The 55,303-nt window shown below is 36.0% G+C and overlaps 6 protein-coding genes and 1 non-coding gene across 8 annotated transcripts; 4 read left to right on the top strand and 3 right to left on the bottom strand.

Annotated features, from left to right (window-relative positions):
- Positions 1 to 20,824: 20,824 nt before the first annotated feature.
- On the top strand, positions 20,825 to 22,836 carry LOC143547173 (uncharacterized). Its single transcript, XM_077038661.1, has 4 exons — positions 20,825 to 21,004; positions 21,107 to 21,288; positions 21,823 to 22,320; positions 22,666 to 22,836. Exons 1-4 carry the CDS (start codon positions 20,887 to 20,889, stop codon positions 22,834 to 22,836), a joined length of 969 nt encoding a protein of 322 aa, XP_076894776.1. The 5' UTR covers positions 20,825 to 20,886.
- Positions 22,837 to 23,735: 899 nt separating this feature from the next.
- LOC143547184 (uncharacterized) lies at positions 23,736 to 26,816 on the top strand. 2 transcript variants are annotated; one of them, XM_077038669.1, is made up of 6 exons: positions 23,736 to 24,263; positions 25,062 to 25,261; positions 25,346 to 25,422; positions 25,504 to 25,605; positions 25,678 to 25,864; positions 26,456 to 26,816. In XM_077038669.1, exons 1-6 carry the CDS (start codon positions 23,768 to 23,770, stop codon positions 26,543 to 26,545), a joined length of 1,152 nt encoding a protein of 383 aa, XP_076894784.1. In that variant the 5' UTR covers positions 23,736 to 23,767; the 3' UTR covers positions 26,546 to 26,816. The 2 variants fall into 2 exon arrangements, with proteins under 2 accessions (XP_076894784.1, XP_076894783.1); XM_077038668.1 differs by having other exon boundaries at positions 25,062 to 25,422.
- Positions 26,817 to 28,710: 1,894 nt separating this feature from the next.
- LOC143547172 (uncharacterized) lies at positions 28,711 to 29,738 on the top strand. The gene is made up of 2 exons (XM_077038660.1): positions 28,711 to 29,209; positions 29,314 to 29,738. The coding sequence occupies exons 1-2, from the start codon at positions 28,711 to 28,713 to the stop codon at positions 29,736 to 29,738; spliced, it is 924 nt and encodes a 307-aa protein (XP_076894775.1).
- A 2,091-nt stretch (positions 29,739 to 31,829) lies between these two features.
- On the bottom strand, positions 31,830 to 32,621 carry LOC143547171 (F-box/kelch-repeat protein At3g23880-like). Its single transcript, XM_077038659.1, has one exon. The coding sequence runs from the start codon at positions 32,619 to 32,621 to the stop codon at positions 31,830 to 31,832; it is 792 nt and encodes a 263-aa protein (XP_076894774.1).
- An 11,724-nt stretch (positions 32,622 to 44,345) lies between these two features.
- On the top strand, positions 44,346 to 46,034 carry LOC143547170 (protopine O-dealkylase-like). Its single transcript, XM_077038658.1, has 2 exons — positions 44,346 to 44,884; positions 45,455 to 46,034. Exons 1-2 carry the CDS (start codon positions 44,346 to 44,348, stop codon positions 46,032 to 46,034), a joined length of 1,119 nt encoding a protein of 372 aa, XP_076894773.1.
- A 1,197-nt stretch (positions 46,035 to 47,231) lies between these two features.
- Positions 47,232 to 47,304, bottom strand: TRNAE-CUC (transfer RNA glutamic acid (anticodon CUC)). Its single transcript has one exon. It is a non-coding gene; the product is annotated as a tRNA-Glu (tRNA).
- A 747-nt stretch (positions 47,305 to 48,051) lies between these two features.
- On the bottom strand, positions 48,052 to 51,706 carry LOC143547183 (INCREASED PETAL GROWTH ANISOTROPY 1-like protein 1). The gene is made up of 5 exons (XM_077038667.1): positions 50,850 to 51,706; positions 50,285 to 50,601; positions 50,095 to 50,206; positions 48,338 to 48,469; positions 48,052 to 48,236 (listed from the first exon to the last, which is right to left on the bottom strand). The coding sequence occupies exons 1-5, from the start codon at positions 51,375 to 51,377 to the stop codon at positions 48,159 to 48,161; spliced, it is 1,167 nt and encodes a 388-aa protein (XP_076894782.1). The 5' UTR covers positions 51,378 to 51,706; the 3' UTR covers positions 48,052 to 48,158.
- Between the last annotated feature and the right edge of the window lie 3,597 nt (positions 51,707 to 55,303).

Genomic DNA, 55,303 nt, shown 5'->3' with positions numbered 1-55,303 from the left:
TCCCCGAATCGATGATTTGTTCGACCAACTACAAGGTGCGAGCTATTTCTCAAAGATTGATCTTAGATCGGGATACCACCAAGTTAAAATTCAGGAGGAGGATATCCCAAAAACCGCGTTTCGGACTCGCTACGGCCACTATGAATTTCTAGTTATGCCTTTTGGGCTAACAAATGCGCCAGCGGTGTTCATGGATCTCATGAACCGAGTCTGTAAACCCTATCTCGACAAGTTCGTCATTGTATTTATTGACGATATTTTGATATACTCGAAGAGTAAAGAGGAGCACGAGCAACACTTAAAGTTAGTTTTAGAGCTCCTGGATCAGGAGAAGTTATATGCAAAATTCTCCAAGTGTAACTTCTGGTTACAAGAGGTGCAATTCCTCGGTCATGTTATAAACCACCAAGGAATACACGTTGATCCGAGTAAGGTTGAAGCTATTAAGAATTGGCAAGCGCCTAAATCTCCGAAAGAAATCCGCCAATTCTTAGGCTTAGCTGGATACTATCGTCGATTTATAGAGAACTTTTCCAGCATCGCCCAACCTTTAACCCTCCTGACTCAAAAGGATCGGAAATATGAATGGGGTGAAGAGCAGGAAACGGCGTTTCAAACGCTAAAACAAAGATTGTGCCAAGCGCCAATCTTAAGTCTCCCCGACGGAGACGATGGATTTGTTGTATATTGTGACGCATCCCGTAAAGGGTTAGGATGCGTATTAATGCAAAATAAAAAGGTCATAGCCTATGCGTCTCGACAGTTGAAAGTTCATGAGAAAAACTACACTACTCATGACTTGGAACTGGGAGCAGTCATCTTTGCACTTAAAATCTGGAGACACTATCTCTACGGTACAAAGTGCACCATATTCACTGATCATAAAAGTTTGCAACACATATTCGATCAGAAAGAACTGAATATGAGGCAACGAAGATGGGTCGAGTTGCTGAGTGACTATGACTGTGACATACGATATCACCCCGGCAAGGCTAACGTCGTAGCCGATGCCTTGAGCAGAAAGGATCGAGTCAAGCCACTACGTGTGCGAGCGTTGGGGATGATAGTCCAGTCGAACCTTTCAGATTTGATTCGAGTCGCTCAACGCGAGGCGTTGAAAGAGGGCCAATTGGATAAAGAAGGACTTTACGGGAATGAGAAGAATTTCGAACAGCGTGTGGACGAAATTCTTTATTTCAAAAATCGGATTTGGATCCCGACCCTCCATGACCTTCGTGATTTGATCATGGATGAAGCACATAAATCGAAATATTCCATACATCCGGGATCAGATAAAATGTACAAAGATGTGAAAGAATTTTACTGGTGGCCAGGTATAAAAAAGGATATAGCCACATACGTCGGCAAGTGTACGACGTGTGCGAGAGTTAAGGCGGAACACCAGAAACCCTCGGGAATGCTACAACAGCCGGAAATTCCCGAATGGAAGTGGGAGCAGATCACAATGGATTTTGTGACACACCTCCCCAAGACACCCCGAGGTCATGATGCGATTTGGGTAATCGTGGATCGATTAACCAAATCGGCACATTTTATTCCAATTAGGAATACTTTTAACACTGAGAGACTTGCGCAAATTTATATAAATGAAATAGTGTCTCGTCATGGCATCCCCATCTCGATCATCTCCGATAGGGATAGCCATTTCACCTCCAAACTTTGGCAAGCTGTCCAAGAAGCATTGGGAACACGTATTGACCTAAGCACAGCTTACCACCCTCAGACCGATGGTCAGTCTGAGAGGACCATTCAAACTTTGGAGGATTTGCTTCGTGCCTGCGTACTGGACTTTAAGGGAAATTGGGATCAACATCTCCCACTCGTTGAATTTTCCTATAATAACAGTTACCATAGCAGTATAAAGGCAGCACCCTATGAAGCATTGTATGGGCGGAAGTGCCGATCACCACTTTGCTGGTCTGAAGTGGGTGACCCGCAGGTCATTAGATCGGATCTGGTCCAGGAGACGACCAGCAAGATTCTTGAAATTAAGAACAACCTAAAAGCCGCGCGGGACCGGCAGAAGAGTTATGCCGATACCCGTCGAAAACCGTTGTCATTTGAGAAGGGTGAAAAAGTATATTTGAAAGTATCACCCTGGAAAGGAGTGGTCAGGTTTGGAAAGGCGGGGAAGTTGGCCCCTAGATATATTGGACCATTCATTATTACTGCAAGGATCGGTCCGGTAGCTTACCGACTAGAACTGCCTGAGGAACTAAGTGCAGCTCATAACGTGTTTCATGTGTCGAATTTGAAAAGATGTCTGTCGGATGAGACATCGGTGTTACCCTTAGAGGGTGTGCAAATAAGTGATAGGCTCAACTTTGTAGAGGAGCCTATAGAAATAGTAGACGGGAAAATCAAGCAACTTAGACACAATAAGATCTCGTTGGTCAAAGTTAGATGGAATTCGCAACGAGGCCCAGAATTTACTTGGGAACGAAAGGACGAATTTCGGAAGAAATACCCCCACCTGTTTCCTCAAAAGGAAGTAGTTGTCGCGTAAAATTTCGAGGACGAAATTTTTATAACGGGGGGAGAATGTAACGATTCCGGCAACTTCAGGTATACCCTAGCCGGAATATACTATTTACGTGTCGTTTAATATTGATTATATGAGTTATAGTACGTTTATACGAGTATATATGATTCACAGTATGAATCATACTCAATTATATAGTGAATCATATTGGAATTTCGATCAACCAATGATCGGTTATTGAAACCCGAACGAATCGGGAATTACATTATAGACGAAGTATATAATGTTTAGTGATGTTTACGAAGTATTAATGCTTCGGGATAGGTGAATTATAGCACAGAAAAAGGATTTCGATTTAATGGTACGTCGGTACGCTAAACGAAACCTTTAACACCAAACCAAGCAAGAGACGATCAATCAAGCCGAAAAAGATGCGTAATTATTAATAATATGATGTTTTAATGTCATGGGTTAAGTTTTTAAAGTTTTTAAATCAGTTTTATATAAATTTTGTGTTAACCCGAAAAACAACCATTTTAAGCTCGTTTTAAGCCGAATTACGAGTTTAAACGAGAAACGAACTGAACCAGATTATCCACAACATTATCCAGATTGCGTAATCTAGATATGTGGACAATATTGGAGATGTGGGGCCCCCACACACACCCACAAAGGGCCGGCCACCCCCCATGGGTTAACATTATCTTTCATTTTCTTTTTTTTACACAAAAACACACACAAACTCTCTCAAAACTCTCTCCATCTCTCAAGCAATTCATCACCCATCACAAACCCTTGATCCTCCATCCATTTCCATCATTTCTAATCAAGAACAAAGGTATAAACATGTTATAATACATGATCTTTGGTGTTAATTACTTAGTTTGAGTTGTTTTTGCAAGAACAAAAAGGTTCCAAATGAAATATGGGTGAAAACCCGAGATGGAACCGGTTCTTGTGTGATCAAAGGATGTATACAAGTTATACAAAGGATCTTGATCCAAGTAATTAGTTAAAAGTGTTTAGAACGAATTTTTACGGTTGAAATCGTTGTTTTGATGTTTTAACCGACTCTAGGAAAGAAATGGCTTGATTGTTGGTATAGTTTGCTTGGTGTGGTGTTGTTGTGCTTGAAAGTGTTGTATCTAGCGGCTAGCAAAGGCTAGAAACCGAGATCCTTGCGATCTAAAGCTAGAAAACACAAGATAGTTCGGTTTTCGGGTGTTTATGAAAAATGGACAGATTTCCGTGTGCTTAGAGTTGGGTCACGAAATTTCACAGAGATGATCTACACATGAAAATATGAGATCTGTGAATTTTTGGTAATTTTTGGATAAAAGATGAATATTTGGTGAATTTAATGCTCGGTTTTGGCCAAAAATAGTGAAAAATAGCAAAACATGATGAAAAATTCCGGAAAATTTAAGATAAGCTTTTTATAACATATAAAAGTCACCCACAAAATTTGAGCTCAGTTGGAAAAGTCTAAGTAGGCTTTTCGGTGATACGAGTTCTAGGGCTTTCTAGCTCGGTTTTGGGTGAAAATGGCTTGAAAAATAAGTTTTAAATTCTGGAAAAATTCCAGAAAGTTATGAGGATGATAAAGATCATCCCAGAAAAATTTGGGATTTTTCTAAAGTGTTTTGGTATTTTTGATATATTTAGTGTTTTAACAAGATTTAAAAATAGATAAATAAATGTAAATGTAGGAAAAATAAATCTGGGAAAATTCCAGAAAGTTATGAGGATGATAAAGATCATCCCAGAAAAACTTGGGATTTTTCTAAAGTGTTTTGTTATTTTTGATATATTTAGTGTTTTAACAAGATTTAAAAATAGATAAATAAATGTAAATGTAGGAAAATAAATCTGGGAAAATTCCAGAAAGTTATGAGGATGATAAAGATCATCCCAGAAAAACTTGGGATTTTTCTAAAGTGTTTTGGTATTTTTGATATATTTAGTATTTTAATAAGATTTGAAAATAGATAAATATATGTAAATTTACGAAAATAAATCTGGAAAAATTCCAGAGAGTTATGAGAATGACAAGGAACATCCCAGAAAAATTTGGTATTTTTCTAAAGTGTTTTGGTATTTTTGATATATTTAGTATTTTAATAAGATTTGAAAATAGATAAATATATGTAAATTTACGAAAATAAATCTGGAAAAATTCCAGAGAGTTATGAGAATGACAAGGATCATTCCAGAAAAACTTGGGATTTTCCTAAAGTATTTTGGTATTTTTTTATATTTTTAGTGTTTTAATGAGATTTAAAAATAAGTAAATAAATGCAAATATAGGAAAATAAATCTGGAAAATTTTATAAAATGTTCTTTCTGTCAAAATAAGTTTTGAGCAAAATTTCAAGACCCGAGACTAAACGGGTAATTATTTGTGCTAAAATGAACATAAAAACAATTAGTTAAAGCTTAAAACGTGTAAACCGGCAAAGTTCGCATAAGCGAGCTGACTGGTACACGAAAAACTCTAAAAATAGACTATTTCATAAATCTAAGTAAATTAAGTAAAAATAAATCATCCGAAAATAATCCGGATGATTTGGGTAATTTTACCCGATTGTACCGTTTCCGGCACCGAAATACCGGAAACGGGCCCCACGGCCAAACGGGGTGTCAAACCGAGCTATAATTTCATCACCTTAACTAAATTGACTGTCAAGCTCTAAGCAATGTCAATCTGAGTCCTTAGAAGTGTCACGGGGTTAACATTGTCCCCGAATCGAGTACAGTACTGGGTTAACAATGTTCCCAGATGTACCGATTGATATGTATTTAAGTTATGGGAATTATATAGTAACGACTAGATATTATATTACAGATCCAGGCACGTAGCTGTTCCTTATATTACTCACCAACTCACGACAAGGTGAGTTTTCACGAGCCCCTTTTAATGAATTGTTTTAATTATATTTTCCCGGGGCGGAAAACATGTCTTATTTAAAGTATTTAAGTACATACCGATCGTATGGAAATACTTGTACATTTATATATATATGGGCTGATGCATAGAATATATAAAATGTTTATAATGTATTGTTGTTCTGGGGTAACATAGTTCCCAGGGGTTATTATTATTCTGGGGTAACATAGTTCCCAGGGGTTATTATTGTTCTGGGGTAACATAGTTCCCAGGGGTATTTATTGTTCTGGGGTAACATAGTTCCCAGGGGTTATTATTATTCTGGGGTAACATAGTTCCCAGGGGTTATTATTGTTCTGGGGTAACACAGTTCCCAGAGGTTATTATTATTCTGGGGTAACATAGTTCCCAGAGGTTGTGATTGTTCTGGGGTAACATAGTTCCCAGGGGTATTTATTGTTCTGGGGTAACATAGTTCCCAGGGGTTATTATTGTTCTGGGGTAACATAGTTCCCAGGAAGTTAATGGAAATGTTCTGGGGTAACATAGCTCCCAGCATGATTATATTGTTAATAAATGATTATTAAAATGATTTGTCAGTGTTTATTTAAATTAGTGAAACTCACCAACTATTCGTAGTTGACCCGTTTTCTTTACATGTTTTCTAGGTATGCCCAAGTTGGATTGATTGATGTGTGCTTAACTATCTGTGCTACCTGTTGGAAGCTTGCTGCTCTTTGTTTTGTAATGAATTTATTAATGTCTTATCGGTAAAATATGTGTGTAACATCTAGACAGTAATGAAACTCGCAACAATGTAATATGTTATAAATTAATGTAGTGGTATTTTCTTTATAAGCAATGCTGTTGATATCAGATGTGTCTGTTGCATCCCGTGTACGTTTCCGCTGCGGTTACGGGGTGTTACAGTTTTGGCTGGCCAAGATACTGTTGTCATCCTCAAACAGAAATCAAAGGACTTTGATTCTTTGAAATTTTCTTTGACAGAGCAGATATCCGAGCTTACTGATAAGGAAGATAGCATCCAGCAGCTAAAGACTCTTCTTGAACTTGATGAAGAAAACGAAGAAGAAGAAGACGACGAACATGCTGATGATGCGGGAGGCGAGGGTGCTGAGCATAATGATGCTGCGCCATGAATTTTTCTGTTCTTGTAACTTGATCTTTCTTTTGTTTGTTTGTAATCCCATTTGTGTAAATAAAGAAGGTTTTATTTTGTATCCGGTACACTTTGTTTATTTGTCATAATATAAGTGTTTTGTAGGATCTTCTTTGTATATCAATATAGGATTACATAATAATACAAGTCTCATATGATTGAAAAGAAAATTTTCATAACTGAGGCGTAAGCCGAATTACAAGAAACGAAATTACAATGGTTCTTAACATCTAGCTAGGCACGCAGGCCAAAAGAAAGACCAACTAAATGTAACATTTTCTCAGTTGGGCCCCATTCCAGGTTCGAGGGATCTCTGCCCCGTCCAACCTTTCAAGTTTGTAGGCACCCTTGGATAGAACTTTCTGGATTCTATAAGGTCCTTCCCAGGTAGGAGCCAAATTTCCCGAAAGCTCTTGCCCGGAGGCTTCATTATTGCGGAAGACAAAGTCTCCCGCATCGAACTCACATCTTTGAACCCGCGAGTTATAATATTTTTGCAACTGTCATTTGTAATTATGCTCGCGGATTGATGCTAGTTCTCTCCTTTCCTCAAGGAGGTTAAGGTTCATCCGGAGTTCATGTTCGTTATCTTCGATCATGAGAACTCTGGCGGATGGGATTCCGATTTCGGTTGGAATCATGGCCTCTGTGCCATAAGTCAAACTAAAGGGGGTTTCGACATTACTGGAATTTTTCTGAGTGCGGAAAGCCCATAACACATGAGGCAAGTCGCCGACCCAACCCGTCCTTTTAGTTCCTATTCTGGCCTTGATTCCTTCCTTGATGGTCCGATTAGCTCGTTCAACTTGACCATTCGCTTGCAGGTGAGCTACAGAGGTGAAGGTTTGAGAAATGTGTAATTCTTTTAGCCATTCTTGTAACCCACTGTCCGCGAATTGTGTTCCGTTGTCACTAACTAGCTCTAGGGGGAGGCCGAAACGACATATGATAAATTCCCACAAGAATTTTTTAACACTCGCTGCTGTTATAGAAGCAACTGGTTTGGCCTCCACCCATTTTGTAAAGTAGTCGATGGCTACTATTAAGAATTTGACCCGTCCAGGGGCTTCAGGGAAAGGTCCCATGATATCAATAGCCCATCTTTGGAACGGTCAGGATGAAGTGACTGGAACTAACTCGTTCTTTGGTCGTAGCGTGTTAGGGGAATGCCTTTGGCAAGAATCACACTTTCTGATTTCATTTACAGCATCCAAGTGCATCTCCGGCCAATAGTATCTGACATTCATTGACTTTGCCACGACCATTCGCGGGCCAGCGTGAAGACCACAAATGCCTTCATGAACCTCTCTGATTAGGTAGTTCGCGTCCTCAGCATCCACACATCGTAGTAGTGATCCGAGGAAAGAACGTCGATACAAGACACCGTCAAGTATTTGATAATTCAAGGCTTTGTGTTTTATCTTCCGGACCGCTGTTTTTCCCTCCGGAAGTACTCCGGACGACAGGTATGCTGTAATCGGTGTCATCCATGATTCCACTCTCGTTTGGATCACTAAAACCTGATGTTGCGGGACAGATGGGCGGTCTAATATTTCGATGCGGATGTCTTTAGCAAAGTGTTCGAAGTTTGTTGAAGCCAATTTACTGAGGGCATCCGCTGATCTGTTCTCACTTCTCTTTATATGAATGACTTTCCAAGAAGAAAATTGGAGCATCAGATCTTTCGCCTGTGACACATATGAAGCCATGATATCATTTTTTGCTTCGTATGTGCCGTTGATCTGTCCCGCAATCAACATGGAATCTAGCTTCCAAATGCTTAACCCCAAGCTTTTTAGCTATCCTCAAGCCTGCCAAAAAAGCTTCATATTATGCCTTGTTGGTACTTTTAAAGTCCAACTTTATGGCATATGTAAACTCATGGCCTTCAGGATTGACTAGCCTGAGGCCTGCGCCACATCCCTCACTACTTGAAGCTCCATCCGTAAATAAGGACCAAATATGTCCTGATTCCGGGGGTGCTTGGGGTTGTTGCTTAATCAAACATTCTTTTTCCTTGTGACGCGGGACCTATGTTACGAAGTCCGCCAACACTTGCCCTTTGATTGCTGGCCTAGGTTTGTATTCTATTGCGTGTTCACCTAGTGGCCCATTTGGCCAATCACCCAGACAATTCTGACTTGCTGAGAACGTTTTTGAGCTTGTATCCAGTTAAGACATTGATGGGGTGCCCTTGAAAGTACCTGCGGAGGCGTCGTGCAGCGTAGACTAGTGCCAAAACAAGTTTTTCTAGCATGGAATATCTTGTTTCTGGGTCTGATAGTGTTCTGCTGACGTAGTAGATTGGTGTTTGAACATTCTTGCGATCTGTCAGAAGGACAGCCCCGATAGCAATGTCTGAAGCTGATAGGTATAACGTTAAAGGTTCTCCCGCTTGGGGTGCTGTTAACGTGGGAAGTTCCATCAAACATTTTTTAACCTCCAAAAAAGCTTTTTCGGCCTCCACGGTCCACTTAAATTGTGCTTTCTTGAGACAATTTCTTAAAATTGAAATGAAAGGATGGGACTTAGCTGCATGATTCGCCAAAAAACGATTCAAGGCAACCAGTCGACCATTTAATGTCTGAACTTCTTTGAGGGAAGATGGGGAAGGCATGCGGGCTATAGCTTGAATTTTATCTGGATTAACTTTGAAGCCCGCATCCATGACAATCACTCCCAAAAACTTTCCTTCTTCCATTCCAAATGAACACTTAGCCGGATTCAGCTTCATGTTGATACCTTTCAAAGTTTCGAACGTCTCTTCAATATCTCTCAACATCTGGTCTTCCTCAACACTTTTTATTACGAGATCATCCATATACACTTCTAAATTTCGGCCAATTTGATCTTTGAACGCTATGTCCATTAATTGTTGATATGTGGCTCTCGCATTTTTCAGTCCGAAAGGCATCATTTTGTAACAAAAATATAATATTTTCTTGTGATCTACGCAGGGTGCCGGTCACACAGCTCCAGAGTTCAAACCAGCAGAATGCTTCGAGATAGTTAAGAGGTGGTTTGCTCATAGACCAATCTAGATTCTAGCCTAATACGTCACCCTTTTATTTTTAATAATTGTGTTATTTCATCATTCATGCCTTAGTAGGCACATTTAGTTCGTTTTTATGTTTTAGATTGGTTATATATTGTAAATTATATATCCAGTCTTATTTAATACATTTATTGAGTGGGTTCGATGTATTTTTATATGGTTAGTTATAAAACATTGTATAATGAACACACATTTATATACTTATATGGTTAGTTATAAACATTGTATATTTAACATTTTAATCTACCTTTCTAAAATCTTAAATATGCAATAACTAGAATTAGATAATAGTATAGATAGTGCCAATGAAAAAGAAGGCCAAGAGAGCCATACATTGTATATTTAACTTTTTAATCCTGGTTTTAAAAAAATAAAAAAAAAGGTTTAGCAAAATTATATATATATGTATGGTATTTATTTTTTAATTTTATACATTTTATTCTTTATACATATATGTACAATTAAGATAAATGATAACGTACATATATGCATATAAACTTTCAAAAAAAAAACATGTGTATATTATGAAAATCGAGATTAAATAAAAATACACATATGTGTATAATTAGTTTTTTTTATGAATCTCGGATGAAAAATAAATTTTTTTGGTTTTTTACTTTTTTAAAATTTTCGTTTTTTTTGTTTTATATATATATATATATATATATATATATATATATATATATTAAGTGGTTTTTTTTTTTACCAAAATGGTTTTCAAAGTTCTCAATTTAAAAAAGCTCGTAGGATCCTCACCCTATATATGTACGGACAAGTTCAAAAGAAAACTCAAAAAAAGTTGTGAACTCTTCATTTTACATGTAAAAAAGTACTAAATTTTTTTCATTATTTCGTGTATAAAACACATTTTTACATCATCCTTTTAAAGTTTTTTTTACATATAAACACATGTAAAAGCCGTTTTCAAATACTTTTTTTTATTTTCAGTTAAAAAACCTATTTTTTTTTATAAAATTACTTTTTATATTGGAATGTCTTCTACATCTATTTATAAGCAATAAGTCCAAAAAAGTTTATGCTAAAACTAATTTTTTACAAGTGAAATCGAGCTAATTTGTATTATCTTTTTACATGTAAAATGAAAAGTTGTCCACTTTTTTGAGTTTTCTTTTAAACCTATCCTATATATATTGAGGTTTAATTTTATTTTCTTTTATTTGAAAGGTCATAACAGTATAACACAATAACACATTGATCACTTAACATGGAATTAGCTAAAAATTCAAACGCCAGTACATGTAAAATGTTGCAAATTTTTAGCTAACATGGAATTAGCTAAAAGTTGAACGCCTGGTAATTATATTGAATAAAAGAATATGTCGGCTTGTGTAAGGATGAATTTAACCAGACCCATCTCAAAATTGTATATGGGATATGCATGGGAGCCAGCTCTTGGGAAATGGAGTGCATGTATTTTCTAGAAAACAATTTCGTCAAATACTGAAACGTATATCTGGCAATAACACATGCAATAATACGTATATATAATGTTGGTCCAGTTTCGCCTATTAGAATAGTTAGCGTGGCTGAAGTGAAAGTTGTGTTGGTACACATGATTCATTAGGCAACATCGTATGGTTGTAGGCCTTGTGGCCCTGAATTCTCCCGAGCTTTATCAATCTTTAATTTTGGGTTGGTCAGATCAGACAAGAAAATAATAGCCATTAACTTACCATTCAGTGCTGGTGTGATGTATGTAGGAACTAAACGCACACAACGTTACAGTATTAGTCAGGGCGGTTTTTGAGAATCGTTTAGAATTTTTGAGCTGAATACGAGAAAAAATATGAGACTTAAGTAAAATAGCTTTTATTGGATTTTTAAATAGGTTTACTGGGTCTACCGGGTGATCGGGCCGGTAGCCGTCACCCTCCCCTCCGCCCAAAGCTGCCTTGGACGATTAGTTAATAATTAATTAAGGGTGTCAATTTTTATTTTTTTTTTGAGTTGGATAGAAAAATTAACATACGAGCTCATTCGAATTATATAGTAGGTTAATTTGAACATTGTTTTCATAACTGGACCGTTCATCAAACTGATAGTTCTAACGATCCACCGCTAAAAACTTTTTAAAATACAAAATTGTATTCTTAATAGATTAAATTCAATTGAGAAAACAAAATGTACATAATATTAAGAATACATAAATATAATAAATAAATAAATCTTTTAGTTAGTTTATATTTCCCTAGTTGTTACCATTTTTCATTGTACTGTCATTTATCCACTTGCATCAATCAAAACGAGGAAAAAAATTGCTAGTTATCCTTTTCAAAGTATTGACCTTGAGATTTTTTATTTAAAAGGTTTTATTATAAAATAATATAATCAAAGAAAAGTAAACTGCATAAGTTCATTAACTCCATCAGTCTTCATCTTCAGAAATTACACTGAAAAGGACAAAAATAACAAATGAGGCAAGTGTACATAACTCCATCAATCTTCATCTTCAGAAGTTACTTTACTGTAACATTTTTTGTTTAAAAAAAACCTAATTACTGGCTTAAGAGTATAAATTTTTAAAAACTTATTTCATACCATAGTAAAACAACTCTTAGCGTAAATTTTTTTAAATCACCCCGTTTATAAATGAGACGAGCCGAACTGGTTTGGTTTCGTCACGAACTAAGCTTCAAGCGGGTGTTAGCTTGTTCGAACAATTTAGGGTGTGTTTGAGATTGCTTGTTTAAGTGAAAAGACACTTTTAGTTAAATGGTAAAGTTAAAATACAAAGGACAATAAAAATGAGAAGGGTGAGAAGAAATCCAGTCCATTGATCTTAGATTTGAATGGTTGAGATTAAGTTAATAAATAAAAATTGATGAAAAGGGCATTAAGGTAATAACTCACATTTGTTGACTTTCTCTCTTCACATGCAAGGCGCATGCCAATTCCCCCATCATTTTAAAATGTCCATAACTTTTTCATACGGCATTATTTTTTTAAAAAAAATTCACCATAATAATAAGCGTTTTTTTATCTTTAGTATGAGTATCATATTGTTATAAAAAAATAAAAAAATTAATGGGTTTTTTAATTGTGTTTTTTTGTTGTTCATTGTGTTATTGTGTAATATGTTGTTTCCGTTGTGGTTTACGTTTCGTTTCAAGTCATTGTGTTATACGTATTCACCATTGTGTCTTACGTTTTAGGTCAATGTGTTATACGTATTCACCATTGTGTCTTACGTTTTAGGTCATTGTGTTATACGTATTCACCATTGTGTCTTACGTTTTAGGTCATTGTGTTATACGTATTCACCATTGTGTCTTACGTTTCAAGTTATTGTGTAACATGTATTAATCATTGTATTTTATGTATTAGATAATTTGTTGTTATTTAACATTATTTTTACATATTATTATTACACAACGGTGTTATTAGTATTTAAAAAAACATAATGATGAGTTGAAAGACACAATGACGAAAAAACACAATGAAGAAAAAAGACACAATGATAAGCGAAAATACACAATGGTGTGCGAAAAGACACAATGGTGTGCGAAAAGACACAATGATAGGCGAAAAGACACAATAACGAAAAAAGACACAATGATAAGCGAAAAGACACAATGGTGTGCGAAAAGACACAATGGTGTGCGAAAAGACACAATGATAGGCGAAAAGACACAATAACGAAAAAAGACACAATGATAAGCGAAAAGACAAGATGGTGTGCGAAAAGACACAATGGTGTGCGAAAAGACACAATAACGAAAAAAGACACAATGATAACCGAAAAGACACAATGACGAAAAAGACACAATGATGGGCGAGACACAATGATGTGCGAAAAGACACAATAACGAAAAAAGACACAATGATAGACGAAAAGACACAATGGTGTGCGAATAGACATACTGACGAAAAAAAGATACAATAATAGGCGAAAAGACACAATGGTGTGCGAAAAGACACAATGACAAAAAAAGGCACAATGATATGCGAAAAGAAACAATGGTGTGCGAAAAGACACAATAATGAAAAAAAGACACAATGATAAGCGAAAAGACACAATGACGTGATTTTTGTTTTAAATTTTTTATAACAAAAATCATACTCATATTAAAGATTAAAAAACGCTTGTTATTATGATGAATTTTTTTTTAAATATCATACGAAAAAGTTATAAACATTCTAGAATGATTGGGGTATTAACATGTGTCTTGCATGTGGAGAGAGGAAATGTGTACAATTACCTTTATACCCTTTTTCTTTTGGCCCCCACTTGACACATGTCAATTATTTAAGGCTTCTCACACTTCTCATTTTTGTTATCCTTTGTAGAATAATTTGACCCTTTAGTTAAAAGGACTTAGACCATGTGTAGTCATAAAGCTCCACTACCAGGGGTTATGCGCCACGTGACGCCCAGTCAGAGTTATGGTTTTGTACAAAAACAGGCTGTAGTCATAACTCTCCACTACCAGGGGTTATGCGCCACGTGGCGCCCAGTTATTATTAATTTTATTTGTTTTTTAAATACTAAATCATTTAAATAAATTAACATAAAATTAAAAATAAAAAATACATTAAACTAAATAAAAAAAAAATACATCAAATTAAAATAAAAAAACATAAATAATACTAATAAAACTAAAACTCATTTATATTTTTCTAAAATTTTCGCTCGTCGATTGGCTTTTAGAGATTGGACTATCGGGTCGTCTTCGGATAGCTCGTTTGATAAAATCTCGATGTCTTTATCCATCTCATTCCTTCGAAGTAGGTCGACGGCGTCCAAATTTACTTGAAGTCGTTGGGTTCCAAGTTGGTGTAAATCTTGGAGTCGAGAGTTCATTAATTGGAATTGGCTTTCCAATTCGGGATTCGAACCCGTTGCCGACGACGAACCGGCCCCTTTCCCCTTTCCTTTGCCTTTGGTTCTTCTACCCCCGGCCGAGGCATGTCGGTAGTATTCACGGGGTCATTATCGCTTAAGTTGAAGTTTCGAGTGTCGGAACGGGGCGTGTCTGGATCAACCGAAGATGATGTTTTAGACTTTTTTTTACGCGGACCACCTTCGCCTTCGGCTTCGGCGTCCAACACCATGCTCCATTTTGGGTGATGCCGCAAAAATGTTTGTCATTGGGTTTTGGAAACCGGGCACCGCATTTGGCATAGAGCTTTGTAGAAGTGCAATGTACGCGGCCATTTGCGGGTCATACATTTGCGGGACGGGTACGGTTGACGTCGGGGCGGTAGATTGATTCGGTTGTGGATTTTGGTTGCCTTGACGGGCATATTGGCCGAAACCGAGAATATTTTGGTTGTTGTCTGGAAACATTTTGGTAGAAATATTTGTGTAAAAGATATAAATTGGTATAGAAGTAGAATGAGTGTGTTAAAAAAATGAGTTTGGTTTGTTTATATAGTATAAATATAATTAATATATATATATATATATATATTTTTAAATCTCAACGGCTCCAAGACCCACCCACCCCAACGGCTAGTTTTTTTGATTTTTGTGCCACCATGCGCGTTTTGTATACAACACACCAAAAATAAAATTATCATAACGCGGGGGGGAGGGGGCGGTGTACCCCCCGCGTTTTCACCCAAAACGCTAGCCACAACGCTAGCAGTACGCATGGTCTTATAAACTTATGAAATTTTGAAAAGAAGTTTCTAAAAAAATGTTTGGATTAACTTATGTGCTAGAGAAAACCAAAATGACAAAAAGTGACACTCTTTTTTAAAAGGAGTGTAATGAAGTTTAAGGGTTAGAGGGGTATAATAGATAAATGAAACTCATTAAGTTAATAAGTTACATATTCCTAACTTTTCAAAACCCTTTATTTTGCCCTCACCATAAGTTAAAATTCATAAGGCCTTATGGTTTGCCAAACACCTTATATACCTTATTAACTTTTTAAAAAGTTTATAAGTTATAAGTTGATGAAAATAAGGAATCCCAAACACCCCCTTAGTTTCATTTTTCTTAAAATATTAGGAGTCCAAACTCCAAAGTATCTATCTATAGAAAACGTATCCCATATTCCCGTTTATTATTAGCCCAAAATATCCATAAACCAAGCCCACCAAAGCAGTAAAAACCCACTTTTGAAATCCAGTAAGGCAAATCTTAATTAATAATGTTAGGTGTTGAAATTGAATGACCTGACAGGTTCCAAGGATGAGAGAGATCAATTTATTACTCTTTACACTTTGCCAATGTCATGTCGTGTCAAACCAAATGTACAACTTCAATTTCAATTGCATGATACACCAACTAGTAGGGTTTTAAACGAACCGATCGAACATGAACAAGGCCTTGTTCATGTTCGTTCGTTAAGAAAATATTGTGTTCACGAACAGTTCACGAATACTTACCGAACGAGATTTTATGTTCGTGTTCGTTCATTAAGAAAATTAATGTTCTCACGAACGGTTTACGAACACAAACGAACAAAAATAAAATCGATAGAGGCTAGAGAATAAGACCGATGTATTCATCTATGTGGATATTGAAAGCCCGTAAATGAATCGAATGAACACGAATAATGGCATATTCGTGTTCGTTCATTTAACTTTATAATTAATCGAACAAATATATATGTTCATGTGCGTTTATTTAAAAATGGACATTTGTGTTAGTTTATGTTCGTTTGTTTAAAATATAAACAAACATAACTAAACAAAGATAAAAGAACATAAATAAACATATATGAACCAATGTGAATGAACACAAACAAACTTAAATCTGAAAACACATAAATGAACACAAATTAACAAATATAAAACCTTTAAACAGATGACATATCTAGATAATATGTAATTATTTTCTATTAATACATAAACGAACATAAACGAACGTTCATGAACATAAATGAACGAACGGAACATTTGTTCATGTTCGTTCATTTAGTTAAACGAACACAAATTTTGTGTTCATGTTCGTTCGTTTATTAAATAAACGAACATAAACGAACTTCCCGCCGAACGATTCATGAACAGTTCACCGAACATTCAGTTCGTTTACAGGCCTACCAACTAGGGTCTTGCATAAAGATACCAAAGTGTTAGATAGCGCATTGCATGTTTAAATATTGAGGGTTAAAGTCATATGGTTGTAAATAAATATTTAATTTAGGAGTAGAGTTAGATATTACGTCTTGTCGTTTTTTTTAAAAAAATGCATAAGATGTAAATAATCATGTATGACTTTTCCTGAACAAAATATTCATCCTAGACTTTAGTGTCTCTCTATCTCTATGCCGATATTGTTTTTCGAAAACCATGAAATCTAACCTTTTTATTTTACCTTTGTAACCGTTATATAGAACAGTTGACTCTAGCTTGAGTAATCCTCGCTTGCGTTGCACACCCTCTTAGTGATCCACCTGACCCTTTACCTTTGGATACCCGTGAGAAGATACTTCTCGAATCCCAATCATGACATCTCGCATCCCGGAATCAATTCCATTATCTAAACATTCATTTTGATCAGTCAAAGCTTTAAAAAGTGTAAAAAAAAACTGTCGTCGGGTGGGGGTGATAGAAACTACTTAGAGAGAACGGGAATCACTATATACAACAAGCGATCTTATTTTATTAACCAACCAAACTAATAGATACTAGATATACTTCACAATTATAGGATAAAACATAATCAACATATAATTATATAATTCTTATTACAATTAGTATCATTCACAAACACTTTGTATTTTCATTACCTTGTATGAGTTATTCCATTTCATCCCTCGTTACCCAATACTAAGCACTATCTTATTGGAGCATTCACAATAAGAAATCTACAAAACACCAAAAACATGTTAGGCTAGCTGTCACGTAATAAAAATACCATTCTCTAAAAACACTGAAAATCACCTAATAAGGAAACCTAAAAACACCAAAAAACATTGCCACTTTTTCACCTAATTTTACAATATATATATATATATATATATATATATATAAACAAAATTCATTCAAGACCCCTCTCTCCCACTTGGTCCACCATATGCAAAAAGTTATGTTTTTGTAGGAAAACATCTAAGAAAAATGGGTGACAAAAATCACACCAATAGTAGATAAAAAATGGGTGAGGAGGACAAACACCAAAAACAAACCTTAAAAAATTATTATTGTGGTTACATTGTTTGTTTTTTTTTTCTTTTCGTCAGAGAAAAACTACCAAAAATGTTTTTGATCATTGTTTTAACTAGTAAATAGTCAGATGCTTAGCGACGGTTTTTGCATTGTGTAGTTTCAAAGCATTTTGCTGATACAATAAGTCACTGATATACTCTTCAAGCCCCATCATAATCTCAACCTGCAAAAAAATATTCACAAAAAAATATTCAAAATAAAAAGAAACAACTATGTCATGTAAGTTTATAGCTTCTAGTAGAACTAGTTTATTTGGAGTTACCTTGTCGAATGACTCAACTCCTAGCGCGACAAACCCTGGTTCGCATGTAAATGAAATTTCATCTTTTAGAGCCAACTATATATTCTCACATTGTTGCACACCTTTTCTACTGTCTCTGGCTTCGCTTGCAACCATACCTGATCATACCTAAAACCCGGTGTTGAGAATATCCGATTTGTGCACCTCTACGTTTATGGTCCAAACTCCAAAGGTGCTAGGTAAAATGGGCCCAACTGAAGCACCGTTACTTTCAAACAATCTGGCGGCCCAGTATTAAACTATTAATGGCATTTTTCACAAGGTTGAGTTATTCTACAACGGCTAATAAAAATAAAAAGTGTGAGAATCCATAACTAATTGAGATGTGTCAAGTATGGACCAAAACAAAAAATGTATAAAAGTAATAGTACACATTTTATATTTCTACATTCAAATCACATACTAATTCCCCCATCATTTTTAAACGTCTATAACTTTTCATATGATATTTTTTTTTAAAAATAAAATTCACCATAATAACAAATGTTTTTTTATCTTTAATACGATTATGATTTTGTTATAAAAAATATAAAAAATTAAGTCAGTGTGTCTTTGTGTTTTTTTGTCATTGTGTCTTTCAACTGATCATTGTGTTTTTTTTTAAATACTAATAACACCGTTGTGTAATAATATGTAAATATAATAAAAAATACCAACAAATTATCAAATACATAAAACATAATGATGAATACATATAACACAATAACCTGAAACGTAAAACAAAAATAATAAATATATATAATACAAAGGCCTCAAACGTAAGACACAATGGTATATACATATAATACAATGACCTGCAACGTAAAACACAATGAAATCTACATATTACACAATACTTAAACATAATACTATTTTTCCCAACTTAAGTGAATGTTGAGCATAATAACTAAAACACAACGATAAGTAGAAAGACAAATGTTGAGCACTAAGACACAACGAATTAATCTTTGTTTTAATTTTTATTTTAATGTGAGTATCAATTGAAAAAACACAATGATCAAAATCTATAACACAATGCATAGAAAAAATCTTGAGTGAATGTTGAGCATAATAACTAAAACACAACGATAAGTAGAAAGACAAATGTTGAGCACTAAGACACAACGAATTAATCTTTGTTTTAATTTTTATTTTAATGTGAGTATCAATTGAAAAAACACAATGATCAAAATCTATAACACAATGCATAGAAAAAATCAATTAAAAACACAATAGACAACCAAATAACACAATATAAAAAAACTCACTATTTTTTTTATTTTTATATAACAATATAATATTCATATTAAAAATAAAAAAAAACTTGTTATTATGGTAAAAAAATTCGTATGAAAAAGTTATAAACGTTTTAAAATGATGGAGGAATGAACATGTACATTGCATGTGAAGAGAGGAAGTTATCATAAGTTAGTTATTACTTTCATGTCCTTCTCATCCATTTTTTTTCTTAAATTAATCTCCTCATTTTTGTTGTATTTGTATTTTAACTTTTACACTTTTTCACAAACCCACTCTTTTTCCCTAGCTGAGATGTCATTTTCACTTTAAATAACATGCTTCTTTGTTTCAGTGGGAAATCTGTGTAACGCCAGTTTCACTTTCATGAACAACAGACTTATAAAAACACATTTACTTTTTTAATATTTACATATATCAGTCATTCAAACCCGTTTCCACCTTTTGGGTTTTTGTATTTTTATATTGAACGAGCATAAAGCCCGATTACATGGGGCGCGTAAAAGGCACCTAACCCAAGTTCACCATCTCAACTTTCGGGGAAAACCAACCGCCCATAGTCCCAATGCAATCAAACTTGGTTGGAAACGAAACTAGAGACCTTGCATAGGGCTGTAAACGAACCAAATATTCAGTGAACCGTTCGTGACCCGTTTGACGAGAAGTTCGTTTAATAAATAAACGAACATGAATAAGAAATTTTGTTTGATTAGTTAAACGAACAAACATAAACATATATTCCGCTCATTCATGTTTGTTTATATATGTTGTTTATGAAAGTTTTTTTACATTTATTTATTTAATCCAAACATGTTATGTTTTTTTAATTTATTACCCCTAACATAAAATAACAAAATCATATTCTCACATTGTTTTTGCAATTTTCACATTTCCTTCTCTATTATTCAAATTAATGAATACATCGACTTCAATGATCTCTAGGCTCCGCCAACTTTATTTGTGTTCGTGAACACATTCATTTCCTTAATAAACAAACACAGACATAAAATCTCGATCGGTAAGTATTCATGAATCGTTGGTGAACACATTATTTCCTTAATAAATGAAACAACACATTTCTCGTGTTCGTTCAGTTTGTTTACGGTACTAACCGTATATATCTAATAAAAACAAAATATAAAAGTATCTTTATGAGTTGTAAATTTACAATAAAACCAATATTTATGGTACGGTATACTTGGAAGTTGGCTGCATGTGACACGTGTAAAGAACCAGCTATTACAAGCCTAGATTATTTTGTAAAAACTCTACATATTGTAGAATATTTTGGAATTGTTTATAGAAAACCAAAAATGTCGTACGACAATCTGCACGCCGTTGCTGCAACCTCTGCGTCGTGTACAACCTTCAAAGCATCTAATTCCTTCTATATATACTTCATCTTTTGGCACAAGTTTCTCACGGTTTGTACATCAGGTATTTTTGTTTCTTAGCTGTTCTCTTTGTGGGGTTAATGTTTGATATCTTTATGTTGTTGGGTTTCATTTCATGTGTATTTGATCGTTTTAAGGTTTTTGACTGATCATATTAAGTGTCTGTTATATTTATCAGTGTGTGGATTAAGATGGGTAGCTATCCTGGCCCATCAAGTGCTAGAGGTTTATCCAAAAGTCAACTTGGTGGTGTAATTTTTGGTTGCAAACAAACAACTATCAATGAATGCCTTTGCAAGAAACTCTTTGGTTAGTATTTTATTTCAAATTATAATCACTTCTTTTCCCATGTAAATCTAAGTTTTATTATTATTATTATTATTATTATTATTATTATTATTATTGTGGCAGGTTTACCAAGCTCACACTATATGTATGTGAAGAATATCGAACCCGGTCTACCTGTATTTCTTTTTAACTATACGGATAGAACACTACTCGGGATATTTGAAGCTGTTAGCTCGGGTCGAAAGAACATTGACCCGTGTGCTTGGAGTTGTGATGGTTCACATCTAACAGCATTCCCTGCTCAGGTACACCACAAGTCTCTTGTGAGTTGTGACATGTTTGGACTTTTTACTGTGTTTGACAAATGCAAGTTTAACCACTTATTGACTTTTAGGCTGTTTGGATTTTGTATTTAGAACTCACTAACTATCTGATAGTTAGTTTAGGTTTGTAAACGAGCCGAGCCCAAGCCCAACATGTTTTGGTGTTTGGATAAATAGATTTAGAGGTTGAGGCTGTGTTTGGATTCCTTATTTTTAGCTCCTTACTTTTTGGAAAAGTCATAAGTCACAAGTTTGTGACTTGTCATCTTTTTCCCTCACACAATAAACAATTCCCAAACACCTTTTTAACTTTTTAAAAACTTATGAGTTATAAGTAACGCGCCCAAAATAACCCCCCCCCCCCTCTCTAATTTTATGACCCAATTTATTAGAGTTGATAATCTTGTTTTCTTATTATGTTTATTAATAACATTTGATAACTTTCCAAACACACTGTTACATCTATGGTACTAAAGTGACAACTAACATATTTGAAAACCTTGATTTCTTAAACAGGTTCAAATACGAGTGAAGTTACAGTGCAAAGTTTTAACTGAGAATCAATATAAGCCAATAATTATTGCCAATTATTATGCTCCACAACATTTCTGGTTTGAGTTAGACCATGCCCAAACAAACCGTCTGTTGTCCTTAATGGCATCGCAAGCGTTATCATGTCCATGGACACCAATTCCTCCACATAAATCAACAAAGCAAACAACTTTCTTTCAACCGGGTGAAGTAAATAATACTCACTTGAAAAACACCAAAAGTTTAACTTTTAGTACAAGACAAGTTAACACTTTCCATACACTTACCGAGAAGGATGTTATTTGCATGAGGCTTAAAGAATTGGCACTAAAGCGTAAACCAACGGCCCAAAAAACATTGTCAAATGAAAGCTATGTGGGGCCTAAAGTTGTTGTCCCGGCCCCACTTTCTGCTGAATGTGAAGACAAGTTTGTTTTGAACAATAACGAGGTGAAAAAGAAGGGTGCTACAAATGATCCCATGGTAGCTAAGATTATATAAACTTATAAATATGCTACAAATGGGTTTATTAGTGTTGTGTTTTTCTCTCAAACGAGTCAAATAGACAAGTAGCTAAAGGAATGGGTTAAATGGGTTGAAAGTTAGCCAAAGCCACATTTCTTATTATTTTAAAATATATTTATAAAAATGGCAAAACGTGATTGCTGGTCAACCCAACCCTCACCTGTTTTAACACGTACTAAATAACAAGCCGTTTTCACTCCTTACTCATCCTTACCGAGCCTTATTGCCACCTTTCATATTTATTATAATCTTTGTTCTAGGTATTAATATACAATTTCTTTTTGATTTTTGTGTATGTATTAGTGGATCGAAACATTCAAAGGGTTGATGGCATTTAACACGGTGCAAAAGGACACAATTGAATTGTTAAAGGCATCTAATGCGGCACAAAAGCACACGATTGATGGTTTGAAGCAGAAAAATGCTTTTTTGGAGAAGAATTTGGTATGTTTTTCCATTGTTAATGAATCTTGAAGTTAATTTTGAAGTTTTTAAATGATTGTCACATATAAGGTAGGGAACAAATAAAGACCACCTCGTAAAAACCACTTTTAAACACTTTTTTTCGTTGTTTTATATATTATTAATCTTTGTCAAACCAAAATGAAATAAAAAGGTATACATATAGCTCGTAATCTACATACATTTATCTCGTATGAGACACGTATGTTTAAGCTCACAAGCTACATATATGTACTTTCGTGAGTTACATATATATTTATTATTTCTTTTTTATTTTGTATAAAATATATCATATAAAAAGAATGAAAAAAATTATTGGTTAAAAGTGGTTTTCAAGTTAACGGTGGTTTTCATTGGAACCCAAAACACGACACGTACATGAATATGTTTTGGGTCGATTCACACGACCAGTTTTTTAATCATATCAACCTAAATATGACTTGTTTAAAAAGTGGGCCAACCTGGATACGACCCGCTAAAAGTGGGTTGACCCGTTAACCCGTTCCGGGGTTTTAAAGAAGTTAATTTCCCTTGAAACCATTTTAGTTCTTCACCACAACAATTCTATTTTATTAGTATTAACTTTCAATTCATAGGATGCCCATTCGCTTATTCTAATCTCAAACTGAATATTTAAACCCAAGTTTGCTAATTAAAAATCATAGATGAATACGCTAAACAATTTGAATAACACAAATTACAAAAAGGTTTCATATGAATCGGAGTAATTACTTGTTTAAATTGTTACCAAGTCATTTCGTGTCACATAACTTGCAACACGAATATGACATGATTATGAACTTGTGAAAATCCAACCAAACTGGATTTTTATGGCATACAGTGTTTCTTTTTTAAAATATTGGACTGTAATAACATAACTTTTGTGATGAAATCTGATGCATTAGTAATTTTTCATATATAGTTTAAATATCCAACAAAAATAATGGTTGGGACAATGGTCAACCCAACCCGAATTGACCCAATGAAGAAGCTACCCATTTTGACCAGTTATTCAACCCGCAAACCGACCTATATTGCCAGATATAGTTTGGTTATCTTAGCCATCTTTATATTGTTGAAAGAAAACAAAACTACATTATTGAAGTGGTTTCTAACTTTGACTTTTCAGGCTGAAGCACAAGCTGAAATCAAGAATCTAAAAGGCACGCGTGTCACGTTAGAGTTAGAAGCTGATGTGGAAGTCAATGAGATAGAATTAAATAAAGTTAGCTTACCTGATGACCCGATACTTTTAATAGGAGGGTATGAATATGATGGTGAATCATGGCTGTCATCATTGGATTGTTACTCCCCGTCACAAAACCTGACCAAAGCTCTTAGTCCAATGAATACTGAAAGATGTTACGCTGCCGTTTCAAAGTTAGATGGCGAGCTTTTCGTGTTTGGTGGCGAGTCCCATGGCCATTGGTTCGATACAGGTAGTCATTTGCTTCAAAACTGGTTAAGAGTTAAATTTTTTTTACCGATGAATGGTTGACGAACACATGACCAAATGGAACTTCTTATTAATGAAATAACTTTGTTCGTGTCCGTTCGTTAATTTCATAAACGAATAAACGCACATATGCTACCCAAATCAAAATTCTTAAACTCAAGTGTTAGGTATGATCACCAGAAATAATATAAGTTTAAGTACTTGACATAATTATATAAAGATAGGTTGACATAGTAATAAACAAAGTATAGAAATTAAGGTGTTAAAGCTAATAAAAAATTAAAAATACAGAAACTTTAAGTGTATGGATAATAAACTAAAAAATATAAAATGTAATTTACAAAAAACCATTAATAAGCAAACATAAACAAAACAAACATTAGTGAATGCATACAAACAAATCCTCTTGAACATAAACAGATACATTACCGAATGTTTACGAACACAGTTGAACAAACTCAACATATGTTCATGTTCGTTCATTTATTAAACGAACGAACATATAGAACTTCCAGCCAATTGATTCACGAATTAATTGTTTTCTGAACATTCAGTGCTTTTACTTACAGCCCTACATATGTCTCTTTTCATATAATTTTATATTTTGTGATTTTGTCATTTTACATATTAATTCTACAAATAGACAGGATATGTCAAAATCTCAAAACATCTTATTACATCAACATGAAACAGCAGTTATTTTGCAGCTGGTTATCATTTCATTTTTAAGTAACATTTGTTTTTGTTATTATTATTTTTTTTATTATTTTTTTTTGTGAAGTTGAATCATACGATCCAGTAGATGATCGATGGACAACATGTCCTCCTCTAAACAAGAAAAACGGGAATCTTGCGGGGGCCACCGTGAAAGATAAAGTTTATGCGGTCGGTGGTGGGTATGGTGAAGATTTCTATTCATCAGTAGAGGTGCTGGATTTTGATGCTGGAGCCTGGATTCCCGCCCGCTCCATGCTTGAAAAGGTTAAATGTCTAGATAACCCTTCATTGGAGCTTAATATTATCTATATATCTTTTTCTGGTTTGTTTAAAATTATGTTTTTGCAGCGGTTTGCTCTCGCTGCAGCTGAGCTCAATGGAGCACTTTATGCTGTTGGAGGATATGATGGGACAAACTACTTGCGGTATTTAATCATACTTTAACACTTATTATTCGTAAAAAACGTAAAAAAATAAAATAAAATAAAAAACTGTTATTGTCACAGGACGGCTGAAAGATTTGATCCGAGAGAACATTCTTGGAAGAAAATCGAGAGCATGGGTACAACAAGGGGATGTTCTTCAATGGTCGTTTTGAATAAAAAGCTGTAAGTATAATAAGATTTGACCAAGAAATAAAAAAACTGGTTCTTTAAGGCTGAAAAGTTGTTGATTTGCAGATATGTTTTGGGAGGATATGATGGTAAGGAAATGGTGTCAACAGTTGAAATCTATGACCCGAGACGTGGGTCGTGGGTATTTGGAGAGCCCATGAACGAGGCTCGGGGTTTTTTGGGTGCAGCGGTGATTAAAGAATCTATCTACGTCATTGGTGGAATCAAAAGTGGTAATGAAGTTAATGACACTGTAAGTTGGCCTCAAGCTTACTCTTTAATACCAATTAAAAGTTTAGGTCATTAGGCTTTTCACAAGCTGAACCGAACCGGACTGAGGTAGCTCAGCTTGCAAACAAGCCGATTTCGAGCTGGTTTTTTCAAGCTTTTTCCAAACAAGTTTCAAGTCACGAGCTATTTAAACACGTCCAAACTTATTATTTGCAAGTGGGCAGCAATTAAAATTGTGTATTGGATTAAAATTAGGACATAAATAATAAACTATATATAGCTATTGCTTTTACAAAGTGACAAGCAGACTGGCTAAGAGCTCCACAACTCTCAAAGCATTTACATACATATATATATATATATATAAATAAATAAATTAAAATATCAAATAAGTCAGGACGAGTCGAGCTGACTCGTTTTGAAAACTAGCTGATTTTGAGTGAGCTTTTATAGAGCGAGATTAGTTCGAGCTTAGAGCTATTTAGACAGCCCCAATTCCAATTCTATAGTTTCTTTAAACATGTTTAAATCATGACCGGTTTATATAAAGTTAACAAAAAAATGCATGGTATTTTAGACATTTTACTTAACTCTTTTCAACGGCTGGTGATAGGTTGAATGCTATAAGGAAGGACAAGGCTGGGAAATGACAAACACCAATGTTGGCTCTCGAAGGTGCTTTTTTCCGGCTATTGCTCTATGAGCAGGTGAAGGCTAATCATCAATAAAAGGAGTTTAATCATTTTATGAAATATTGTTTTCAAGTTGTTGTATGAAAATTATTAATGAATCTTTACTAGAGTAGCATCTTAAAGACACTTTACTATATTATGTTTTATTTTCGTGTTATCGTATGAGAATTATCTAATTATCTAATAAATCTTTACTATGATAACATCATGTAGACACTTTACAATGAAATTTATCTTTTTTTTTTTTTTTTCAAATGGATGTATGCAAACATCAAATTCTCTTAATATATTCATATCAAAATCCATTATTTTCCACTAACAAAATCTGAGTCAGGACCTGAACTTATATTGTCCGCTTCTGGGGCTGACTTGGCTAACAGCGATTGTTTCTCGAAAAATAAGAACAACCGTGTGATCATCAAGTTTTCTAACTCAGGTGCTTGTGTCCCCAAGCTTGCACCGCATAATCAACAAGACATCTTGCAGCCATTGATATTTTTTTTTACCAAATCAGCAATCTTTACCACTTCATCATTGTTAAGCACATCCCACACCTAAATTAAGCCAAAACAAACTTAAAACATTTTTTAATATATATATATATGATATCTAATACAGAAATTGACAACAAATCTTACTTTTATCAGTTGCTAAGACCACAAATTAGTCTTGGTCTGTAAGTTTATGATGATGTACATTCAGGACGGATATAAGTCTATAATCTTTCAAAGAGATACCCCGGAAAGCACATGACATTGCAAGTCTGGGGCAATCTTGATCCGGCAACCATACCCGATGTATGCTCGGTTCGTGTCCCATTGCCCATACTCTCCCACCACATCTCTTTATTCTTTCATATTCACCTACCAATGATGATGATGAGACTAATAATCTTATTGAGTTCGTGCTGACCTTTGAGAGTTGAGACTTGAGAGATAGGAGTTGTTTAAAAAGGAGAATAGAAGTTGACAATGACAAAGGGCCTTTGCGCTAGTTATATCAACGTATAAAATGATGTCTCTCTCCATAAGGTTGAAGTTTCAAGTTTCGTGTAGACATTGGTGTATGCTAGCTATTAAAATGAAAGTATGACTATGGAAGAGTAAAATAGTTGTTTTGCACAAATGATTATACTTTAAACGGAATTTAGCATGAGATCCTAAATATATTGTAAACTAAAATTCACATAACCTAAAGCATAAAATCTTTTAAACTTGAATCTTTTAGGAAAAAAAGAAAGAAAAGAAAAGTGTATTAGCCTTAATTGTATATTTGAGTGAATCATCTTCAGGGTGGAAGTCAATCACAACAAGAGAGACGTTGAGCTTAGATATCTCCAGACATCCAGAGTGTGCTAACCTATCTGGAAGAGCTAGTTGTCTGAATTCTTCACTTGACAAATCAAAGGAAACGATCGTTTGAAATTCATCGTCATCTGGATCATAAATACTTGCACACCAATGAATAATCCCATCAATGACCACTTGTTTAGGACTAAATCCAATTGAAGTATGAAACATATTCATTGGAACACTTCTCCAAGTCCTAGTACATATTGTAAAAAACCTCCGCCTCCTGGTTGCGTGTAAGCGCGATGATCTTAGGGTCATCAGTTTTACTTTAAACTCTAGAATCATCCATTTTTCGTGTAAGCTATGAATGAACAAGTTCAAGATCTACTAAACACTGGAATCATCCGTGAAATACAGTATCAAACTTGGGTTGCTAATCCAGTCATCGTTCTCAAGAGTAACGGAACATGGCGCATGTGTATAGACTTTAAAGATTTAAACAAGGCATGCCCAAATGATTGTTATCCATTGAGATTGATCTCAAAGTTGATGTGGTAGCCCCGTTCAAGTTTAAATGTTTCCTTGATGCCTAGTAAGTGTTCATTTGGGATGGAGGAAGGAAAATATTTAGGCGTAATTGTCACGGGTGCGGGTTTTAAAGCAAATCCGGATAAGATCCAGGCAGTCGCCTGCATGCCCTCACCTTCTTCCCTCAAAGAGGTACAAACACTAAATGTAAGGCTCGTTGTTCTAAACAGATTTTTGGCCAATCACGCGGCTAAGTCTTACCCATTTGTGCCAACTCTGAGGAATTGTCTAAAGAAAACACATTTCAAATGGACTGCGGAAACAGAAAAAACATTTTTAGAAGTTAAAAATGTTTGATGGAACTGCCTACCCTAACAGCACCGCATGTGGGAGAGCCTTTGACATTATACATATCAGCATCTGATAATGCCATTGGGGCCGTGCTACTGATGGATAGAAAAACTCTCCAAACACCGATTTATTATGTCAGTAGAACGTTGACAGGTCCAGAAACCAGATATTCAATGCTTGAGAAGCTGTTTCTGGCACTGGTCTATGCCGCCAAGCGCCTCCGCGGATATTTTCAAGGCCATCCAATCAATGTGGTAACAGGGTACAAGTTGAAAAATGTACTGAGTAAACCAGAACTATCCAGACGATTGGCAAAATGGTCCATAGAATTGGGAGAACACGCGATCGAGTACAAACCCAGACCCGCGATCAAGGGCCAAGTGCTAGCGGACATCGTTACAGTAGTCCCGCAGAACAAAGAAGAAGAGTGCCTGATCGAACAACAAACTCCGATACCTCCTGAGCGAGACCAGGTTAGGTCATTGTTCACGGATGGAGCTTCAAGTAACGAAGGGTCAGGCGCATTGCGCCTCAGATTGGTTAATCCTGAAGGCCACGAATTTACTTATTCCATAAAGTTGGATTTAAAAGTATTAACAATGAGGCAGAGTATGAAGCTTTTTTAGCAGGCATGCGGATAGCCAAAAAGCTTGGGGTAAAACACTTGGAAGCACGAGTTGACTCAATGTTGATCGCAGAACAGATCAATGGGACATACGAGGCGAAAAACGATGTGATGGCTTCATACCTCTCGCAAGCAAAAGATTTTACTTTTGTAGCCCACCCGCATGCCAATGGTCAGGTCGAAAGAGCTAATAGATCTATTAAAGATGGAATCAAAGCACGGTTGGGAACTAAACGAACTGGAAGGGTGGACGAATTGCCCCATGTACTTTGGGCTTTTCGCACTCAAAAGAAGTCAAGCAACTCCGAGACGCCGTTTAGCCTGACTTATGGTACCGAGGCCATGATCCCAGCTGAAATTGGAGTTCCATCCGCAAGAATGTTGGCAAATAAAGATAATGAAAAATAACTACGGATGAACTTAGACCTCCTTGAAGAAATGAGAGAGTTGGCCCTGATCCGCGAGCATAATTATAAACGCCAGTTACAAAAATATTATGACTCAAGGGTTAAAAAATGTAACTTCGATGCGGGATACTTTGTCTTTCGCAACAATGAAGCATCTGGTCAAGAACCTCCGGGTAAATTGGCACCAACTTGGGAAGGTCCTTACAAAGTGAGAGAAGAATTATCAAATAGTGCTTACAAGTTGGAGACTCTAGACTGGACAGAAATCCCTAGAACCTGGAGCATTGCATAACTAAAGAAATGTTATATATAAGCAAGACTTTAAGTACGCATATTTTCTTTTTGGTCTGCGTGCCCTGATAGCTAGTAAAAGCGACATTTTATGTCACCACTTGTAATATAGTTAGGCATGCGTGCCACTTTTATCAAAGAAATCGATTTAAGCTATACTTGTTCTTAAAATAATATTCCTGGTCTGCGTGCCAGAAGGACCCACGTGTCCTTAAAGTAAAATTCCAGGCCTGCGTGCTAGAAGGGACCCGCGTGTCCTTAAAGTAAAATTCATGGCATGCATGCCGCAAGGGATCCGCGTGTCCTTAAAGTAAAATTCCCAGCCTGCGTGCCGGAAGGGACCCGCGTGTCCTTAAAGTAAAATTCCTGGCCTGCGTGCTGGAAGGGCCCGCGTGTCCTTAAAGTAAAATTCCTGGTCTGCGTTCCAGAAGGGACCCACGTGTCCTTAAAGTAATATTCCTGGTCTGCGTACCAGAAGGACCTGCGTGTCCTTAAAACAAATTTCATGTAATCCTTTATTAACAACTAAGAAGACCCTACAATCTAACACTTATATTATACATTAAGCAAAGTGTAAAGGATAAACAACTTCTTATATTAATAAGTCAAAAGGGTTTACAAGTCAAAACACGGTTACATATGACCGAATACATGCATGTACAAGACTACAACCAAACTACAAAGGGGGATCCTCATCATCGCCGTCCACATTTGGGTCCACTTGATCTTCAGTGTCTTCTTCGCGACCGATCATCAAGTTTTCTAACTCGGGTGCTTGTGTCCCCAAGCTTGCACTGCATAATCAACAAGAAATCTTGCAGCCATTGATATCATTTTTTACCGCATCAACAATCTTTACCACTTCATCATTGTTAAGCACATCCCACACCTAAATTAAGCCAAAACAAACTTAAAACATTTTTTAATATATATATATATATATATATATATATATATATATATATATATATATATATATATATATATGATATCTAAAACAGAAATTGACAACAAATCTTACTTTTATCAGTTGCTAAGACCACAAATTCGCATAACCTAAAGCATAAAATCTTTTAAACTTGAATCTTTTAGAAAAAAAAAAAGAGAAGAAAAGTGTATTGGCCTTAATTGTATGATCAAGTTCGATACAAAGTTACGAGCCGTTTATGCAATTAGTGAATAGTATAGTTTTAGACTTAGTGTTTCGATACAAAGTTACGAGCCGTTTGATACAAAGTCACGGGGCCTAGTATGTATTTGTTAAAGTTTGTTGGTTAAATAACCACCAGTCCACCACATAGTTATATAACCACTATTATTTTGTGTATATATACAATGTCAATGTAAAAAGTTGTTGGAGCATGCCTTGTTTGGTAAATACAAAATCGTTTACTGTTACATTTCTTCTTGTTCTTTGTTATGTTCTTGATTGATTGGTTGTTTTAATGATCATTTGGGTCCTATAAAGTGTGACAATGGTCAAACCAAGTCCCATATGAGCCTTTTTATCATATGTTTATTTGATTATTCCTTTTCCTTTGTGGCAAAACTAGAAAATACTTTTATCAGGGGGTCAATATCAGAGGGTTAATCATAAGGTCTTTTTATAAACAGGCTAAACTAGAGGGTCCTTATCCTTTTTTTTTTTGAACATGCGAGGGAAATATAAATAGGACTTAAGATTCTTTGTATGCATTGCATTATTGTCATTTACTCTACTAAAAAAGAAACAAAACGGGAAAAGATAAACGAGAAACTAAAGAAGTAAAGATAGATGCGTGATGGATATGGCTATCATCATTTATGGCAGAATAATAGAATCAGAGTGATCAAGCAGAAGTAGAGACTCTCTGTAGTTGACCATGTAGAAGTCAGAACCATAAATCCCAAGACTATTCATGTCTTCTGAGTTAGGTTCATAAACTTCAAGTTCTTTTTTCCTAGAACCGACGATTAGTTCTATTACCGGTTGGCCATTCATACTAAATCCAGTTATACAACCAATTGATGGCTTATCCTTAACAGTGAATAGTTTTGTAAAAGAGTATTTCGAAACACCATTTTTCAACGTCACGCGCACGTCATAAACTAGAATCCCCGCATCATGTTCATCAGGGTAGTGAATCAAAGCAAGAGACTCCTTAAGCTTACATACCTCCACACCTACTCCGAAGGGTCCTAAAGGATCCGGAAGAGCTATTTCTCCGAATTCTTCACTTGACAAATCAAACGAGACGATCGTTCGATATTCAACATCATCTGGATCATAAATAGTTGCAGACCAATGAATAACCCCATCAATGACCACTTGTTTAGGCCTAAATCCAATTAATGTATGAAACATATTCATTGGAACACTTCTCCAAGTCTTAGTACTTAATGTAAAAACCTCCGCCTCTTGGTCACTTGTAAGCGCAATGATCTTAGGGTCATTAGTTTTGGGACAAAGTCCAAAACCAGCAATATTTGTACCGGACGGAGACATCACACCTACAGATTTTCTAATTGATGGATTCCAAACAACAATGAGGTTGTTTGGTAGATCTGTACCAACACCGGACAAACACACCAGACCGTGAGATGAACCAATCATTGATAGACGGGTAGCTAGGTTAATAGATGGAGGAACAATAGGATTAAACTTATTGTGTTGAGGGAAACTATCATCATCATCATCAATTGAAACATATTTTTTCTCAGAATCAACGGTGTGCCTTATCAGCAGCTGATGCGGGTGTTGAGTGTTGTTGTTGATGATGTTGTGACGGGTGATGAATTCAGAGCTATTGATCAAAGACTTCCATTGTTTAGAAACGATCTGAAACGAATCAGAGATTTGACACAAAGGAGACGATTGATGATTTCCTCTTGGATTTCAAAGTGAATGTTATCGGACATTTTTGCTTTGATTTTGATTTTTGGGTTTCAAACTTTCAAAGGGAATTGTTCGGGTTCTACGATTAGAAATTTGGACCGCCGCTTATGGGAAATACAATTGGGCTACTGGGCTTCATATGTTACGGTTTATGAATCATCAATGATGGATTGGCCCGGTTATAAGATAACGCAGTTTAGAAATTGTTTAACTTGGGGTTTGAGAGTAAACTAATTTATAGGTTAACATATATACGGAGGAACAACCTATTTGTGTGCAGGGTGTATGGTCAGACCTTATATAGACCGGTTTGGGTATCCCGGTTTGGATTGGACCGGATTGTAACCGGGTCAGGGTTTGGACCGGGTTGGGACGGGTTGTGTGAAAACCCGACTTTCTATAACATTTTTTAAACAAACGTCGCTAAAGTAACTAAAATTCACTTTATATATATTTTTTTTCATCGAACACAGTAATCCTTAAATATCATAGAAACATCCAAACGATTTACAATGAAGTGACAGGTAAGCGGGCAACAAGCTGCGCCGCAACCCCCTTTTGGATACAAACCCAATCCTACTAAAACAAAGTTTCGATTCTTATGGGCCGATACGTTACTATGCACAAACTTTTTGAACCTTATTTAAAAGGTCCACGGCATCCGGAGTTAAGAAACCAAAAGTGTCAAAGGCAAAGGGGATAAACACGTGTTGATTCTCCAAACAAGCTCTCTCGTGTTTAGCAACTTTGCCCGATGCCGCCTTCAATGTTGCCTGGCATGCTACAAACCTATTGTTCCTAATCCCAACAAGAGGGGACACTCCCGTGAGGTCGACACAAGCGTGTTTTCCCCCTGCCCATCCAAAAACAAGAATATCGGCCGGTCGTAATGTAGATCTTCCTTCTTGAGGATCCGTCAGAAAGTTTACGGGGGCTTCCTTTTTAGCCGAAATTCTGGCTCGTTTAAGAACATCGCATAGAATATCCCTCACCAAATCATGCATGTACTTAAACCCAGGCAACTCTTTGCAGTAAACCGCATGCTCACCAAAAGAATCCAAACAAACCTTACGGCAAACCGGGCACGACTCTGGCCTGGTACTCCAAAGCCGACATATGTTGGCCCAATCCTTCAATAGGGAGAACACTTAAGAAATCTTGAGCCCGAGGAGCCCGAAGACACTCAAACACCGCTTTCTGACGAGGGGATAAATCAAACTTCATTTCCAAACTTTTGATGATTCCACTTTATATTTAAAACTTAGATAACACTATAAATTAAACAAAATCAAAAGAAATACAAGTCTTAATTTACCTTTATGCCCTTATATGTATGGAACATGCTAACTTGACTTAGGTTTTAGACGACTATTAGTCTTAAAAAGTAAAAGAGAAGCGCTTTACCATATAAATGACAGGAAGTGAGGGTGAATATTATAATATACTCAGTCCAAAAATTGTCAACGTTTAAAGAACAAAAACACATAATTTAGTCTTTATTTTTTATGCGTCAGCTTGTCATTGTCAGTAATCTTCGCGCCAGACCCCGAGCATTTGTGTCGGTACTCATCAAAAGAGGTGCTATTGTCGGTCATCGGTGTCGGCTATTCGTATAAATCGGCTTCGTATTCCATTTCACTTTTGAGTGAGGATATATGGTGTATGCGTTGCAAAGAGTCCAGGTAATCCCTCATGTAAATAAACATCTCTACGCCACGAGAGTTAGTCTTGTTTTTTGTATTGATATAACCCTGCCACGAACATAAAAAGAAATTCTAGAAGCTATCATAGAAGGTTTGCGATTATTAGATACCGGGCTATTGTGAATAAGATTGGAATTTTTTTTCCCTTAAATACCTTTTCACGAAGCCAACAACTCAAATTGTCTAAAATCGTTTGCACTCATACTAGATAAAAGTCCGTCTACCATACCTCTTGAGTTCACTGCTTGTTGTGTTACCCCGTTAGCGTTTAGTTGTATTATACAAGTTAAATGCCCAATTATGGCTACTGCTTGAACTTGTCGTGGATGCCACATTTCTCATTGATTTGTGGATGCGCACGCAGGGAGGCCTCAACACCGCCCTCCCAACATACGCCTGCCACATTGGATAGAGGCGGACCGCAGATGATTCGCTGGAGATAGTCTAAAACATTTGTCAGTAATCTCTTTGTGATTTCCCTCGATTATCAATCAACAATGAATTTACATAGGCTAATATAACCGACATACCTTCACCAACTAATACTTGTTGGTGATGGCTTTAGCTGATGTGTTTTTAATAGAAATGCCCGTCATTGATATTAATTTCTCTGGTAACGAGCGTATAAAATCGATGTCCGTATACATTGCTATAAAATACACCGGTCCAATTTTAAATACCTAGTAGCACACATCAATCATGTGTCAAAAAATATATTTTATACATTTAACGCATTAAACATGTACCGGGCATTTTCACTTAGATTTTGATTTTGTTTAGGATTTTTGATTTTGTATAGGGTTTCAGTTCAACTTTAGGTACGGAACTACAAATGCATGGATGGAAACTTACAGAGTTACAGGGGAATTTTGGACAGCGTATGGAAATACAATTTGGGCCACTATTATAATTGGTGGGGTGTGAAAGTAGAAATGTACACATTGATTTTATCTTGACCGGTCCGGGTTGGTCCACTATTGATCAAAGCCAGGTTGGGATAAACTTAATCGGGGCTGGCAACCAGTTTGGAGGGGGTATGGTCCTACCCTTTCTAGATCGGTTTGGGTAGGGTTGGGAGTTGGGGAAGGGTAGAAATCGGGCCAGTTGAAAACCCGGTTTTCGTTATTTTTCGTTTTTAAAACATTATAAATTTAACGAAAATAACTAAAATTCACTTTTTATTGTCATTTGATTAATCTTCACCACTGGAACCCGAGCTATTGCGTAGGTACGCATCTGAAGCGGTTTCATTGTCACTCATTGGCGTCATCTATGCACCTTCCACCTCATCCTCGTATATCTCGGCTTGGTATTCCATTTTGCTTGGGGATATAAGTTGTATGTGTTGCAAAGAGTACAGGTAATCCTTCATGTAAAGAAAAATCTCTATCGTCACGAGAGTTGGTCTTGTTCTCCGTATCGATATTACCCTACCACTAACATAAAAAGAATTTTCCGAAGCTACTGTAGAAGGCTGGACGAACAGTAGATCTCAGGCCATTGAGGATAATATCGGAAATTGATTTTCCTCACCTTTCCACCAAGCCAACAAATCAAATTATTTGAAACTATTTGCACTCATACCAGATAAAAAGTCCGTCCACCATACCTCCCGAGTTCACTACTTGTAGTGTTACCCCATTAGCGTTTGGTGTTTTCATTCATCAAAGTATTATACAAATTAAACGCCCAATTATGGCTACTACTTGAACTTGTCGTAAATGTCTCATTTCTCATTGATTTGTGGATGCACACTTAGCCGAGGATAGCACTTCATGTGCAAAGAGGCTTCAACGCCACCCTCCCCACATGCGGCTGCCACGTGGATAGAGACATGCCACAGATGATGCGATGGAGATCGTCTAAAATATCTGTTAGTAATCCATCCACGATTTCCCTCGATTATCCATCAACAATCAAATTACATGGCTAATATAATCAACATACCTTCACCAACAGATATACGTTGATGATGGCTTTAACCGATGTTTTTTTAATGGAAGTGTCCATCAGTGATACCCATTTCTCTAGTAATGTTGCATATAAAAGCGATGCATACATCCCTCTAAAATAAACATGTGCTTAAATTTTAACTAGTAAATAGCCCCGAGCTTCACAACGGCTTTTGCGTTGTGTAGTTTTCAAAGCATTTGTGCTACATAACTCATACATTGAACAGAGGAACTAAACTGAGCTAAATGTGTAGTCTGTTAAACAAACTTAGTCTTGACAAAGAATAATCCAGCTGGTCTCTTCTGGTTAAAGAGATAATTAGGCTATATATAGCTACTAATCAAAGCATTTGTACAGCTGTTCATACATTCCAGATACTCTGTGCTACACTTAACAACTCCAAAATTGAAACAAAGAAAAGAAAACTCAGCTGAGTATACCCAAAGTAAGTGTGGATTTCTATCAAACACCAAGAACACACCATCAAGTATATATAACTCGAGGTCTAACTTCGAGCATAACATGCATCAACTATTTCTCGTTTGATGAATGTATTACCGAGTATGGTAAACGCCACCCACATAAAGACAAACCATGGTTACTGTGACAATCGTCAATTTCAGGTTAACTCCGTTAACTCAACTCCGTCAATTCAAACTTAAGATCACTGAATCTATAACGCATACCTCATTACATTTAAACTAGGGTTTAAATGACGCTTAACACTTACTACATGTGTAGTCTTTCGGGAATTGCACCGAAACGCAAACGAGTTGACGCAAACAATTGGTGAATAAACGAAAAACGTCAAAACAGTAATTATGTGATAATTATGTGTTAGACTTATGTGTTGTGTGATAACATCGTTATAAACACTAACTCAAGATGTAAACAAGTTAGTTTAAGCTTGATAAGTAATACTTAGAAGTGGAGGGGCCAAAGTGTAACATAGTATTATTATAAATAATAATAATAATAAACCCTAACTTGTTATTTCTCTCCCTACACAAACCGATCAGCCCCCCCCCCCCCTGGCTCCTTGGCTGCCGTCGACACACACACATACATACAACAAATTTCAAGCTTTTGATTCAAAATTAAGGTGCTAGGAAGGTATAATCAACTATCCTATGCATCCTTTATACTTAATTTTGATGTTTAATGGGTTAATTGAAAACCCTAAGAGCCGATTTTTATGTGTGTATGTAGTTTATATGATTGTTGTTGATTTGATGATGATATAATAACTAGAATGGATATTGTTACATGTTAATTGCTTGTGTCTTTGATTTGAGTTCAAACAAAAACCCTAATCATGTATGTAATGTGTAATTGATGTGCATGGATAATGATTATGGAGTCTAGAGTGTTATATGAATGCATGATGGTCCATAGATAGTTAAATTGTTGAGTTTGGATGCAAACAGTTTCTGGACAGATTGTGTTATTGATGGTTAAGTGACTGTAACGAATTGTAAATGTGAGAATTGGTTGAGATTATTGATACTACAGTGAACTAGGTTGAGTCTAGTTTCTAAAGAATATAAATTTGCAATTTTTGGACGTGGAAAAGTTAACTTTTATGATTTTACAAAAACGTTGTGCAAAGCTGAGCTGTTAGACCTGCTGTTAGGTTGTTTTGTAAATGTTATATCTCATGAACTATGAGACCAATTGGGTTGGTTCCACTTCTGGAAGTTGACTCATTGAGTTAGGAACCTAACCCAAGTGGTCTTGCATTTATTGGATTTTTCGTTTAACGGGAATTTCAAATAACATTCTGTTGCGCATGAATTTGACTGTTATGAGTTTGCTGTAATGATTTGATGATTGTGAGAAACCTATGTGGAATAAAAATATAATAAAATATGCTCTGGAAACCTAAGACATATATGCTTTTGTGATGATTTTTGGTAAATTAATTGTGATGCTATGATCGGTGAGATAGTACAATCTTTCAAGTATAATTTCTGTCTCGGTGAAACTAGCTGCTGAGTTTTGTGAAAATGCATGAAACATGATACTTGCTATATAATTGTTATGTTTTGACCAAATTGCCCTTGCGGGGAATAATTGCTAATTGATTGTCATGATTTGACCAAATTGCCCTCATGGGGAATAATGGCTAGTTAATTGTTATGTGTTGACCAAATTGCCCTTACGGGGAGTAACTGCTAGTGATGTACTTTATGAATACATGACACGTAAATAATTGTTTACACATGTAACGTATCACAAATACATTTGTTAAAGTCACACACAATTCACAAACGAAACACGAAACATGTTATGTGCATAGGTATTATGTGCCGGGTCTAGAGACTCGATAATATTCCGACACTTAGAAAAATCTCTTTATTGTTTTAGAACGCTAGAGAGAGTTTTTCTGTGACGCGCATCTTGGTGAATTATTTTGGGAATACTTCGCAAACAGTGAGTTTCACTTTCCCCTTTTAAATTTTTTTAAACGCTTTTCACTTGGGGGAGATAACATACTCCGAAACGCATTTAAGATTTTGTTAATATAGATTATATATCACTTGTAAAGACTAAGTGGCAAACGCAAAAACTAAAGTCCTTCATTCACATCGAACCGTTTAATATTGGATAATAGCGAGTCATTGTTGAGTAGTACTGCTGGGTTTGACAAACCCCACCCAACGCTAAACTCGACTGGAGGTCGAGTGGGTGTAATCTTGGCTAAACACATACCATGGTCTGGATGACCTGGTGGCAAGGCAAATGATAAACAGTCAGCTTCGGTGTCGAACACTTAGTGATACTTGTTTTATAGGCTAGCTACCTATAGATATATAATTGACATAACACTATCTGGTAACGCAAAACGCTGAACGCAAACGCTAAACACTTTATTTTATATAAACTTGTGAACTCACCAACCTTGTGTTGACACTTTTAGTATGTTATTCTCAGGTAGCCGAGGCGGGCGCGCGGTTTAGGAACATGCATTGCTTGAAACACTTTTAATTATGCAAACTTATTTTTAACTGTTATCATTGGGTTTTAAGTCGTCCTGCGTGACGCAACATTGGTTTCTATGGTTTTTACGCTTCCGCATTTAATTACTCGTAAACGTTTTCATGGTTTTGAAACTTTGTTTTATGGTTTGATTATAACTAATGATTCCGATCCTGTTAGTTCACACCCTCTGACGGTAAAACTCCGTTAGTGGATTTTGAGGGTGTGACAGTTACTGAAGTTTTTACTGTCACATGATTTGAGATGCATATTTTACCATCAAACTTACCAAGAGTGCCATATATATATTCAATCTATAACCATAGGTTTCTCACTAATAATTGTGTAATCTATAATTACCAAAATCATATGAATAAACTGAATATTTGTATTCATATAAAACATATGAATAAATAGTATATTTGTATTCATATGAAAGAGAACAAAATACTTACAAATCATGCAGTGTCATCACCAAGATTTGAACAGGCTGTTTTGCAGTGACAACATGTGTGAATGTTTCATATCATCGTGCTCTGAACCAAAATTGTCACACTTCAAACTATCCGTAAGATTATTAGTCTCATCATCATTGCTAGTTAATATGTTCGCTTCTTAGATTGATATCAAATAAGATAGGCACCGGATAAAACACAATGATCAAATAAAAAAAAACCTCACGATATAAATCTAATGAAAGAAAAGGAAAGCCTATTCATGATATTTGCTAAGCTACTAAAGTCTATTTAAAGTTTCAACAGCCACTAATCTTAAACTAATCCATGCATTCATAGTTGTTAGCATATTCAGAAATCATTTTCTAAAGGCATCTGAGCTACACCACCCATTCGTAAAACAGAGGAACTAAAATTGCAGGTGAACATATAAAAACCATTCCCTAAATACATATATTGAACTCCAATACACGAAGCCTATCCTGATATACATACTATAACGACTTAATCAACAAGTCCAAACACGGGAAATATTAATAACTCGTTGCCCATTAGAAAATATATTTTTTCATGCAGAAGCTAACATCTCGACACCAATACTTGCAGGGAAATACAAGGAAGACTCATTCCATTAATGTCATTTACTCTTTCTAAAACATAAACAAAATAGGAAAAGATAAACGAGAAACTGAAGATAGAATCAGTTATAAGGTATAACAATAGAACCAGGGTGATCAAGCAGAAGTAGAGATTCTGTGTAGTTGACCATGCTAAAGACTGAACCATTAATCCCAAGACCATTCATGCGTTGTGAGTTGGGTTCATATACTTCAAGTTTATCTTCCCAGGAACCAACACTTAGCGCTGTTATCGGTTGGCCATTGATCCTAAATCCAATTATTCTATAAACTGATTGCTTATCCTGAAATGTATATAGTTTGGTATAAGAGGATTCTGGAACGCCGTTTTCCATCACCCATACGTCATGAATTAGATGCCCTGAATCATCATCAAGGCGGAAGTCAATCACAGCAAGAGAGTCGTTGAGCTTAGATATCTCCACACATCCAGAGCGTGCTATCCTATCGGGAAGAGCTAGTTGTCTGAATTCTTCACTTGACAAATCAAAGGAAACGATCGTTTGAAATTCATCGTCATCTGGATCATAAATACTTGCACACCAATGAATAACCCCATCAATGACCACTTGTTTAGGCCTAAATTCAATTGATGTATGAAACATATTTATTGGAACACTTCTCCAAGTCTTAGTACTCAATGTAAAAACCTCCGCGTCTTGGTCGCTTGTAAGCGCGATAATCTTAGGGTCATTAGTGTTAGGACGAAGTCCAAAACCAGCAATATGTGTACCGGAAGATGACATCACACCTACAGATTTTCTAATTGATGGATTCCAAAGAACAATGAGCTTGTTCTGTAGATCTGGACCAAAACCGGACAAACACACCAGTCCGTGAGAGGAACCGACCATTTGTACATGGCTCACTAGGTTAACAGATGGAGGAACACTAGGAGTAAACTTGTGTTGCGGGAAACTATCATCATCAACACTTGAAACATATTTTTTCTCAGAATCAACGGTGTAGCTTATCAGCAGCTGCTGATGCGGCTGTTGAAGATGCTGTGACGGGTGATAAACTTAGAGCTATCGATCAACGATTTCCATTGTTTAGAAACGGATCTGAAACGAATCAGAGATTTGACACAAAGAAGACGATTGATGATTTCCTCTTGGATTTCAAAGGGAATATTGTCGGACATTTTTGCTTTGATTTTGATTTTGGGGTTTAGCTTCAGGGGAAGAAAGGGGTAGTGTAGGTTCTACGATTAGAAATTTGGGCTTCATTAATGGTTTATGAATCATTAATGGGTCCATAATATGGATTGGCCCGGTTATAAGATAACGCAGTTTACGAATTGTTTTAACTTAGGAGTAAGTCAGTAAACTAGGTTAACCGTTAACATATGGAGGAACAACCGATTTTTAGGGTGTATGGTCAGACCTTATATAGACCGGTTTGGGTGGGATGGACCGGATTGTAACCGGCCCGGGTTTGGACCGTTTGGGCCGGGACGTGTGAAAACCAGTTTTCGTTATTATTATTATCTTTTAACAAACGTTGCTAACTTAACTAAAACTCACCGTCTATTTTAAAAATACTATAAACTAAAAAAACATCGAAAGAAATTCAAGTCTTTACCTTTGTGCCCTCATAGGCCTGGTCCGCCTGGAACATACTAACTTGATTGAGGTTTTAGATGATTATTAGTCATAAGAACTAAAACATATAAATGACAATGACAGGAAGTGAGTGTGAATATTATAATATACTCAGTCTGAAAATTGCCAACGTTTAAAGAACAAAACATAAAATTTAGTCTTTATTTTTTATGCGTCAGCTCGTCATTGTTCAGTAATCTTCGCGCCAGAACCCGCACATTTGCGTCGATACTCATCAAAATAGGCGTCATTGTCGGTCATTAGTGTCGTCTATTCACAGGGGAGACTCGGAGGGTGTGGAAGCTTGTCGGTCATCAAAATAGGCACAAGTTTTTTTATACATATTACATATATATGTTTTTTGGTGTTAAAAATAATGTTATTTGCAATGGTTTATGAGATAATTACATGCTCGGAAGGGTTTCTGCTTATAATAAGTAGGTCAATAAAAGTTTTATATATGTACATTAGCGAATAAAAAATTTCCGTTAAGGGCTACGGGCCTTTTTATTTTGGCTCGCCCGAGATATTTAAATTCTCGGAGACAACCCTGTCTATTCGTATATCTCGGCTTCGTATTCCATTTCACTTTTGAATGAGGATATATGGTGTATGTGTTGCAAAGAGTCCAAGTAATCTTTCATGTAAATAAACATCTCTACGCCACGAGAGTTAGTCTTGTTCTTCATATTGATATAACCCTACCACTAACATAAAAATAATTTTCTGAAGCTATTGTAGAAGGTTTGACGATTAGTAGATCTCGGGTCATTGTGAATAAGATTGGAAATTTATTTGTCCTTAATTACATTTTCACCAAGCCAACAACTCAAATTGTTCTAAAACTGTTTGCACTCATACTAGATAAAAAGTCCGTCTACCATACCTCTCGAGTTCACTACTTGTAGTGTTACCCCGTTAGCGTTTGCTGGTATTATACAAGTTAAATGTCCAATTATGGCTACTGCTTGAATTTGGCGTAGATGCCGCATTTCTCATTGATCCGTGGATGCGCACAGAGGGAGGCCTCAACGTCGCCATCCCAACATATGCCTGCCACATTGGATAGAGGCGGACTACAGATGATTCGCTGGAGATAGTCTAAAATATTTGCTAGTAATCTCTTTGTGATTTCCCTCGATTATCAATCAACAATGAATGTACATAGGCTAATATAACTGACATACCATCACCACCTGATATTCGTTGGTGATGGCTTTAGCCGATGGGTTTTTAATGGAAGTGTCCGTCATTGATATTAATTTCTTTGGTAACATTGCGTATAAAATCGATGTACGTATACATTGCTATAAAATACACCAGTCAAATTTTAAATACTTTGTAGCGCGCATCAATTGTGTCAAAAATATAATTTATACATTTAACGCATTACACATGTATATCAACAAACAAACTTGAAACTCATGACATTAATCCTTTATCAAATGAATATTTAAAGTTGTGTTCTGTTCACAAAATGAAGTTTTCCATCAACACAACTAATTTTTTTACCATCAATCAATTAAATTAGAGTAAACTGTGGTATTCGTTTTTGTGCTTTGTCTAAATCTGCGGTTTTTGCTCAATAGTTTTAAATTTGCAATTTTCATCCTTGTGGTTTCATTTCACTTGCAATTAACCCGACTACACTAATGGAAGCCTTGTCGTTAAACCCATCACTGTGTCCCTAGCGTGAGGGGCAGTTTTGTCTTTTTTTCTCCCCCACATAATCCTCACTCATAATTCGCAAACCCCCTCACGCGAGGAGTTGGGGTGTATTTAAAAAAAGGACAAAACTGCCCTTAACGTGAGGGGCACACTTATAGGTTTAACGGCCAGACTTAACAGAGTTAGTGGAGTTGGGTTTAATTGCAAGTAAAATGAAACCACATTGACAAAAATCACAAATTTAAAACTATTTGACTAAAATCACATATTTAGCAAAATCACATAGACGAAAGTCACATTTTACTCGTTAAATTAATTTAAAAGTCATAAATTACAAACCACAATAATCATTCGTGCGTGTCACTAATGGGTCCATTCGGATGCCATGACAAATTCATATAATGCATCTCACTACAACACTCATCTAATAATAATATCAATCATGTCTACCAATGAAGCTTACTTTCATGAAGCCACTTTCATAGACCAAAACGGTCAACTCAAAACCACAAAGATTCCAGTGGTTCAAGAACTAGCACGTACCAACCACTTCCCCAAGAGGTTCATAGCCTCATCACCACCGGACCACCACCCTACATCCACCACCACATTCCCGGAAACCCCACCGGTGATTGACATATCAAAACTACAAAGTAACGGCAGCCGGACGGCAGAGCTGCAGAGGCTGGCAGAGGCTGCAAAAGAGTGGGGTGTGTTTTTGATAAAGAATCACGGGGTGGATGATACAGTGTTGGATGAAGTTAAGGATGTTGTAAAAGGTTTCTTTGGGTTGAGTTATGAGGAGAAAAGAGCTAACGTTGGATCGTATAAGAGTGTGGATAATATGGGATATGGTAAGAACTTTGTCAAGTCTGAAGATCAGCCGTTGGATTGGATTGATCGGTTGACTATGAAAGCAGCTCCTGTTGATGAGTTCACTAATGGGATCTCTGTTTGGCCTAAAAAACCAAGACATTTCAGGTTAAATTATAACTTATTAGTTCATTAAAAGGCGTCTATATGAGTCAGTTAATTGGGTTGGCTTGGGCTCAAACCGAACCAAAAACTGAAATACGGGTTTTCAGGTTTTTGAAAACCATTAGGTGTTGGTTTTTTCGGTTTTCACAATAAGATTTTTTTTGTTAATTAATGATTAATTGATTATTACACGTTTGAACATAAAGTTATTGGGTTACACCATTTATTAATCTTATAAAACTACTTAAAATCAAATTTTATTTCTCTTTTGGTTTTTCGTGTTCCAATCGGCCCCAGGTCGAGATTTTTTTTTTTAACTTAACCAAACCAAAAAAACATTTTAATTATTAAAAGACAAAAAACAAACCGTCGATTTTTTATTCGGTACGGTAATCTCAGTTCAGTTAAGTTGGCATTTTCTGTTAAAGTTCATTATTTCAGTTTCATGAACATCCCTAGCTAGTAACATTTGTTTGTTCGTTTGTTTGTTTGTTTGTTTGTTGTTTGTCTGTTGACATAAGTTTATATTAAAATGGTACAAACATGTATGTATGTAATGCAAGTGTTAAACAGACAAGCTATGGAAAAATATGTGGAAGAATCAAGAAAGATGCTTGATGATTTGCTTCAAGATCTTGCGGAATCTCTATCAATGGATCGCAATGCTTTCTTGCAACACTTTGAGCCCGAACAAAGTGAGATCAAGGTTAGGGTGAACTACTATCCACCATGTCCTAGACCAGATCTTGCGATCGGATTAATGCCCCACTCGGATGCAAGTGGGCTTACCCTCTTGCTCGAGTTCGGGGCCACAGGAGCCCTACAAGTGTATAAGGGCTCGAATTGGGTCACCCTTGAGTGGCCCAACGATAATAGTTTGCTGGTGAATATTGGTGATTTGGTGGAGATTATGAGTAATGGAGTGTTGAAGAGCGTGTGGCATCAAGTGAGGACACAGCTCGATGTGGAGCGGTTTTCACTTGTGTATTTCTATAATCCACCTCCCCAATGCACAATCGGACCGGTGGTAGGAGGTAGTTTAATGGAGGAGATGTATAAGAAAGTGGTTGTGGAAGACTATGTGTCTAACTTTTACAAAGTTAGCCCAGCAACTAGCAAGGAGGCCATAATGTATGCAAAGGTTAAAGGTTAAATGATGAGAAAATAAAACACATTTTATGCACTTCTAGCACTATGAGTTTGAATAGGTCAATACTAGTGACAATCATAATACTCTAACCCCGTCTATACAATTTAGGGATGTCAATACTCAATAGTAGTGATAGGATGAGTATCGTTAATCTCAGTCCATTCCGAATTATAAAAAGGGGTCTCATACCCAATTATAAAAACATGTATCTTATTAGATTACAAAACGTGTCTTGTGTCCTTAACTCAATACCCATCGGGTATTTGAGATTACCCGCAAATTTCAAATATACAAGTTTATGATCTTTTGTGGTTAAAAAATTACTTGTTGAGTATACATTATCCGAAACAACTCTTACACTACTTGTTATATATATTTTTTTAAATTAAATAATATATTGATATATTCGAGTAAACATGTTATAGAATTCAATTAGAATTGATCAACAAATACACACTAAAACACATTTACTATTCCCATAACCAAGACTAACCATCATCTCTGGCAGGGGACCAAATTTTTTTTTCTAATTATATACATAAAGAAAAATTATGTACGTTTATACAAGGGTATGAGTTATAATAAAGAACCTAAAATTTATCCAAAAGGCCAAATATAAACAAATAATGGATTTAAGTCTTCTAAGTTCTAATAGATTTGTGATAAATTAAGCCCGATAAATTAAGCCTAAGTCCTATCAGTTCTAATTTCTTGATAAATAATCTGGGCCATCCATTTGCAACATTCACAATGGTAATAAGACTCACTTCTCAATACTTTTCTTTGAGTGTTTGAAATTTCGAAGACGGTTTACCTGGGAGTCTGGGATGTGTCAAAATCTTCCTTGTGCCTTACAAATCTGGCTTATAAGCCCAGCCCCAAGACCTCATAGAAATTCTTGTTGCAATTAAAATTAAAAGGTTAATAGTTTTTTTAATGAAGTATGTCTATGCTAAAAACTCCAAATTACATATCCAAAGACTTATAGTAATTATCTTATGACATGTCTTCCCATTTTGGCATATTCTATGTCTAAAGAACATGTATTTATGTTGTTAATAACATATCACAAACAATTAACGAGGGAAATTTAATTTCAGAAACAATATTATCATGTGGAACTTTCATGTCTAGCTTGAAACCTTTAGTGGTAATTAGTGAGAGGCCAATTTTTGGTAAACCAAAAAAAGCAAAACTAAATTCCGTTGCCGGGACTTGAACCCGGGTCTTTCGGGTGAGAGCCGAATATCCTGACCAACTAGACTACAACGGATATGTTAATTCCTTTTAGCATGAAGCTATCAAAACTAAAACTCCTCTAGAAGCCAGACTAGGATTAATAATAGTAAAATTAGCCATTGATTGGTAGTTCAAGATAGACAACTGGCAAAGCTAACATATATGCGGTACGTTATGCTAACAATATTCCGTGTACATGATATCAAAATCAATCAAAAAATCGGGTGAGTTGTGCCATCACGCTAAAAAAACATACGCACGCAACACTTTCATGAACACAATCATCATGCCACAATTCTAAATGCGTCGATGAATAGTTCAATTCAATGTTATATCATGTTATGTTTGGTTGTTATATTATGTTATGTAATTTGGTTCCATGGGTGAAAAATGTAGATTACGCTTTAATTGAGTTAAATTTTGATATTTTAGAGTTTGTAATTCTAAACAAACTAAAATGTGCATTGAAACAATCTTAAAAACTAATCACTTACCAAAATGGAAGAACACAGAGATTGGGATTAAAGAATAACGTGTTGATTTAGGGCACTAGGGCCTAGGGGCGTCTTCGAGTACTCCATGACGGTAAGCTATATATACTGAGAGCGGGTACATCGCCGCCACCATTGCGGGTACCCGCTAAAATTTACGAATTTGAATAATATATTTTTAGGTAGTTAAAATATTTAGAAGCTTTTGAAATTTATTTATTTTTAACTTTAGTTTGATATATAAAATATAATGTTTATAGAAGGAGTTATCTAAAAAAAGTCAAAAACATATTTATAAATAATTCTATGTATAGATCACAAGAAGTGACGTTGAGGATATATATAATGTCACCTTTTCCACACAGTTAAATTAAAACAATACGTAATTTATCCATTTTTAACCGCAATGACTGCTTCCAATCTCCTTTAGTTCTTCAAAAGCATGCATTGTCTCAGTGTCAAACCCTCCTGCAAACTACAAGTTGAACCTCTTTTGTTATTACAATGTTGTGTTTAGACTATACACATTATGATCATGAAAGCAAATTACATAATTACACTCTAATTCTTAATTACCTGATGCACTCGAAAAGCAAACCGAACGCCTTGGAGTAACAAATCCCCGTCTCGTGAAGCTTCGTTGCACTCGAGTTCTTTTGCTATCATTTGCATACATTCTCGTGCTAGTGTCAGTGAACATAGTTTAATCTGTATTTGGCAAATCCAACAACTTAAGGATGAAACCTAGAACTCAACTTACATTATATATATTTTAGAACTCACTATTTATTCTCTATTTTACAAACCCAGTGGGAGGAGAAAATAAAATAAGGGTAAGACTAATAAAAAGATATTATTTAGGTAAAAGTAGATATGGGAAATGAGTTCTAGAAGACTTTTAGAAAATGAACAAAATTAATATGAATTTAGCTAATTTATAAAGTAATAACTTAAAACGTTAGTGCTCTTAGCGAATTGGTGAAAAAATGTGAAAGTGCTTAGATTCCTTTTGGTGAAATAGATCGAAGTTGACATAGTTAAGTTGGGAGATTTAATGGTGTTTTAGTTTGTAATGTTTGCTTAATTTATCTGAGGTGTTTTCTTTTTGTAAGTGTTGGTGGACATTTTTTGTAGTGGTGTTGGCCCAGTTTCCTGCTGGGTTGGGCTTGTGCATAAAATTCACTTGTTGGTTGTTAAAAAAACAAAAATGAAAAAAGAAATAAGAAAGAGGTGTCATCTGTCATGTTTAAGGAGAAGGAAAAATCATCAAATTAAATATTTTACTACGAATAAGACACTTTTTTATTTTTTATTTATTTTTATTTATTTTTTCACTAGACAAGCCTTGGAACCCAATGCGCCTATGCCTATGTACTGCATATTCTTTCCTCTACCAAGCATATTTTTTGTCCACATTTCATATCTTAAGTTTTCAAGTATTAAATAATTTTTAATATTTTAAAAATTAAATTTTAATACCTCTAAGTTTTTAAATACTTATAAGAATAACTTTCTAAATATTCTTAAAAGTGTTTTAAGTTTTTATATGTTTTATAAATAATTTATTATTTTTAAGTTTTTAAATACTTTAGAAAATTTATGTTATAATAATATTAAGTTTTTCAATATTTAAAAAGAAATAAAGTTTTGATATATTTAAATTTTTAAAGATTTTACAAAACTAATTTTTTAAAGTTTTAGTAACGTTACTAAATATTTTTGAAAACCAAGTTTTAATTATTTTAAGTTTTTATTTTTTAAATTATTTTTTACTAATTTTAAGTTTCTATTTCTCTAAATTAAGTTTTAATAATATTAAGTTTTTAAATATTTTCGAAAAATAATTAAGTTCAAATTTTTTTATATTTTTAATTGATATAAGAAATTACCTAATCTTGTGTTGACTTGGCATATGATGTTTTGTTTTTAAAAAAATATATATATTTGATTATTTGGTGCAAAACTAAAATACATCTGTAGTGATGTGGTACTGGACTAGACCTTTTATTTTGTAATCACATATCATAGTTAAATCATATAATTAACTTTTTCATACCAAAAAAAACTAAAGTGTTCAACGATTACTATTGTACGTTAAAATAACCTAGTGATTTTTAGTAAGAAAAATCCAATATACAAAATGTAGACCTTTAATTAGCTTAATTTACAATCAAGATTTCAGATTTGTGGTTAACTGGTTAACTAATGCGCCTTTTTTTTTCTTTCTTTTTTTTTCTTTTTTGTATATTGTTAAGCAAGTTCTACAAAAAACCTTTTGCTTGCTAATAAAGGAAACAAATTAATTGATGAATTTGCACCCACACCCACTATACCTTTCCAACGACTCCTGTATCCATCAACCATTGCCATGGAATTTGTAGCTCTTTGTACCTCTTACTTGTTGCTTCTCTCGTTCTTTCCAGTCCACTAATACTTGATTCTAGCCTAAATCATAATTACCAAAAAACATATATAACTTAATTATCCAATTATGAACATTAACTTTATTCTTATTATATTTACCTGTCTTGAAGGGCTTGCATCTTCCTTAATGATTGAATCAAAGGCTGTTTCAACCCGTTTTTAAAGCCTAAAACTTCGGATTCAAGACTCTTTAAATCTCGGTAACTAAAAGCAGCCTCACGTAATGCATCCGCTTTTCGTTCTGGCCATTGTGGGAAGTGTTTTAGCACCGCTCGCTCGTCCACTAGACATGATAGTTCACCATCAACCCACTTCACGAACGCCTCAACATCCGAAATCTCCTTAAACGATGCACTTTGTACCTCCCTTATCAAAAAGTTCAATAGGGGACCATATTTCTCCACATCTGATTTTATCTGTCACAATAATTTAAATATCATGATATTAGTTGTTAATGTTTTATTATTATTATCTTACACATAAACTTGTATATAATCTGATTTCAATTATTTAATATCACACCTTTTCCAATATATTTAAACTTTCTAACTTTTAAAAATTTTGAACTTACGAAATTACACTTATTGTGCAAATAATTTGTTAATACATATTATTAATAATTTTTCAACTTTATAATTAATATTAGTGAAGTGTGAGAGCTTACAGAACTAAGATAAGTCGACCGATTCTCGATTTCTCCAATCATATCTCGAGAATAAGCAGGCAGGACGAAACCAGTGACCCCGTTTTTGTTCTCTTTCTGCGTATCTCTTTTCATAAGCGATCTATAGAATTCCATAACCGCTGGAACTCGGCGAACTGTCTTTGATCCAACCGGTGTCATTTGAATAGGAGGCGGTGGCGGTGGTGGTGCCGTTACCCGTCTTTGCAGCAGCTGCGGTGGCGAAGGTGGTGGTGGTTTTGGTAGATTCGCATTTTGTGTCTCCGGTACGTCTATTTGAATTAGCTTGGGTTTTTGCGGTGGTTCGTCTATAACTTTACCCGAATCCATCGAGTTTTGTAGCTTCTTCCATAATAATGATTTCCTCTCGAGATCATGTGCTTTTAGTGTGGTGATTTGTGTCTTAAGACGACTTATTTCTTGTTTTAGTTCTTGGTTTTCTTTCTGTAACGAGCCGATCTCGAGTAACGCAGCTTCGAGTTCTTTTTTAATGTCGTCACCGGACGGCATTTTCTGGTGAGTGTGTAAATACAATGAAGGATTTGATTAATGGTTGGGATCTCAAATCTTACCAAAGTGTGATGTTTGCTTGTGATATAAGGTACGAGGGTTTTCACCAACACCTATAGGCTATCATAGGTTGTATTTGACTGATTTACCCCTAGGATGTCTTGGAATGTCGGAAGTAAGACATGGGTCTTCTAGGTAATTCCACATTTCTACCTGTTGACTGTATCTTTTAAATGATCCCTTTATTTATATAAAGTTATGAAAATCAACCTTAATTATCAAAACTTATACAAATAGTTTTGTTTCACATTTTAGTGCATTACACACTAAAAAAAAATTAAGAGATGACACCTCATATATACCTTCTTTTCAGTGTATATTTTTATTTACTGATTTACCTACGGTAGTAATATATTTTTTATAAGTAATCAACACTCCTAATATTGAAAGGAGTAGTGGCAAACTAAAGGTGATCACATTAACTATAGTATTTTCTTTTAACTATCAATATGCTCAAATTTAAAAATATGATTTTACTTTCATCATTTTAATATTATATATCAAATGAAAGAAAAAGTCTTAAAAATATCTATAATATTCTTTCACTTCTTGTGAAGCAATAACCTATAAAGTGAAAAGGTGGAAACAAATTTATAAGTGATTACGACGGTTTATTAGAAAAAGGAGCCGACCTCGATTCATAGATCTTAACCAACCCCTAAATAAAACTCTAAGCAAATAATATTACAGTTTTAATTTAAATTTGTTTATTAAACATTAGATGTTGAAGTTTTTTCGAAGGGTAACACCAGTGCTCGCTTATAACACAAATATTTCGCTTATAACACGAAACATGCATGACCAGCGGAAAAATATACGACGAAAGTTCTATATGACTCAATTATAGTATTCATTAATATAGTTAAGGGTCATCCTTGTAGATGACCTACGTCTCTACAGACCGAGGACCATTGATAACAAACAAGCTAGTAGTGAAGTATATATTATTACAATATTGTATACCTAAAAGTGAACATTGTTTTAATTGTTTTAGGTGAAATAAGGATTGATTAACCCAAGCAATGACCTTCCCATGTGCCTCAAAGTTTGTCAAAGCCACGTGCTTTTATTTGATTTGAAGAAACGTGGATCTACTCACTGGTAGCAGATCTACTTTCCTCGGGTTTGATTATACTATTTCACCGATGGTTCTTCTGGATCTGTGTTCTTCCACCTACAAAATGAACAGCGCCGTTACTTACCCCTCAGAAAGGGACAGAGGGGTCCTCTTTGGGGTAACCCTCCGGCGTGAGAATCAGTATATTGTGGAGAAGATAATAATGTGTGTAAGGGAATCTCAAGAGTATTGCTTAATAGCTCAATACCCTCTGATTGTGAGATTATGTTTGTATGTAACTGACTGTGAGTGAATGTAATTCAATATGATTGAATGTGAATATCACTGCCTGTAACTGTCAATGATTGAGTATGAATGTGTCATCAAAGTGGAGTTGATGCTGTATTTATAGTGCTAGGGTTTCCACTGGTTGGGCTCAACCTCGTTGGCCTCCTCCAATCGCACTGCGCCACGTGTCCTCTGGGACACCTGGCGCTTTCTCGTTGGTTGTAATCACGTGGTAGCACATGTGTCATGCTGAGTTGTCGACCTTTCATTTGGCAGCTGTCAACATCAGCATATTCTTACTCCTTAAAAAGATGCCTTCTGGGAGGTTGTCTGACGTGCACAATCAAGGTTGCCCTAATCCTGATTTGGATAAGGGCGAGGTTGATTATGTGCACGTGTGATATGCGCCCATCCTGAGGATGCGCGAGGTCTTCTCTTTATTCTCACGCGCAGATATTTCATGCGCAGGTGTGATATGCACGAGCATGTGATATGCGCCGAGCGCTGGTGCGTCGCGCGCATATGTGACGCGCGAGCATATGTGTGCCTGGGCAGATGTGATATGCAAGAGCATGTGATATGCGCCGCGCGTTGATGCGCCACACGCATATGTGATGCGCGAGCATATGATGCCTGAGCATGTTTTGTATGCGCCATGCATATGTTTTAGCCTTGTGCCTTCATAATGTCTTTATCTTGTGGGTTGACCCGCCTTGCTCGGTGTTGAGGCGGGTACATACCTCTTCAAGCCCCCCCAGTCTAATGTGTGTCTTATCTCGCGCGAGCGCGGTAAGATAGATATTAGACTAACTGAATTGTTCTTTTAAAGGGCTTTTGTCGTTTTCTTGGTTGCTTCCATCGTTGCGCGAAGTTCTATCCATTTGGTTGAAAACGAAGGGTCCAAACACGTGGTTAGTTGGTGGTGACGTGCGCCGTAAACGTGTCAGACGTTTCGTGTGCTCGAGGTGCTACAGTTGCCTTTCATGTCCCCTCACACAGCTGTCTTGAACACGTGTCGCGCTCGCATTGGTTAGCACCTGCGAGTGGGGGCACGTCTCTGTTCCGTGGCAGATCGGTTACATTTTTATGTCCCCTCAACAGTGTTAGGGACACGTGTCGCGCCCTCGTTGGCTTGCACCTGCGAGTGGGGGCGCGTGAAATCCGATCAGTTGCCACATTTCTCTCTCCTGGGCCTATAAAAGCAGGCCCTTAGGAAATTTTTTATCTTCATCTTCATTGTTGCTAATATTCGAGTTTCTGCCTTTCACATTCTGATTTGAGTGTATTCATCTTTTCGATTTTTCGATTATCTGCTGCTGCAGTTGTATGTCTGATAGTTCAGACTCGTCTAGCCCCTCAATCACCTCTATTGCCTCTCGAAGACGCCGTGTGAAATCTGTGGTGATGTCGACATTGAAGCAGAAGGGGAAGGGGAAGAGGGTTGTTGAGACCACATCGGAGGAAGTAGGGAGGACCAAGGCCACCAAAAGGTGGAATGAAATCCCCTGCAAATTGAAGCAGGCCGATCTCGACAGCCTCATCGCCTCTCAGGGCTTTCCCACCCTGTTTGGCTGCATGTTGCCTAGGTCCGGGCAAACGGCGGCGGACCCGCCTGCCGGCTATATATCCCTATATAGCCACTTTTTCACCCACTGCAACCTTCGTCTCCCGATAACAAGGTTTGTGGGTGCACTGCTGAAGTTCTATGGGATTCATATATCCCAAGTCCATCCGTTTGGACTCGTGCGCGTGACTCACTTTGAGTTCATGTGCAAATCCCAGCGCGAGGAACCCACTCCTCGGCGCTTTCAGTATTTTTACAAGCCCAAGATCCAAGACAATTGGATCTCTTTTATTCCTCGCAGTCAGAAGGTGAAGTGCTCCACTGTTTCATTCAAGAGCCTTCATGACTGGTCTGAGAGGTTCTTTTACATAAGGGCTGGTGTGATCCCCATCCGTATGACCATGCGCTCTATCTCTTCTGCGCCTGCGGATGAGGGTGTCCTCAAGAACCCAACTGGCGCCTGGGTTAAGAAACTGACCGCCGAACCATCCCCCGCGAAGAAAATTTGCGAGGAGGCGCTGGTGGGGGTCGGCATGAGTAAGCTATGGGCCGACAGCGCGCTTGAGCCCGTTATCCAAGTCGACGGGTTGTGTAAGTTTATTTCATTGCTTTATTTCTTTTTTTGCGCGAACATAATTCTTTTGCTGATATCACTTGACTTGTTTTTGCGCAGTCACCAAGGATTATGTCCTTGCCGCTTATGATGATCAAGTGGAGGGTGGCTCCGTCGCGCTTGGCGCTGGGGAGGTTGGTTTCCCAGATCGCTTCGATGACATGTTCATCCCAGTGGATCTGGAATTTGACTTTGACAGTGACGCGCCTGGTAAGCCTTCGCACTTATGCTCATTCCTTTAGAATACCCAAGTTTATTAACAGTTGTGTTGGTTGTTTTTGCAGATGCGCTTGAAAACTACGAGCTGGAGCTCGCGGAAGAGGAGGAGGAGGAAGAGAAGGCGC

This window comes from Bidens hawaiensis, unplaced genomic scaffold (genome assembly GCF_021521415.1).
Source record: "Bidens hawaiensis isolate Kalapana, Puna unplaced genomic scaffold, B.hawaiensis_p1.1 tig00014658_1, whole genome shotgun sequence".
In the NCBI taxonomy this organism is placed as follows: domain Eukaryota; kingdom Viridiplantae; phylum Streptophyta; class Magnoliopsida; order Asterales; family Asteraceae; genus Bidens; species Bidens hawaiensis.
Note: the sequence above shows the minus strand (reverse complement) of the source record. Positions and strands in the feature narration are given on the sequence as shown.

Coding starts and splice junctions, on each gene's coding strand:
- LOC143547173 (XM_077038661.1), top strand. CDS start 20,887: ATGGGTAGCTATCCTGGCCCATCAAGTGCTAGAGGTTTATCCAAAAGT. Junction 21,289..21,822: donor TAACAGCATTCCCTGCTCAG/GTACACCACAAG, acceptor TTTCTTAAACAG/GTTCAAATACGAGTGAAGTT. Junction 22,321..22,665: donor GTGCTACAAATGATCCCATG/GTAGCTAAGATT, acceptor TGTATGTATTAG/TGGATCGAAACATTCAAAGG.
- LOC143547184 (XM_077038668.1), top strand. CDS start 23,768: ATGGTTGGGACAATGGTCAACCCAACCCGAATTGACCCAATGAAGAAG. Junction 25,423..25,503: donor GATGGGACAAACTACTTGCG/GTATTTAATCAT, acceptor TTATTGTCACAG/GACGGCTGAAAGATTTGATC. Junction 25,606..25,677: donor GTCGTTTTGAATAAAAAGCT/GTAAGTATAATA, acceptor GTTGATTTGCAG/ATATGTTTTGGGAGGATATG.
- LOC143547172 (XM_077038660.1), top strand. CDS start 28,711: ATGGAACTGCCTACCCTAACAGCACCGCATGTGGGAGAGCCTTTGACA. Junction 29,210..29,313: donor GTTCACGGATGGAGCTTCAA/GTAACGAAGGGT, acceptor ACAATGAGGCAG/AGTATGAAGCTTTTTTAGCA.
- LOC143547171 (XM_077038659.1), bottom strand. CDS start 32,621: ATGATTGGTTCATCTCACGGTCTGGTGTGTTTGTCCGGTGTTGGTACA.
- LOC143547170 (XM_077038658.1), top strand. CDS start 44,346: ATGTCTACCAATGAAGCTTACTTTCATGAAGCCACTTTCATAGACCAA. Junction 44,885..45,454: donor AAAAAACCAAGACATTTCAG/GTTAAATTATAA, acceptor AGTGTTAAACAG/ACAAGCTATGGAAAAATATG.
- LOC143547183 (XM_077038667.1), bottom strand. CDS start 51,377: ATGCCGTCCGGTGACGACATTAAAAAAGAACTCGAAGCTGCGTTACTC. Junction 50,602..50,849: donor GGTCGACTTATCTTAGTTCT/GTAAGCTCTCAC, acceptor TTATTGTGACAG/ATAAAATCAGATGTGGAGAA. Junction 48,470..50,094: donor ATACAGGAGTCGTTGGAAAG/GTATAGTGGGTG, acceptor TGCCAAATACAG/ATTAAACTATGTTCACTGAC.